Here is a 72,089-nt window from a genome sequence, read left to right on the forward strand (position 1 = left end):
ATAATGCTTAGCTGATGTGTAATGCAAGGGTGAATATAGCTACCAGTATTGCACCATATACTTGAAATTGGACAAGAAGGTAGATTCTGAGTTATCACCACCAAAAAAAAAGTAATTATTTGAGGTGATGGATATGCTGATTAGCTTGATTGCAGTGACTAGTCCACAATGTATATCAGACTGTCATGAACACCTCAAATATATACAATAAAAAATAAAATAAATCTTACCAAACCAATATGATAAAGACAAATACCCCTGTATTTGTCTTTTGATACAAAATTGATACAAAATGCATCTTCAGGCTACAGTTGATCGTCCTACTTATAGCTCTCCAAATATGCTATTATTTCTTACTTGACTGGAACTTTACAACTACTGTACCTTTGTCTGGAAAAAGTCCTTCACGACTTACCACCCCTTATTCCATCAACTTTTCTGTTTGGCAAACACTTATCCTTCAAGGTCTAGCTCATGTGTCATGTACTCCAGGAAGCCTTCCTTGCAGCTCCAGATTGTGAGAACTTTCTTCTATGTGCTTACATATTCCTCTGAATAATTCTATGATTATAGTTACAATGAGGTATCACAATTAACGATGTACTTCTCTAACTTGCTGTGAAGTCATAGAGGAACTATATTTGGACTTCTGATTATCTAGATCTTACAGTAGTGTATAGCCTGTAGTATATTTGTGTTATGATCTTTTTCCATAGAGAATAAATGTAATTACACAAAAGGCGGGCAATTTAAATTAACTCTGCTTTGAAGTATACCTACTTTCTCCCCTGTAATTACCTATCACTTCTAGAAATTCATTTAAATTTATCAAAGGAGGTGATAATGCAATTTTTAAATAAAGGAGATTATTACTTATGGTAGTAAGTACAGCAATACCTCAACTTTTTAGTTAAAGTTTTATTCTACAACACTTAAAAATTTAGGTCAGTTCTTTGATTTGTGCATTGAAAGGTTTTTCCTATGAAATAAAAAAATGGGCTCTCTAAAGAATTCTTCGGTAGTGGGAGGGGGTGCTAATTCTATTTATTATCAGAAAAAAGTGTAACAGACATGTTTAAAAACTTTAAAGTGAAATCATATAATATTAAAAAATAGAAAGCCCATCACTTAGATTTAATTGACAATATGATTTTGTTTTATGTGAATCATAACTGCTCCACAAAGAAAATGCTACATATACACCTAAAAGTTTCCCCACCCCTGTTCTATTCATCTCATTCTCCTCCCAGATGAAACCATTCATTCATTCATTGGTTCATTCAAAGATAATTATCAAGCATCTACTATTTTGAGGGCAGTCTTCTAGGTTTGAGGAATAGCTGTAAATAAGTTCCTTCTTCGTGAAATGCACAGACTAGATTGTAGTTGTAAGCTCCATTCTCCAAGTTGATGTATATCACATTAAGGTATGGTTTTATACATTTATCATATATGCATGTATTAGTAAATACTGTGTATATATTATATACATTAAAAGTTCATACTTTTAGTATTTAAATTTAGTATATATTATATTGAATGACATAAATGGTATACCATCAGATCTTTTTCTTTTTTAAACTTATAGTTATGTTTTGTGATTTTTCTTGTTTATTCTACTTAGTTCATTTATTTTATAGTATTTCATGATATGCTTAGACCACAGGTGAATTAACCCCCTACTCTTCGAGATCCTGATCTCAATATTTTTGGGCTATCTGACTATTGTATTAGTCCGTTTTTGAATCAGTGTTGTTCGTTGACTAGTGGATAGTAAGAATGCTTTTACTGTTTTGTAATTCTTTTTTTTTTGAGATGGAGTCTTGCTCTGTCACCCAGGCTGGAGTGCAGTGGTGCCATCTTGGCTCACTGCAACCTCCACCTCCGGGTTCAGGCCATTCTCCTGCCTCAGCCTCCCGAGTAGCTGGGACTACAGGCACTTGCAACCACGCCTGGTTAATTTTCTGTATTTTTAGTAGAGACAGGGTTTCACCGTGTTAGCCAGGACGGTCTTGATCTCCTGACCTCGTGATCTGCCCACCTCGGCCTCCCAAAGTACTGGGATTACAGGGGTGAGTCACTGCACTTGGCCTCTACAAATGTCTGATCTCACTAGTCACAGTAAAAGTCAGGGCATAACTTGGTAACACAACGAAAGCTAGCAAAGGCAACAGCCTCAAATACTTCTCCCACCACCATCCAAAACTGAGAAGAGCTGGGTTTTCCTAACCACTTATGTCTGAGCGTCCTTGATTTTATTCTCCCTGCTCTCTTTGAGAAAATTGTGTTTTACCATGCATCTTTAATGAGATAGGGAAAGAGCAGTTACTGATAATTGTCTTTCAGATTTAACCCTGTATTAAAGTAAGAACTTTGTTCTCTGCACAGGAATCTCAAAACCATGTGACCAAGGCAGAAGCTGAAAGTACACAGTCGAGGTCCACTACTCATTATAAAAACATGTCATTAAAAAATGAAAATCCAAAAAAAAAAAATGTTAAGCAGATGGGACACCAAGACAATAGACTGAAACCTGCACTGCTCTTGGCAAACAGGCACATAAGGTCTTCTGTTTTCTTCCTTCCTGTAGTCCACACCATGTCTTGATCCACTGGCATAGACCAAGGTCTCAGGCTCCAGTGGGAGGGAACAAAATGAGATGGAAAGGGCCATGCAAATCAAGGGGAGGAGCATTACGCTTCACTCTCTGAGGGCTCTACATCCTAGCTGCCTTCTCTTTGAAGATTAGCACTTTGGTTACATAGATACAAGACCTCAGTATCAAGGTTCTCTGGTTAATACTACATTCCATATAAAATATTTGAGGACCTATGCCTGGGTACAGTGGCTCACACCTTTAATCCCAGCAATCAGGGAGGCTGAAGCGAGTGGATCACCTGAGGTCAGGAGTTCAAGACCAGCCTGGCCAACATGGTGAAATCCCATTTCTACTAAAAATACAAAAATTAGCTGGATGCAGTGGCAAGCAACTGTAATCCCAGCTACTTGGGAGGCTGAGACAAGAGAATTGCCTGAACCCAGGAGGCAGAGGTTGCAGTGAGCCGAGATCATGCCACAGTACTCCATCTTGGGTGACAGACTGACACTCCGTCTCAAAAAAAATAAATAAAAGAGGTTTGAGGACCTAATATTTTTGAAGACACATATATGGAAGTTATTGTCCTAGAGGCAACCCTGAATCCTGTGTATGCACAAGGTGAGAAAGGAATTTTTAACACTTCCTTGTTTATTTCCCTTTTAAATTAATGTCTCTTCACTCAGATAAAAGAGGTCCAAGTGTGGTGGCTCACACCTGTAATCGCAGCACTTTGGGAGGTCAAGATGGGAGGATCGCTTGAGGCCAGGAGTTCGAGACCAGCCTTGGCAACATAGCGAGACCCTCATCTCTACAAAAAAAGTAAATCAATAAATTAGCTGGGCATAGTGGTGTGTGCTTGTAGTCCCAGCTGCTCAGGTAGCTGAACTGGGAGGCTTGCTTGAGCTCAGGGGTTGGAGGTTACTCTGAGCTATGAGAGCACCACTGCACTCCAGCCTGAGCAACAGACTGAGACCCTGTCTCTAAAAAATAAAAATAAAAGAGGGAGGGTGGCAGAGGGCTGAGAGATGAGAAATTACCTAATCGGTACAATGTACACTGTTAGTGTGATGGTTACATTGAAAGCCCAGACTTCACCACTGTGCAATATATCCATGTAACAAAACTGTAATCACATCCCCTAAATCTATATAAAAATTTTAAAAAGAAAAGAAAGTAATGTCTCTTCAGGTTGGATAATCCCATATTCTTCTTACCTTTCCTGTGTCTAGGAGAATTGTTCCCAGTGATCCAAGGAAGTTGCTCATCAGAATGAGGCAGAGAAGACTAGAGAGCCCGTCAATTTGTAGAATGTTTGACTGGATGAATCAATTTCATTAACTTTGTAGCAGAAAATGCTCTGCTTCCTGATGCCCAGTGACCTATTGAAGATTTCATGAGTCACCTGTTTGTTTCTTTTGCAGTCAATGGATGCAATTTCTACAGAGCCAGGATGTTGCTCCAGATGCATGAATACATGCCCTTGGGACCTTTTCACCTTCCTACCGTGACCTCTGTATCACTCTCAAAAGGCTTAAGCTTGAATGATGCTATTTCTTGATAGACAAATGAATTGTTCCCTCTTCTTTCGTTCCCACTCAAAACCACATATGGCACCTTTTGGAAGAAGAGAAAGCTTTTATACTTAAAAAGTTCCCAAGTTAAGCTTTTATACTTATGAAGCGCAACCTTCCCTATTTGCCTCCTATATGCTATTTAGGGTAGTCTATTATCAGGATCTAAACCTTTCATTTCACTATTTGAGGTAAGTATAAATCCAATACAATGCTCAGAGTGGAATCAATACCACTGTAGAAAATGACAACAGTATCTTCATGGACAAGGCGTTCCCAGGCTCGTAAATCCTACTGCTGCAGTGGATGAGTCCTATAAATCATCTGGTCACTGACTATTTTTACAAATGAAAAAAATTGGGACTGGAGCAATGTAATTATCTGCCATATACAGTTAATTTTGGCCAATATGTGAAGCCAGATCTTCTGACCCCTCACCTGCTGTTCTTAGAGGAAGAAGATAATAATGAGTATATAAGGATACTGGGGTCCAGTGGAAGCCAGAAAGAGGTCCCAGGAGGAGAAAATAGAAAATCCAGGGATGACAAAGAGAATCCATTTATGTCTCAATTGCTCCCAACTAAGTACAGTGTCCGGAGGAATAATAGAGTTACAGGAGTGCCACGTCTGCTCTACCTAACCCTAGCCCTAACCCCACTCAGAAACAATCCATCCCTCAGCTTTGCTACTCAAAGTGTAGGGCTCAGACAGCCACATCAACCTCACCCAGGAGCTTGTTACACATGCACAATCTCAGCCCACCTCCCATGACCTGTTCTCCCATGACCTGTTGGACTAGGATCTGCTTTTCTTTTCTTTCTTTTTTTTTTTTCAGATGGAGTTGAGCTCTGTCTCCCAGGCTGGAGTGCAGTGGCTCTGATCTCTGTTCAGCACAACCTCCGCCTCCCAGGTTCAAGCAATTCTCCTGCCTCAGCCTCCTGAGTAGCTGGGACTACAGGTGTGCACCACCGTGCCTGGGTAATTTTTGTATTTTTTTTAATAGAGGGTTTCTCCATGTTGGCCAGGCTAGTCTTGAACTCCTGACCTCAGGTGATCCGCCCCCGTTAGCCTCCCAAAGCGCTGAGATTACAAGCATGAGCCACCGTGCCTGGCCCAGGATCCACATTCTAACAAGATCTCCAGGTGACTCTTGTGCACACTCATGTGTGAGAAGCACTGGGATAGGGCGCAAGTCCACAGGAAGTAAACCAGGCTCCTAGCCTCAACCCCCTCTCCTGCCATCATCTTTCCAAAGCACCTGTAGAAATCAGAGCCAGCGTTGGGGCTGACACAGCACCTTGTGATTTCCAGATCCCAATCCCAGGATGTTTTAGACAGTTCCAAAATCCTCAAAGAAGATAAAGGGGATATCATGATGCATAAGGTGCGGGGAGGGGGGCACCAAAACGTGCCTGGTTAGTTTGAGTAGAAGCTACTAGGACTTCACAGAATGCCTGTAACCTAGTTCCGCTTTATGTGTTTTTTATTGTTTTGATTTGATTTAATGCATGTTTTTTGTTGTTTTGTTTGTCCGTTTCAGGTATCTGGGTCTACTCTGCAGAGCAGGGAAATCGGAGCTGTTCCACAGACAGTTCCCTAAATGTCTCACTCCTCATGCATCTCTAATAGCTTGCATGTAGCTTTATTTTATAGTTTCTTTCCCCAAATAAGCGTTTTTATAAGGCAGTTGCCCTAACTAGATTGTCACCAACTCAAAGGGAAAATTCTATGTTTATTTATCTTTACCATGCTAACCATTAGCGCCCTACGTTTAATAAGCAACAAATAATGAGTGATTTGAAAAGCAAAATGAAAGTGAAAGAATGAATGAATACATAAATGAATGAACGGTTTGAAGTGGTATGAAATAGAATGAATTCAGTAGAAAACTAAGCTCCCGTTCTCCAGACTTCAGCTCCAATAGCCTGCTGTTATTTCTCTTGTAGCCTGAACGAGTCACATGACTCATGCCTTTGAGCTGTGTCATCCATTACAGAGAAGTCAGCCAGACTGTGTGAGTGTTTGTGTCCTGCAATGCAGAAAAAAATACATGAGCTACAATATGTAACATGCAACCAATAAGCTGCATTCCTTTGAAATCCTCAGATGAAAGTCACCATCCAACATACATTCACTGCAAGGACGCAATTTTCCTTACTCTCTACTGATTTATAATGTAAGTGCAAAGGAAGAAACACATTATCAAAGGAAAGAAAAAAGAAGGAGCAACTGCTTTTCTTTCCAACAATGCTGCCCACCATCAAAAAAGGAAAAAATTACAAAATATATAAACTCTTAAAAATATTTCCTGGAAGTACTTTGCTCAAACTCACAGCAAAAATATTCTCTGTAGCTATTTGCTAGCACTACATTATGAATCCAACCGTAATAATAACGTTCATGACAGCACCGCAAAATTCAACTACTACTTATCTAAAAGAGAAAATATAATATCTTTATTTTGCCTGTAACTAAAGCATTTCTTCTCCTGCACTTTCATCACTAAATTAGTAGAAAAACAAATTAAACCACAGAACAATATATTAAACAGTCTCTTTAGGAAATAGCTTTCCATTTGTTAAAAATACTAGGTCTCTTAATCTCCCATCTCCTCTGCTTTCCTCCTTAAAATAGGGTCAGGGTAGGAGGAAGGCTTATGTGTCCTCGTAACCCCAGGAAAGAGTGGGTGTTCCTTGATGAAATGTCACCATCTCACTCTGGTCTCTGGGTGTTTGAGACTTAAAAGTGCATCTCTCAAATCACCCTTCAAGAAACAACTCCCTGCTCAACTGCAAGGGGTTGTCTGAGAGTCTCCACCTGTTAGTTCCTTCAGGGTCTGCCTCAACTTTCAAGCTGGGCTCACACTCTTCTTGGGCTGCCCTATCCAATGTCTGAGCAAGAAAGTGATCACCTAGCCATATTCTTCCTGTGGTGGCATATGCCATGCCTGAGCAAGTGGGATGGGGCCTGGCCATTTCCGTGCACAGGAGGGCCGTTCTTCTAGATGAAGAGAGCATCTGGAGCATCCCATGGGACTGCCAGTGACTTTCATGTCTGTGTCTCTGTATCTCGTCTCAGAGCTTGCCCCTTCCATCCTGCTTCCTTTCTTTTTCTTTCAGCGGTGTTACTTTCCAAAGTACATTTCATATTTCCACCTTCCTGGGGTCTGCTTCCTGGAGCATCCTATTGGCACCCAGAGATGATATCCCTTGTCCAACTGAGGGACCCTTGTCCTGCTGGCTTTTCAAGCTGAAGTCTGTGCCTGACCTGACCCACGGTCCATTCCCTGTCACCTTTGTCAGTGTTTGTTAGTGGATCCTGGCAAATTCAGCCTCACCTCAGTTTCGCCAGGAACCCTTTCCTCTAAGTACAGTCATGTGCCACATAACCACGTATGGACCACAATGACAACAGTGATCCCGTAAGATTATAATGAAGTTGAAAAAGTCTCATCGCCTAGTGACATCACACCTCATACCACAATACATTATTCATGTGTTTGTGTTGATGCTGGTGTACATCAACCTACTGTGCTGACAGTCATGTAAAAGCATAGTGCATACAATTATATACAGCACATGATACTTGATAATGATAAGAAAAAACTATGTGATCAGTTTATGTATTTATTATACAATATTTGTATCACTATTTTAGAGTGTATTCCTACTTATTTAAAAAATTAGCTGTAAAACAGCCTCAAGCAGGTCCTTCGGGGGGCATTCCAGAAGACATTGCTATCGTAGATGACAGCTCCATGCATGTTATTGCCCCTGAAGACCTTCCAGTGGTACAAAATGTGCAGGTGGAAGACAGTGATATTGATGATCTTGACCCTGTGTGGGCCTAGACTAATGTGTGTGTTTGTGTCTTAGTTTTGTTGTTTTTGTTTTGAGATGGAGTCTCACTCTGTCAGCCAGGCTGGAGTGCTGTGGCATGATCTCAGCTCGCTGCAACCTCAGCCTCCTGGGTTCAAGCGATTCTCCTGCCTCAGCCTCCTGAGTAGCTGGGATTACAGGTTCCTGCCACCACACCCAGCTAGTATTTTTAGTAGAGACAAGGTTTCACCATGTTGGCCAGGCTGGTCTTGAACTCTTGACCTCAGATGATCCGCCTGCCTCGGCCTCCCAAAGTGCTGGGATTATAGATGTGAGCCACCGTGCACAGCAAGGTTAATTTATTATTGAAGAAGGAAAAAATCTGTGGATAAATGTAGTATAGCCTAAGTGTACAGAGTTCATAAAGTCTACAGTTGTGTACAGTCCTAGGCCTTCCCGTTCACTCACCCCTCACTCACTGACTCACCCAGAGCAGCTTCTAGCCCTGCAAGCTCTATTCATAGCAAACGCCCTATACAAGTGTACCATGTTTAATCTTTTATGCCATATTTTACTGTATCTTTTTAATGTTTAGATATGTTTGGGTACACAAATACTTACCATTGTGCTACAGTTGCCTACAGCTATCAGTATAGAAACAAGATGTATGGGTGTGTAGCTCAGGAGCAATAGGCTACATCATATAGTCTACATGCTTAATAGACTATACATACAGGTTGGTGTAAGGACACTCTATGGTATTCACACAATGATAAAATAGACCAGGTGCAGTGGCTCGCACCTGTAATCCCAGCACTTTGGGAGGCCGAGACAGGTGGATCACCTGAGATCAGGAACTCGAGATCAGCCTGCCCAATATGGTGAAACTCCATCTCTACTAAAAATATAAAAAAATTAGCCAGGCATGGTGGTGCATGCCTGTAACCCCAGCTACTTGTAACCCCGAGGCAGGAGGATTACTTCAACTCAGTGGGGCAGAGGTTGCAGTGAGCCAAGATCGCACTGTGGCACTCCAGCCTGGGCAACAAGAGCAAAAACTCCATCTTAAAAAAAAAGATAAAATCGTCTAATGCTGTATTTCCCAGCACATGTCCCCCTCAGTAAGTGACACGTGACTACATCTGCCATGCTCTTCATCAGCCTCAAGCCTGGCCATCCAACAAGGCAGCAGATATATTCAGGCATAAAATATTTAAAGTCTCAAGAAATTCCCTGCTATAAGCATTCATATTGATTCACCCAGCTTGGGTCATATGACCATCCTTGAACCTTCCCTATGGATGAGAGGATGGGCTACCATGATTGATCAATCTAGAGGCTCCATGTGGCATTGAGGTTGTAGGTCGGGAGATGCTAAGTTTACCAGTCCTAATGTATGTGCATGACAGAGGCAGATTTTCAAAGCAAGGTGTGGTGATGTGACCAGAAGAAAGGTAGAATGAGATGCTGAGCATGCCAAAAACAAAACAAAAAGTTACTTAGTTCCTCACTACATGTTGCACGTTCTCAAATAGTTCAATAGTTCAATGTTTTATCCTAGAGTTACATACACACAGAGAATTGCAATAGAATATGGTAAGTGCAATTGGAGTAGTTACTGTAAAGAAGGAAAAGATTTCATTGTTTCTTTTTTTTTCTGTATTAAGTAGGCTGTAAAAGGCAGGGTGTATGGAACAGGAAGCAAGTGGGAAAAGAGTTCACAAGTCATATCTTAAAAATGAACGAAAAAGCTTGGCAGAAAAATAAGAGTGGAGGATCATGCAGGTGGAAGGAATGAAATATGCCAAGTCACTGAGGCACAAAACATCCTGGTAGAACGTCCTTCCTATCCTGAATTCCCTAATTGGAGCATCTCCCTGGAGATACATCAAGTTTCAGAATGGACTAGACCCTACACATCTCTAGCCCTAATGCAGCCCAGTCCTAAGATGCTCCAAGTCATAGCAAATAAGAATAAACTGTGCACTTATGAAATCAGGCTGATCTATTGGCTTAGCTATTTTTCTTTAATTTTGTGGTTACAGCTGCATCCACAGAAAAGATTAGGATTTCAGTTGGGTAAAGGAGAGATAATAACTCTATATGGGAGAAAAGAGAGAGGGTATATTAGATGATATTAGCAATCTTTAAACTCAAGACCTTAAATAGCTAAACTAAATGATCATATATATTTACATATATGTATAAGTAATATTAATGTATGTGGAGTACTTCATATGACTTTGTTATATCAAAAATACCTTTTATTATACATATTTTATGCATATGTGCATAATATATATTTACAATAGCTTCACATATTAGGTATCATATATTATGTATATGTGATATTTACATATATATTACCTTATATTAGGAAGGCATTTTTCGCATAATGAATAGATGCAAAAGTGAACATTTCATACTGAATTCTGTGTTCCAGGGATTCTGGTTATAACACAGCTTCAGTGTGTCTGAACATACACATTTTAAAAAATTAAACCATTAGCTTCTTTCTGACTGGAAATGAATAGAAACCTGGAACACATAATTAGAAGCCCTTCTCGTTCATTTTTTGTTGCATGTAGCTTTTCTTTAATAATATGAGTCTTATCAGGATCAAATCTTAAACTCAATAAATAAAAAGCACAGATCACAGCTTACTGCCCTCGGCACCCTGGAAAAGCTGCTAAATTATTAAAGAGGCTCAGGCTGTCATTGTCACCTTGTTATTTTTATTTTCTTAAAGATGCAGGGAGCCTGCAGGTTAAAGCACAAAATTGCTTTCAGCACTGCCATGAATTTTGAAGCGCCTCCTGCACTGCACTGATCTCACATTGCAGAATGAACGGTTCAATGCCGTAACCCTGAGTCTCCTGCTACCATAGCAACCTGTTGGTTCAGAATGAATTGAATTATGAGATTATCACTAAAGAGGAAGGGAGGGGCTTCTGTTTTATTTACTTTTTCATCAGTTCACTGTGCAATGCCTATGAATGGGAAGAACAGAAGGGAATGATTTTGTTGTTTCTTTCAAAATATATGTTGTATTTTAAAACTATCAGGATTATTAAATATCCATGTTAAGCTTATAGGGGTTAGTTTATCACTGTATCACCTATGGGCAGTAGGGAACAAATTTAAAAAATCTTCATTATCTCATTGCAAATTCACTTCTTTTTAAAAATAATGGAATTTGGACAGTAGGTAGATAGGAAAATCATATCAAAATGAAACTTGATCTCATCTGTTTCCCTGTCCATATGGGATAATTTTAGCATAAATTGGGATTTTTAAACTTAAAATAAACCTGAAGTGTTGGTTCATACCACCCACAGGCTTCTAAACATTCCAATTCCCATGAAATGGCCCCAGTTAAATTGTACCCCATGACAGATGGAATCAGAACTTGTTGCTTCATTACAAACCACTTTCTCAAAATAGCTGCAGCATGAGAAATAATCCTGTTTGTAAATGGAACAAAAGTGCTTTCACAATGTGGTCTGTTTATGGGGAAACCATTATATGCATCCCTTATAGCTCTCTCCCTATATAATGCCTAATATTAAGATTTACACAATGCAAATGATTAGTAATAGTTGTTGGCTAATTGATTGGACAAATTTACCTTATATTTGACAACTACTTTGTTTCAGGGACTGTAAAGCCACTTCACACGTATTGTCAATAAATCCTTACAACAGCCCTGAAAGGTAAATAGAATCCCACCTTAGACCCAGCTAGATCCCATGTCTGTCAGGTAAGTAGGAAAGCCAGGATTTTACTCTTGCACCTTTTTATTATTCCCAAAATATATTCTTTAAAAGCTCCAGTGCATCAGATCAGAGAAGTTTCTGGAATGGAAATCTGAATGCTCTTTGAGCTGGGATGCAGGAATTGACATGCCAGTCAACATGAGAAAAGTTAAATTGTTATGTGGTGGGCTGAACTCACTCAGTAAGACATGTGTGAAGATTTCATTGTTCAAAATAGAAAGCTCTTGAGTGTTTCTGGTCCTCAGAATTAGAAAATCACAGTTAAAAGGGGATGCCGTGCAGGACTCTAGGATAGGCTTTTAACTTAAATTAAGCCACATATTGAATTAGGTACCCTTTAAAGCATGGCACCATTTTGATATTTCAGATATTCTGAAAATGCCAAGGTCAAAAGACCATGCAGATGACCACGTGGAGTGCAAAGAGGAAGATATGCTTAATAATACCTGCTTATTTATTCAACACACAAGTTTTGAGCAGTTCACATGAAAGAAGCACAGGGTTGGACATTGTACAGGACACTGAAAGGATGTTCAGAACTGGTCCCTGACTTCGAAGAGCTTCTAAATTAATAGGTGGGACAGACAGGTCAACCTGCCTAGCCACAGCTGTGTAGCCAGACCAAGAAAAATAAATATTACAATGAAAATTTTAAAAAATACTGGGTAAGCCAAGGAGTACTCTCAGGGGAGGTAGCAGTGTGTGCACTAAACCTCAAAGGATGACTAAAATATCAGCAGCAGATAAAGGAGGGAGGAACCAAAAGCAAGATATAAGTATGAGCTGGAGCAGCAGGAGATACCACTGTGGCTATTACATCATTGTATTAGTCCGTTTTCATGCTACTGATAAAGACATACCCAAGACTGGGTAATTTATAAAGAAAAGAGGTTTAATGAACTCACAGTTCCACATGGCTGGGGAAGCCTCACAGTCATGGCAGAAGAGAAAAGCACATCTTACGTGGTGGCAGGCAAGAGAGAAATGAGAACCAAGCAAAAGAGATTTCTCCTTATAAAACCATCAACTCTCGTGAGACTTATTCACTACCATGAGAACAGTATGGGGGAAACTGCCCCCCAGATTTAGTTATCTTCCACCAGGTCCCTCCCACAACATGTGGGAATTATGGGAGCTACAATTCAAGATGAGATTTGGGTGGTGACACAGCCAAACTATATCAATTATTAAGTCTTAGCAGAGATACTGTAGTCTAGTATTTACCTAAGCCTTCCAGCCCCCAAACCCACTGACCCTCTATGATGTCCAGAAGTCACCTCAATGATAATGCTTTAATAAAAGGGCATTAAGGGAAAAGAAAGACTCTGATAAAAATAATAAATCTCAAGGTATCAACAATACATTTTGTGGTGAATATGTCCCGAAAATAGAAAACAGGGTGAATGTAGGCACATGCAAATGACATGGAAATTAACTATAAATACGCATGTGGCTTCAGTTCTCCAGAAAAAAATCTGCTGATGGTTGCTATAATAAACCATCTGGAAGGTAGATACTAAAGTCTGAACACTTGCAGACAAATTATCATGTTTGTTCCAAATCAAAAGACTTAAAGTCACCAAGAAAACTCCACTGGCTTTTCAGTCCCTAGTTCTTTTCACCCTTTAGAACTTCCTTGATCAAAGCCCACGGGGCTTCCCAGCCTTCCAACTGTGAAAAATAATAGTCGAAGCATAAATAGCATTAGCCGTAGTAGCTACGTATTCAGGCTGGCATAACTTTTATCAGCATGTGACTATTTCCATAGCATTATAATAACAGTAATCTTTTTCTTCTCTAGGGCAAAATAACTATAATTCTCACTTATATTGATAAAAATACCAAAATAACTGTAATTTTGTAATTCAAGAAAACTACGGCATCTTAGAGGATTGCCTAATTATGATCTGAGTCCTTCTAATAATGCATAAGTTAAATTGAAAAATATAGCTGGGCCCAGTTTTCACAAGCTTACAGCTCCTACCTACCCTCTTCCTGCTAGGTTAGAGAGGTAATTGAGCTCTAATGCTGCTGCTACATTTCCTTGGGGCAAAGCTAAAAGACTTACAAAAGAAAGATACTGAAATCTGGATCAAGAATTTTATTTCCCCCACTAATTTCATTCTGTCAAAATTTAAAATGTCACCCAAATCTATATTGATGTACTGTAATAAAATTGCTACTTGATGTAACTGATGAAAAAATTAATATAATAATTTATATATAAAATTGTATACTTATCAAGTTTATTCTTTTAGTAAGGCTTTACTTTGTTTCATTCTTCTAGATTCAAAGTCAATCTCTATTCTTCCTATTGATATGGTCTGTACATCAGTTTGAATCAATCATTCAAATCTCATGTTGAAATGTGATTCCCAGTGATGGAGGTGGGGCCTGGTGAGAGATGCTTGCGTCATGGGGAATGGAGAGGTGCTGTCCTTGAAATAATGAGTGAAGTTCTCACTCTGAGTTCGCTTGAGATCTGGTTGTTTAAGAGTGTAGCATCTCCTCCCCCATTTTGCACCCATACTCACCACATGACACACTAGCTCCCCCTTTGCTTTCCACCATGATTGTAAGCTTCCTGATGCCCTCACCAAGAGCAGATGCTGGGCTTTGCTTCCTGTACACCCTACAGAATCATGAGACAATTAAATCTATTTTCTTTATAAATTACCCAGTCTCGGGTATTCCTTTATAGCAATGCAAGAACCAAATGACACACTATTTTCTCTCCTTTTTCTACCCTCATTCCTTCATCCCCTATTCATTCATTAGGTCAATAACTATTTCCTATGCACTTTCTGCATTTTTGGTTACTGATCTAGAGAGCTAGAGATGCAACAATAAATAAAATAAACAATAACTACCCCCAGAAAGACTACATTCTAGTGATAAAGAAGTAGGCAATAACTTAGATATAATTGTAAGTTGAGAATGTTGGATGTAATACATGCTAAGGAGAAAAAAATTAAGCAAGAAAAGGGGATAGGAAAGGTGTGTAGGAATTAAAGTTGACCAAGAAGTCAATATTTCAACTAAGACTTGAAGGAAGTAAAGGAGAAAATCATGCAGCTATTTGGGGAGATAGCATTTCTGAAAGAGGAAACAGAAAATGCAGAAGTCTTGAGGTGGGGATGTGCTTGCCACTTTCAAGAACGGTGAGGAAGTCAGTGCACCTAGGAAGGAAGGTATAATGAAAAAAGTACAAGGAAATGAGTTCAGAGCTAGGTCATGTAGGCCATTGTAGATCATGGCAATAACAATGGAAAGAGTACCGGGAAATGAGTTCAGAGCTAGGTTATGTAGAACACTCTCACTCTTTATCCTCTAATCTAGGTTATAATTGGATTACACTAGTTGCTATGTTTAACGTATAGGAAAAGTAAGAGTGGAAGAAGGAAAACCAAAAGGAAGATATTCCAATAACTCAAATGAGTGATTATTATGGTTTATTGCATGTTGGCAACAGTGGGTGTGGTGAGAAAATGAAATGCAGATGTATTGTAGATTGGCCCAACAAGATTTGATGCCAGGTCATGAATGTATTATAAGATAAAGAGCAGTGTTCGGATGAAATAAATGAGTAAGAAAATACGGGTTTTGTTCTGAACAACTGAGAGAGAAAAGTCTGCAAGAGGAGCTGGAATTTTGCCAAGGAATGGGAAATCAGGAATTCTTCTACGGCTATATGACATTTGAGACACCTACTGGACATCCAGGTGAGGTTGTCATCTAGACAGTTGAATGTATGAGTTTGGAGTTAATGGAAACATTATCAATTACACATACTGGACGTTGTTGGCCAATAGTTGGTGGTAAAAGCCATGAGGCTAGAACTGGATCACCTATGGAATAAATGTGGATAGAGTAGAGAAGAGTTTCAAGGTCTGGACTCTGGTCTCTAGTGTTTGGCCACCAGAGAGATAAAGATGAATAGCAAAGGAGACTAAAAGAGTAGCCATTGAGGTATGGAGAGAACCAGGCATATTTAGTGGCCAGACACCAGGCACGGAAGGTGTTCAAAGGTAAAAAGGTGATGATATCGTCTAATGCTGCTAAGTCAAATAAGATAAGAACTTGGAATTGGCCATCAGATTTGGCAATATGGAGGTCACCGTTTACCTTGGCAAGAGCCATTTCTGTGAAGAGGTGAGGTCAAAAGCCGGACTGAAGGGATTTGAGAATGGGAAGAGAGGATTTGGATAAGGACACACAACTCTTTACAAGAATTTTTCTGTGACGGGAAGAGACATGGGGCAGTAGATGTAGGACATCGTGGGGTCAGGAGATGGTTTGTTTGCTTATCTGGCTGGTTTTGCAGATGAAAGAAAACAGCCTATTTGTATGCTCATAGGGATGATTCAGTAGAGAGGGGAAAGTTGATTCAACAAAAAGGGGGAAATTTACTAAAACAGGGTTCTAAAGTAAGCAAGAGGATAGATTTAATAAGGCAGGAGCACAGACCAGTCACCTCCCTTCTCCCCCAAAAAAGGAAACAGGAAAGCAGAGAGTGCATTGCAGATGCAGGTAGGTGGTGCAAAGTGGAGATGGGCATCTGTACATCTCTTCCTTGGTGTTGTTTTATTTTTTGGTGAAACATGAAGCCAGATAACCATTTGAGAATATGGAATGTGCAGACGGTGCTGGATATTTTCAGACAGCAGGAAAAGTGTGATATTATTGCCGAAGGAGTGAAAGACTGAATAGATGAGGGGTGTATGAGGATTATGGGTCAGCATTATGGTTCACTTGAGGGCAGTGAGCAAGAATTTAAAGTGAAATCAGTCAGTGTTGTTATGTATCTTGCTTCTGCTATGCTCAGTTGTAAGAGAGAAGGTAAGACAGGGTGGAGAATTGAACTTAACTAGAATAGTTGTTTAGCAAAGAGAATGCAATGGAACATGAGAGACAGAAGAGAGTTAAAATGTTTACAAGCTACTGATTACAATGACTCACCACGAAATCTATGCTTGACAAAATGGGTGATGAAGAATAAAAGAGATGATGGAGAGTGGAAATATGGCAGGATGCCTGGATTCAATTTTGGGGGTGGAGGGATTATTAGAACTGAAGTACCAGAGGAAGCACACTGACAATAAAGAAGGCGATTGATAGAGTGAAATGTTTGGAATTCATATTTAGGATAGTTATTGGTAAGGAAAACATCAGGGGCATAACCATGTAAGTGAAGAGCTGATAGAAAAACAGAGGCTGGGCTGGAAAAATCATCTTATGCATATTGAAACCAACAAACATTAAGGCAGAAGCAGTGCTGGAAAATGCAACAGTGAGCAGGCATTGCTACCTTTCAGGAATGAGATGAAGTAACCCAGCACAGCAGATGACTGCAACCGCCAGTAGTAATGGTTGATGGCAAGAGATTCAGCATTGGATATTTTTATGGAAGAGAGAAAAAACTGTACTTTAAGCAGAAGAAAGGAGCAAGGAAGAGGGATGCAGGGAAAGCAGCAACCTTAAAGGAGAGGTAGGTTTCCCCTAGAGCAAGAAGTTGAAGAGAGTATTCATAGAAGAGGTTGAGGATGCAGGGTGTCGTGCTTATGACTAACCTTGAGTATCAAAGGGCATGTTGAGAAAGGTTATAGAATAAGGGAAGAAGGAGAAGTTTGGGTCCATGTAGTTCTCTAGAGGGACAGAACTGATAGGATATATATACATATATGAATTTATTAAGTATTAACTCACACAATCACAATAGGCCATCTGCAGGCTAAGGGGCAAGGAGAGCCAGTCCAAGTACCAAAACTGAAGAACTTGGAGCTGATGTTCAAGGGCAGGAGGCATCCAGTATGGGAGAAAGATGTAGCCTGGGAAGGTAGGCCAGTCTGGTTTTCACGTTTTTCTGCCTCCTTTATATTCTAGCCACACTGGCAGCTGATTAGATTGTGCCTACCTAGATTAAGGGCGGGTCTGTCTTTCCCAGTCCAATGACTCAAATGTTAATCTCCTTTGGCAACACCCTCACAGACACACCCAGGATCAATACTTTGCATCCTTCAATCCAATCAAGTTGACACTCAGTATTAACCATCACAGTCCATGAAGGTGATATACAAAGTTTAGGGAGGTCTGAGTGTGAGGAAGAGGCTGACTTAAAAGTCTTGGTATAAGGCTGGGCGTGGTGGCTCACGCCTGTAATCCCAGCACTTTGGGAGGCCGCGGCGGGCAGATCACGAGGTCAGGAGATCGAGACCATCCTGGCCACCAAGGGGAAACCCCGTCTCTACTAAAAATACAAAAAGAAAAAAAAAAATTAGCCCAGCGTGGTGGCGGGCGCCTGTAGTCCCAGCTACTCTGACAGGAGAATGGCATGAACCCGGGAGGCTGAGCTTGCAGTAAACCGAGATTTCACCACAGTACTCCAGCCTGAGCGACAGAGCAAGACTCCATCTCAAAAAACAAAACAAAACAAAACAAAAAGTCTTGGTTTAAGGCCGGGCACGGTGGCTCATGCCTGTAATGCCAGCACTTTGGGAGGCCGAGGCAGGCCGATCACGAGGCCAAGAAATCGAGACTATCCTAGCCAACATGGTGAAACCCCGTCTCTACTAAAAATACAAAAATTAGCTGGGTGTGGTGACATGCGCCTGTAGTCCTAGATACTCGGGAGACTGAGGCAGGAGAATCGCTTGAACCCAGGAGGTGGAGATTGCAGTGAGCCAAGATTGAGCCACTGCACTCCAGCTTGGCAACGGAGCAAAACTCTATCTAAAAAAAAAAAAAAAAAGTCTTGTTATAAAGGACACAATCAAATTAGTACTAATTGTCCCCAAGCGGATGGGAGGATATGCTGTGAGTGAAGAGGGGAAGGAAGGGTTAGTAGGTAGGGGCTTTGAAGAACATAAAGTACCAGGATCCTATCTGATTCCTACTGATGGAGACAAGGACTCCTGCAAGGGGGCCTGTTATAGTGCACATGCAATTTTCTTCTCTTCCCAAAGTAGCCTGCAGTGAGTGTCTGCTTGGAGCTCTGAGCTACTCCTGACTTTTAATGAAGGAGGCTTCTGGGCAGGGACAGGGGCAGTGTTGCCCTAATTGTAACTAATTTGTCATCTACATCTTTGAATTGTGCATAGAGCTTAATTTCTTATGTTAGGGAATTACACACTAAAGTACTTATGAAACAAACAAACAAACAACAAAAAAAAAAAACACCAACTTTGGATCAGAAGTAAGTAAACCTGATGAGTCAATAGCTGAAGATACGGTAGTACTGCAAAAAGGCAAAGGTGCTTGCTGACTGATGCCTAAGTGAGGTCGGGGAAGAATACGTATCTCAAATTAATACATCTTCTCAACTGCCAATCCTGACGCCTGAAATGTCTCCATTAGAAAATCCTGGAATTTCAGACCTAACTGAGGCTTTAAGAACAAAGCAGCATGGTGTAGCCAAGAGTGCAGGATTTGGCAGCTCCTGGTTTGTGTATAAATCCCAGATAGGAGCCTGATCTGCTGTGTCGTGTCAGTTTCACTGCTTTCCTTGCCTGACCTCTCAGTAAACTGTTTAAACATCACAGTGAAGGCAAATTTCTTTTCGGTAGAGATGCACGTGCCAAGTTCTTATTTCTGCTTAGGGCTACCATGGAAATATGCACGCAGTTGAGTTAGGATCCAAGGAATGAGTTATATAGCATGACACAGAAGATTGGACAGAGTATACAATGGGTGGAAGGTGTGTGTGGATACCTGCAAAGCATGGCATATAAATATGTTCTCTAAACTTTAAGCCACATGAGTATCCTAGATCTCTCCACTGGAAGGAGCCCCACGTTCTCTGGCTTCCCCCATACCTAACTCCATGTATGATAAAGTATCAGACCCACATGGACGGGTGCATGCCTGAGACCTATGGTTAGTTGTGGGTTAAAGTCCACTTCACTACTAACCTGCTGTACAAATGAAGCAACTTATTTTACCTGAGCTTCCAAAGCTACAAAGAACACATCAGTCTCAGAAGGCTATGTAGAAAGTGAACTGTAATAACCTGTAATAATCCTTCTGTGGAGCAGCCACTCCATAGGGTCCAATTTATAATACTGAATTGTGAGGGAGAAACCCCCTATCTTGAGAGTATTTGAGAATAAAGTCTACATATTAGAAATACTGTAGAGATAATGCTTCTAAGTTTCCGCTCACTTGCAGATTCTAGAATACCACAAAATTGCATGATCATTGGACAGAAAAGAATCTGGGCAAAATTATAAATTAGGAAACATACATTCAATGTTCTCCCCCAAAGCATCCAGGCTCTGGGACTGCCTTATGACAGTTCAGCCTTTTGATAGTTTAGGGATGGTCCCCTAGGCACATGCACATACACGCACATGATGCACATGCACACATACACACACATGTGTCCTTTTTTGGAAGTGGCCCATACTAAAACCTTGGGAGCTTCTCACGCTTCAACCCCAATGTCCCATTCCTCGGTTGAAAGGGCACTTCCCAGAGAGGCAGTGTAGTGAAGTGGTTGAAAACACAGATGTGACAACTCACAATGGTAAGTGACTTTGGGAAAGTTATTTAATCTTTCTGAGTTTGATTTTTCCTGTTGTAAAAGGGAAGGGAAAATTATAAAGTAAACAAATTATAGTGTATAATTACAAATTATAGACTAAACAAGGCAAAGTTTGTACAGTGTTTAGTATAGAGCCTATAGCACAATAAGCATTCAAAAAATAAAAGCTATTGTTTATTTCCTTGTTTATGACCATTGTTGTTTTGTTGCTCTATACATTTTCTTGCTGATGTTGTGTTGATTCTCTGTTGATGTGTTAGGTGGTTGACACTGTACTAAAGTGATGTGTGCTGTCATAATCATCCACTACCTTGCCCACTAGGGCAGGAGATGGGGCTGGTCTGTTCCCACCACTACTGTGCTTCTTCACTTACCTAATGGTCAGTTTGGGGGTCCTTTGGCTCCCCTTAAGTCACATAAGAGAGGTAACAGCCTTGTTTTTTGGGGACCAACATGACCTGGGAATACACAGGTTCCTTTCAAGTCTGTAGTCATTTTTGATTGCCATCTACGCAGCCTTTTCTTTTTCTTTCTGTTTTTGTTTTGATGCTGCTTATGGGTATTGGAGACTGAAATTTCTTTTACTTATATAAATCAAGAGTAAAAAAATACCTAAAACAAAGACCCTATCAATTATATATTTGAGGAAAACCATGGGCAAGCATAACTAGTGGGCTGAGAGAGGATGTGGCATTCTGCAAGCAGGTATCATGATCACATGTATAAAATTCATTACTTCTTACCTGAATTGTCTGGTGAAGATGATTTTCTCTTTTGGCTTCATACTGCTTGCTCCATAGACATTGTATCTGGTTTTCCAGAATTAAGAGTCCAGAGTTGTCCAGAAATAACATTTATTAATCAACAGTAAAACACACAATAGAAAAGGCCTTATAAATAAAACTATATATTTATAATGCTTTATTTTTTTTTTGCTCCAGTACTCCACAAAACACTACAGACAGTAACAAAATAATTCAATAAATATTAAAAACTTTCAATAGAATTATAGGACACTCTTTATCGTATGTGAGCATCAACAATGCCACAGCCATTAGATACACTATTAAACACAGTCATAGATATCTTTCTTGAATAATGGACATAATAAATTTTTTATCAAGGAGTCATAACATTTACACATATTCATACACAAGAGAACAGCTCAGAGGAAATGAAGCAGACTCCCCAGTGACCTGGGTTCATCTGCCTGTACATCATTTAAAGATATTACAGTGTTAACAGGATAGAAGTCAACACACTAAAGAGAAATATTAGGATTTGCTTGGGGTGGGAGGAATGAAAGTAGGGTAATTAATGAAAGCTGCTTACATATTTTCCATTGCTCTCTTAGCAATATGCTCCCTTCCCTTTTCTGCCTTTTCTTGGTTGAGGTATTCCAGCACTTTCATTAACAGATCTTCATCCAAGTACTGCCTATTTGGAGTATCATCATTCTTCGGGGGCCCCACAGGGAACCTTTTGCTCACCGGGGCCAGCTTGTCAGTCTCCTTAGAGCTGCCTTGATTCAAATGCTCTTTGATGGCCTGCTCAATTTGTTCCTCTTCCTGTAGGTCATCTTCAGATGAGCCTTGACCAGGAACTCGCTTCACTTGGTTTGAATTAATGATCTCAGGGTATTTAACTAGCATCCTGGCCAAGTACTCACCTAATTCTTGATCCTTGTCATTCAGGTTTTCATATGCCATCTGTCTATTTTCAACATATGGCATCCAGGCAGCTTTGGGAAGCTGGTTCGATCTAGATCTTCCAGGACCATAAGGGAGCCTTGGCAGAACTTTCTCCTGGTTATATGGATTGGGAAAATATGAAGTTTTCTGATTTGCTGCACTCTCCATCCCTAAAAGATTTAAAATATCCTCAACACTGAGCCCATCTGGTAGGGCCTCAGTCCCAGCACGACCAACTGTTTTAGGGTAGCCACTCTTGGAGAGCATCTTATTTTGGAACACGTCTGGATGGTCTAAGTCAGCCTCTGAGATGTCGTCTAGGTCAACAGGAAGGTCAAGCTCCCGCTCCGGTTCCACTGATCCATTAGGCTTCTCCCCAGTTTTGAGCATCTCAATTAAGTCTTCCGGGGGTATCTGTAAATTCCTTGAGATTTCAATCAGCTGATAAATAGACTGAGAATCAAGAGGTTTTTCAAAAAGCCTGGTGGCCCTTTCCCCATTTTGCCCATTCTGTAACCTCCCACTTCCTGCAGCATTTACTAACCTTTTCAAATAAGTAATTACTTTGGAGACATCATCTGAGAGTTGGTCTTTACTCTCTTTCCGAAGATCTTCTTCCTGGATGCCAAGCTGCCCTGAGCGTTTCACCTCGTCGTTGATTTGTTCATTTTTTTCTGTATTCTCTTTGCTGTCTCTCACCTCTTCCTGGGTTTGACTCTCTATTTTCTCCTCTACTGGGTTCCAATCTTCTCCCCCCACCACATCTTCATAGGCAATGTTATTAGCCTTGTAGATATCATCTTCATCGTCTGTATAAAGTTTTTGCTCCTCATCCATCCTCTCACGTTTCTGGTTGTTTGGTCCTGTCAGTTTCCCCAGCTCTTGGAAGACAGATTCCAATGTAGCAAGACTTTGAGGAGTATATTGTTCCTCCACTATTTCATTTGTGCGTTTAAAGGGGTTATCCCTGGAATTCTCTTCATACATAGGAGGGAATTGCATGTGCTTGAGCTTTCTTTCTGGCCACTGCTGTGTCTCATAATCATCACTCATGTCTATTGGAAAGTTCTTTCCTGAATTCAAGGCATAGGGCTTATTTTCTTTTGGTACAGACTGAGGCTCATTTTCAACCTGTCTCAAAGCTTCAAGTATTATTCTCATCCAGTCTTCTTCACTCAGTGAATCTCTCTCGGGCAAGTGACTTTCATCGCCATTTTCTTTTTGCTGAAGGGGGACAGAGACACCTTGGTAGGGATTATAATCTGGGCTGCTTTCTTCCTTATGAGCCTGTTGCCGGAGCTTTTCTATGTACTCCAAAGCCCTGATCATTTCAGGACTGGGAAACTTTTGGACATTTTCCAACCTGAGGTCTGGTTCTTTCTGAAGCAGCTGGTTTCTCTGAAATGAAGCTGCTTCAGCCCCAGAGATGAGGAAAATTAAAGGGATAAGAGACAGGGCTGCTCCAAGCCAGTGGGTCTTTGCTTCAGCCATGTTTGAAAGATTTCCTTAAAACATAGAAAATATGAGTTAACACAAATGAAACAAACTAGAAGACACTATAGCAAAAGAAATAACTGATCATTGAGGTGAGAAAAAAAAACATAGTAGATATTATTTCACATTAAGCTTAGGATAACTCTTTTTAAAAATTCATGAATATTTTCTACATGATTCCCACAAGCAAACCACAGGAATCTTTAGCAAAATTATTACTCATTCACCAAAAACTTGCATAGCAGTCTCTTAGTTAAAACAACAGCAAAAACACTGATATGAGATTTCTCAAATTTTATTTTTTCATTTACAGAACTTGCAGTTGGATGTCTAGTACATGTTGTTTCTTTATAATAAAGCAGCAAATACTTCCCAAGATGTTTTAATTATGTTATGTATTGAAGTCATTGGCAAAATAATGTGTTGGCTTAATTTAAAACATGCATGTACACATACACGCCCACAAACTATGTCCTTAAAGTTGTGTCAGAAAACATGTGGTTTATTTCCTGAAGTGTCCATCTAATTTTGTTGTTGAAACACAGCAGCAGTTACATGACCATATATGACAAAGTGATTCTGTTATATGTCAATCATACTGAATTACCTTGTGGGGAGTCCTATCCACATATATTTTTCAGAAATAACTTGTTCTCAATCTGATAGCAAATCCAATGATCCATAAATAACCTCTAGAACACAGGTCTTCTCAGATTCCAGCCAGTTGACTAAACCAATGAAGTTTTTTTTTGTGTAAATGTGCTAAACCAATAAAGCGTTTTAAAATCTCTTTGCTCCATATTTCTTCTAATAATTTCTATTATGACTGTCTTGCAAAATGCAATTGTGGTTATACTTTTCATCAGCCCTCAAGAGTGCATAGTAAATAATAACAGATGCTACAGAGAGAACATAAGTTTTTTTAGCTAGTCTATTTCTGAACTTGTGAGTGTTCAGATTCAGTTTGTCTTATGTCTGTGTCTATTTTGGTATGGACCTGTGAAATCTTAAATCACTCATACTGTTTAGAAAAATCTTAAAATAACCACTATGTAAATCCCAATTCAAATAAACACAGATGATGTGCTGAATTCTTCCTACTTAAAAATCTCCATTCATTTTTTCTCCAGTGCCTTAAAATCTCACATAGGAATTGGTAAGAGGATTAGTTTTTATGTGCCTTACATTTAATATTGCTAACATTGAAAAAAACTATTTTAATATTTGTTATTTTGTTGTAAACAGAATGAATGTAAAAGGAGTTTATAAGTTTGTTCATATCTTTACCAGATCATGGTTTTGTGATAGATAAGCTAAGTTATATGTATACAATTTTCTGTTAGCCTAGACATCAATTGTAGAAAATACCATTGTTCACAAGATCATATTGACGATTTTGTTTCCAGTTTTTTAGAGCCCAATAATGGCTTAGTTATGAAAACATTTTAACATACATATATATTTATTTAAATGATTCACATTTACCAGAATACGTAATTTATTGAAAGAAAAATCTTGAAAGGCATTTGAGAGGATACTTCCAAAGTATTTACTATAAATGCATGTTTACTATAAGTAATTTTATTCATAAAATAATGAGGTTCAAGTAAAAATACATTATGCACTCTTGTTTATATTATTTCAGGATTAATTTAGCTTTGGTAATCAATTTTCAACATTGGGATTTGAAATAATAATCTTAAAAACCTTATTGAACTTATTTTCTCTGAAGCCACAATACTGAAATAGTCTTAACATATGGATTATATGCTTATCTTTAAAATCATTATCTTGGAACTGCACTTTGCTGTAAAGTTGAAGCACAATACTCCTTGCAGTTGTTTACACCACAGCCTAACGAGTGCTACCCTTTGCTTATCTATTCTGCTTCAGTTTGAATGACATAGTTACTGCCTTTGAGTGAGACCCAAAGGATTTTTTTCCCAGGTAGCAGCCCTTTCAAGTAGTAAAGATGTTTCAACAGCTCTACTACTCTATATAAGGTTTGATTTAAAATTGAATTTTCTGAAATCCAAATAATTAGAACATTATTTTTCCCCTGACAGCTATCATTAATATCTCTCAAGTTAAAATGTCTTTTCTGTTGAAATCAGACTAGAGCATTGACACATGCAGGTGACTATATATAATTTAAGCAATTCAACTAGTTGGGAAACAGAGAAAAGAAATACTTGTCCCAGACTTTAACAACATATTGAACATCCTCTTTAAATCAAATTATAGTAATAACAACAATTTACAAAGTTATGAATATTTTCATCATGTATTCAAAACTATCATTTCTCTGTAATTCATGGTCACAACCAAACTATAACCCCAGATAATATTTTGCCCTGGAAAAAGGAAGAATCCAGTGTTCAGGAAAATCCTAAGTTAATACCTTAGGACTAAAATTAGGAGATAATGATGTAAGCTCTTTCAAATATACAAGTTCAGAAAAGAATTTTATATGGTTAATTAATTCAGAGCTCTTGTGAGATGAATATCAAAGAAAAAAAAAACTAGTTCCAAAATTGGTTGTCTTTGTGACTAACATGCTTAACAGCCTTTGAATCATTGGAAACCTACTGTTAAGAATATTAAACATATAAATTATGCCCCTGGCTTCATATCTGGCTCTTAGTAGCAGAAATAATAAATTTTGGAAAGAAACAATGTATTGGGCTTGGTTAACTTTACACTAATCTGTGTATTCACACTAAAATCCTTAACTTTTTCACTCCTTTTAATATGATTATCTAAATAACATTCCGGTTGGTAAATATCCAACATCAAGTAGTATAAAGCATAGACCCGATCATGTATCTACACATATGTAGTGTCCTCACATCGGCTGATGAGCAGCAGGTTGCTATTCAGTTATCCTATCACATAAGCTTGCCAAACAGTCTTTTTCTCCTCAGCTAGGAATTAAAAGAAGAGCATGCATATTAGAACTTTCCAGTAAATCAAAGAGAAAAGCAGCCTTACCTCTTTTTGTTTCTATGGCAGAGGAGCTCCACAGCATGTTCCTCCCCGTTCTCCGGGCGAGCTTCTCGGCCGTTTCAGCACACGGACAGCTCCTCTGCTTATAGGGAGCTGCTGCGCCTGACTCCGCACTGCCACACTGACGTCACCGGGCTCAGCCACAAACCCCAGCACAAGCGAGCTTTTTCAAAGAACCGAGAGAAAATAATCACTTTATATTTAAAAAAAAAAAAAAAAAGAAAGAAAGAAAGAAAAGAAAAAAAAAGTTGCATGCTTACGCCACCTGTCTTTTTGTGGCAAAAATTGCAGTTTTCCTTTTTCTTTAATCAAAACCTTTGAGACAGAATAAACTGCTCGGCACGATTTCTCTTACAAAGAAAGAAATGTGTGTCAGACAGACATAGCTAATTGCAAGACAATCTCATCTATGTTCTAGCATCTTGTTATAATAGTTTCTTGGGGTCACTGTTGTAATTGTTGTCGTCATTGTTATAAGAAAGTTTTACAGACAAGGATTATTTTTCCATCTTTGCCCACAAAGAAATTACATTTCCATTTCCTGGTATACCCAAGATGAATAAAGGACACATTATAAATATGAAAGGCCATATTTCTTATCATGACCATAGCCATCATTCTTTCAAAATCATATTTTTTTTGAATAAAACAGAGAGTTGTCTCTCTTTTATATGAGAGTCAACTTTAATAGCTTACATAGTTTTTTAAATGGGTGTTTATAAGACTTCAAGCTTAGTAATTAATAGTTCTTTGTATCTCTCTTACTGTCTTTTACAATATCTGATCTCAGAAAGGGAAGCTCAGAAGTTGAGTGCTGATGAAAATACTTTCATCTACTAAAAAAAAAAAAAAAAAAAAAAGTCTTTTCACTGTTTGGAAAAAATGTGACACATACGTAACTAGAATTCATTTGCAATCGAAAGGACGTTGTACTATAAATATTTCCCTTCTCCTGTTGAATCAGATGAGTTGAATACCTTCCATGAATGTGAACAATCCAGCAATTAACTCTCAATCTCTCAGATTTATAATTCATAATCATTGCTCTGCCTTGCCAGATAACCTGATTATATATTTCAATAATTTATATAAATATAAATTTTAAACTTTATTTTATTAAAGATATGAGTTTCTAAAAACTGTATATATTGACATATACTTTAAGAATGCAATAGAATCTTGCTATATAAGAGATCCCATGTGTTTCTGCTAAATGAACCATCAGCCACTGATTCAATAAATTGTAATACCTACTAGGTGCCAGATACATTGCTAAATGCACAATTGTTAACTAATACAAAAATGAGTGATTTTTTTTTTTTTTTGCCTTTGATGAGCCTTTCATTTAATGGGGATGATATGCAAATAAACACACAATTTTCATATAAATTGGAAAGCAGCAATAGAGAGGTTAGCTAGCAGTATTTGGGACCATTTGGATAGCCAATAGGTTCAACCTAGAAATTCAGGGGGAAGCAATGCCATGGAATAAAAGGCCTAAGCTGAGAGTTCTCACTATCAGGTTTTCTTACAATGATTTCTAACTATGCTAGTACTTTTGAATTCCTTGAAAAAGCAGGAAATGGCTTAAAGTCTTATGGAAAAAATCTTGGAAAAAAAACACATCTTGATTCTCCCTATTTGATATTCCTAAACGACTAGGAGATCATCATTTTTGGATTGACATGAACTCATATACACTCAGACTGGGGTTATATGGCCAATTCATCCAACAAATTTTGCCTCATAGTGGTTTTTTAGGGCATGATCAAATGCTGGGTTGAAGAGACCTAAACATGACCCGTTTCTCAAGCATCATCTCAATGGCACCAGTTCATTCACTGACATCCTGAGCTAAGATTGTCTTAAATTTTAACAAAGCCCTGGCTAGCTGCTCTGAGTTTGACCTAATTTCCTGTCCAGCAGCTAGTTCTGTGTGACCAGTTCAAATAATCAGTATCAACACAGCCTTAGAAAACTTGGCAATTATTCTTAAAATGTTGAGTTAGTTCAGTATAGGTCTCAAAAGCCCTCAAGAAAGTCATCCTGGCCAGGCTAATTCATTTATGTGGAACGAAACTTTTTTGGCAAGAACCAGAAGCTACAGTTCTTCCAGAGTCAACGTCTTGCCTGGAAATATCTTCAATCATCCAAAAGACATGCAAAATCTCATTCAAAATCTCCAAGTAGATGTGAGATGCCAGGAGGCTGTTGCTGGGATGGATAGGCTCCACTAGGCTCAAGATGTGGGTAGAACAATAAGCCATTGTGGGCTATTGAATTTCTGCCTATCTTATGAGACTATGATGAATACCTCTCACTTATTGAGTTCTGTTACGGCCCAAGCACTGTATTTGGAACCTAATTTAATCCTCCTGACAACTGTAACAAGTAGGTATTTCATCTCCATTTTACAGATGAAGAAACTAAAGCTCAGAAATAAGTAAGTTGCCCACTATTTTCTGACTCATAATTGGTAGAGCTAGAATTTGAATTTAAGTCCTTTCTGTGGTATTTCTACAACAAAAACTATGATTCAGACACTGCTAGAGATGGAAATACAGAAATAAATATGGGATGAATTTAATCATTAAAGACCCAAGTCCAGAATTGAGTTTCTTTGACAAAAATCCCCAGTTGTCCAGTTGCTTTTCCTGGTCTAAGAAAAGCATAGGCATAGGCCTGGATTTCTATTTGGTGCAGCACCAATGGAAAACAAGAATAAACAGTAGATCACGGCCTTGATGCAATGGGGCATACATCTTCCAAATAAGAGAGCAGTTGTTGAATTAGGAAAATTCTATTCACCAGCCTGTTTTTTCAAAATCAGACTCCCCAAACATATTTTTTAACTTTTAAGTTCAGGGGTACATGTGCAGGTTTGTTACATAGGTAAACTTGTGTCATGGGAGTTTTTCATCACCCAGGTATTAAGCCTACTACCCATTAGTTATTTCTCCTGATCCTCTCCCTCCTCCCACCATCCACACTCTGATAGGCTGTGTCGTTCCCCTCTTTGTGTCCATGTATTCTCATCGTTTAGCTCCCACTTACAAGTGAGAGCATACGGTATTTTGTTTTCTTTTCCCGCATTAGTTTGCTAAAGATAATGGCCTCCACCACTATCCATGTCCCTGCAAAGGACATGATCTCATTGTTTTTATGGCTGCATAGTATTCTATGATGTATATGTGCCACATTTTCTTTTCTTTCTTTTTTGAGACAGTCTCACTCTGTGACCCAGGTTGGAGTGCAGTGGTGGCATCTCAGCTCACTGCAAGCTCTGCCTCCCAGGTTCATGCCATTCTCCTGCCTCAGCCTCCCGAGTAGCTGGGACTACAGGCACCCGCCACCACGCCCAGCTAATTTTCTTTTGTATTTTTAGTAGAGACGGTGTTTCACCATGTTAGCCAGGATGGTCTCGATCTCCTGACCTCGTGATCCCTCTGTCTCGGCCTCCCAAAGTGCTGGGATTACAGGCATGAGCCACCACACCCGGCCTATATGCAATATTTTCTTTATCCAGTCTGTAATTGATAGGCATTTAGGTTGATTCCACATCTTTGCTATTGTGAATAGTGCTGCAATGAATGTACACATGCATGTGTCTTTATAATAGAACAATTTACATTCCTTTGGGTATATAACCAGTAATGGGATTGCTGGGTTGAATGGTAGTTTACATCTTTGAGGAATCGCCACTCTGTCTTCCACAATGGCTGAACTAATTTACACTCCCACCAACAGTGTATAAGCATTCCTTTTTCTCCACAACATTGCCAATATCTGTTATTTTTTGTTTTTATAGATTTTCCAGTGTGTTATATTTAACATATTTCCAAAAGTTATTAAATTTTTGCCAATAGTTATTTGTTCTAAAGGGAGCTATTTCTCAAATAGAAATCTATTTGGAGAAGAATTTAAAATGATATATATATATATACACACACACACACACGTATATGTACACACACATGTATATATCTGAATAGTTTATTGATGTAAAATATTTTAGAGCATGTATAAAACATTAAAATAACCTATAAATCTTTGCATCACTGAGCCTGTTTCAAGGAATGATTTAAACATGCCTTACAAAATTTTAATTTTCCTGTTAGGACTAAATTGCCAACTATCATGGCCGCCAAGAAATGAATCTCTATATTGTGAACGTTTTCAAAATAATTATGTACTGTCTATAATAATGGATTTTTACAAAATTAGCTTGCATCCTCACCAGGGTACTGTTAATTTCAAGTTAATCATTCACAATTTAACTCTAAGTAATTAGAACAGATGAGTTTGTTTTTATGATGGGATTTTCTTAAATCTTGGTCATTTTATTCTTTGTTATTCAATTTCACATTTTATCTAGACAAGATTTTGATTTCTATCATTCATACAAGCAATCCTCTACCTTAGTAATCTTTTCATTTGAAACTTCTCCCTCTTACACTTCATTACATTTCTCATTTTGTTTCAATTTACGTAAAAGCAATTGAGATCCAGAAAACCAATATGTCTTGTTTCTCCTTTTTCTCCTGTCTGCTTCTTCCCTGTCTCTAACTGCCTCCCTGCCTGCCTTTTCCTCCCATGGAAGACCAGACTCTCACAGAGGAGTCCAGGTGCAGCACGCTTAAGCTGAGGTCCTCCAGCATTCGCCTGACTGTGGCCAGCAAGGAGGGTGTAGTGTCCACCCTGGCCCCTCAGGGTCTTGGCTGCTTGTCCTTGCTCAGTCCTCACTGGCCTGCCTTCCTTCTCTTCTTGTTACATTTTTTTTTTCCTTTATACTCCTTGTTTACTCTTTACCACCTTTACCTTTTACTTCCAAAATTTAAATTCCATTCTTAGTTGTAGTACGCTTTACTAACAAATGACTGTTTCTTTAACTCAGTGTCAAAGAAGAGTGAAATACGTTTCCACTTCCCTTGCAAAGGCAGGGCCTGCCAAACTGCTGTTTGGAGAACACACAAGTCAGAAACAGGGTATATTTTATTTAATAATGTGACTGCACAGTTTCCCAGACAAAATCCACTAGGTTCTAGGAGGTAGAAACTGTTTTCTATTATTGTACCCTCATGCCAAAAATATGTTTGTGAATCGAGTTGAATTAAAGTTTTCTCATTCCTACTACCAAAGCTTCACACATTTCCTCTTGGAGTTTTTTAATCCTCTTACAGCAGCATCCTTATGCAAATGCACTGACTTTATTCATTTGCGTTGCATGCACTGCTAGTAAATTAAGTTTAGGTTTTTTTAAGGAATATTTTCCTCCACTACAGGAGCATTCTGTATTTTTCTAACTTTTGCTTCATTTTGTAAAATATTTTCCAAGTATTTGAGTAAAAGTATAGCACATACAAAGAAAATTGAGCTATTCTTAATTCCAGTATTTGTTTATTCTTTGTAATATTTTTGCTCTGCATATCAAGGAACCACATTACTGACAGCCCTAGGTGGACTAGATAACATTTAAGGCTCTTTCTACCCTTTGACCTCTTTACCCTGTGAAATGGGAGTCTGCTGTGAAATTTTTATTATTTGTCTAGTAGGTATTAAAATATGATTTTTCTCATAAACCCTCAATAAGAATTGTATAAACCGAATAAACACAGCCTCCTCTCTTCATTGACTTTGGATTCTTGGAACCACCTGGTACTTGGAAGAAAAGCAAGTAGCATTTTCTTAATCTAATACCATGAATGTTTGGGCATCTGCTCCCTCAATGGATTTCGAGAGAAGGAAGTTTGTGCACTGGAAGTTAATTACTTAGCTTAAAACAACACTGAATGTCTCAATCTTTCAGATTCTCCTGGCATAATTGTTTTGTGAATCAATGTTTTCAGCATTTACATGCCAATATTTTTATAACGAATTTTTTTTTTTTTTTTTGGCTTGGAAATCTTCCATCTACACTCTCTTACCCCTCCTTTTAATCAGAAGCCCAGAGAGATGTAAGAAAGTCTTCAAGGTTAAAGTGCAGCATCTTTATGGTTAAGTTTAGCATTTTGTGTCCAGGGCTCCCACAGATTCACCAGATGACTTTTCACAGTTCACTTAGCCTTTGTAGGAATTCTGGAGTGCTTTCTATATTGGCAAAATGAATATATCACTTCTGGAGGTAGGGCACTTGCATATATAATATGATGTGGGGAACTGAGAAAAGGCTCCTTAACCCAGAACTTTCTCCCCCAAATCCAGCCAGCCTGTCTGTATTCTACATCACAGATGGTTTGGGGTTTTTTTAGAATTTTTGGTACAGGGTCCTTAGGAGCTCCGTTGTAAGGGATAATTCATTAATCAGTTATTACCTCCTTAGCAGGAATTAGCACACAAATCAAATCATCTCACTACTTTGACAATGAAGAAAGGACACAGGTCCTGTATACTACAGGGGCATGATTAAAAGCATGTATTGGAGTCGTGATTCTCAAAGGGTGGTCCCAGGTTAGCAATATCAGCACCACTCGGCAATCTGTTAGCAACACACATTCTCAGACCCCACCCAGAAGGGTTCATTTAGCATAAAACCAAATATAAATGTAAATACATTTGACCTTTCCCCACAGCCTTCCTAGAGACTGGCTCACCAGCCCATTATTTGCTCCCGATTTGGAAATGCTACTGATGTTTGCAAAGAATATCTCTTCCTGGCTTTATAGAGATTTCAAATTGATTCTTGCATAAATACAGATGGGTTTATCTGAGTACAAATTAGCTCATAGATTGCTATGATTGGAAGGATATATAAAATGTCATCCACTTTAACCTGGCTCATTGCTTGCATCTGCTCTGTCAAATTCCTAACAAACAGCCTTGCAGCATATAATATTAAGGTTCCTTAAATACCTCCAAATAAATAGCAACTCATTACCTCCCAATGCTCCCTATTCCACCTTTGGGCAAATTTATTCTCAAGTTTTGTGGGTATTTCCCCCCTTGTATTGGGCTGAAATATGATCCCCTGTGGCTTCACCATGGATCTGAGTTCTGCCCTGGAAGGCTATGTGGAGCAAGTCTTGGTCATCTTTTCTGTCGCCAGAACCAGGCCGCCCCAGCCAGTTTGCTTTTTCTAAATGAAACAGTTCTATTAAATTTTCTCCATAATTCATGGTGCTGGTCCTCAGCTCCAAAGCACAGTCTTTGGCCTAATTCAACATAAGACTTGAAAACAGCATCTAGCTCAGAGTGGCTATCCTTCATCCCAGTCCCCTTGCCTAGAAAGTTCTCCTCAACCCCTCCACGCTGCCCGCTTTTGCCCAGTCAACATCTTGTTTGTGAGGAAGCTCATTTCCTTAGGAGAATTTGATCTGAGTTTCCTGACTCGGCCAGTTCTCTCTAGAATATTTTCTCATGGAACCAAATATTTCTCTTGGTTAGTAGTTAGTATAGTTGCAATATATTATAGCATTTTTATTTGTGGGATTCTTAGATTACTGTCTTCCCAAATGACTTTAATGTCTTTGAGGACATAAAGAAGTCTAGGATGTAAGTCCATTATACCCAAAACCCAGCCAAACCAATGCTTAAAAATAATAACATTTACAGACCTGAGTTTCAGCACACACACACAAAAATAATAATAATAATAATAATAATAACATCTAAAAATAAGCATATCAAGATCCAAACTGACCACATTTCCTTCTAATCCCTTACCTCCTTCTCAAAGTTCTCTCCTAACTGATTCTAGTCTCATCCCTCCAGTTCAATCATGGAACTATTATCTCCTTGGCTTATTCTTGTACCTTATCCTTCTCCACTGTCTCACCCCTTTATTTCCCCAACCATTGCCAATTCTTCCCAGTTGCCCCTTTCCGGTTTATCCATTTTCATAGCCTCTTAGCATTCTCTTATGTTTGGCCATTCAAAAAATCTCTCCCCAGACTTTCAAGTGTCTATCACTAATCTCCTTTCATACATGCCTTTCTATTTCCAGGAAGTTAGGTGTTGGCACCTTAAGGGAAATAATATCTACTTCTAATTTGAAATAGCACTCAGGAACTACTGCTGACTGAATAACTAATGGGAAATGACAATGGGAAAAAATGAACGACAATGGGAAAAAAAAGCAATCAATGTCTATTAAATGCCTAAGTACAAGCCAAGGGGCTCCATCTTTTCAAATACCATAGCAAATTATCTTTCAACATTTTTCCATCGTGAGCCTCCCCTGCTCAACTGGTGCCAACTGGATTAACTTTCCATAGTTCAAGGTCTTCCACTGATTTTTTTATGCTCCCTCATACTTCTCCATTCCCACCCTCCCTAGATTTTTGGCTAGTACTATAATCTTCTCAACCAGAAGATATACTTAATCTTCTCAGTCCATCTTTATCTGCATCATTCTCCTTGCCTTGAAAATGTTCTTCCTCTCTTCCCCACCATTTTGATTCTTTTAAAAAGTTTTACTTGAGACTGGTATAGTGGCTTATACCTATAATCCCAATGCTTTGGGAGGCTAAAGTGGGAGGATTGTTTGAGGCCAAGAGTTCAAGACTAGCCTGGGCAACACAGTAATACTCTATCCTCCATCTCTACAATTTTTTTTTTAATTAGCTGGGTGTAGTGCTGCATGCCTGTAGGCCCATGTACCACCAGCTGAACCTGAGTGGCTGAGGCAGGAGGATCACTTGAGCCCAGGAGTTCAAGATTGTAGTTAGCCATGATCATGCCACTGCCACTGCACTCCAGCCTATCTCCAAAGAAAGAAAAAAAGAAAGAAAGAAAAGAAAAGAAAAGAAAAACAAAGTTTTACTATATGTATCTTCTCAGTAACACTTTCCTTAATGAACCTTTACCCTTTGCATGCAGTTACCCCATTATCAGAGTACAGGTTTTTAACCGGAAGTCCCTTGAATCCTATGAGATTAAAGGCACGTGTTTATGTAAATGTGATCATGTGCTTTTTGTTGCAGGAAGCTTCAGGGCTATAAAGAAGTTCTCAAGTGAATCTATGACCTTGAGATTTTGTTGTAACTCTTAGTAATAGTCACCAAATAGTTCTGGCTCCCCTTCCTCCTGGGCTTATGATAGAATTGCACCGCCTGAACTCTTGTGATTGAGTGGCACCATGTGACAACTTCTAGTCAATAAGCTTAGAGTTGAATGACATGTCCCAGGGCACTTGCTCTCACCATAGATGCGGGCAAGTTTTGAGGTGGTGGTTGCTCACACAGCTTCCTCTGTGATTGGCTGCAATGTGCAGAGTTACCTTCCAGACCTTTCATGAACAGGTAAGGTGAGAAAATAAAGAAATAAAGTTGTTTAAGCCATTGATTTTGAGACACTGTTATCACACATAACCTAGCCCAGCTTGATTGATATAACTATTGAACACGACTGGTTTGGAATATTGTTATAGCATGAATGTTGACAGATTTTTAGTTAAAATCTTACCCAAAGAAAGGAGATAAGATCAGTTGACAGTGAGAAGCTTGTCCTGCTTTCCCCTGGGTGTTCATGTACTCCAAGGGGCCAATCAGATGCATCTGTTTCCCAGAGTATGAAAAGCATATCCATAACACTATTGGAATTTTTCTGCCAAGCATAGACATGGCATTAAGTAGCATTAGGTTCTATAGTTGTCTGAAATGTATTCCTTGTGCAATTCTCCTAGTTACACAAAAAAGAAACTATCAGTTGGAGGCTAGCATGAACACCTTTCTGATGCTTGAAAATCCTCCTTTTTGGCCTTAGACTCTGAGCTTTCTGCAGGCTGCAGGATCTAACCAGAAATTTATTAACATCTTTATAGTTGTATTGAATTTATGGTTTGAATTTCTTTCCATTTATATAGGCAATAAAATTTTCAAGTTGAGGAAGTGATGTAAACCTTCTTTGATTTAGGCTTAACAAGATGTTCAATATTGAAAAAAATTAAGTAAATAGTAGTACGAATAATGCTTAGAGATAACAAAGTAATACTTTAAAAAAGACTAATTTTTTTTGGAAATTTTCTACTATCTTGTAGTTCAATCTTGGGCGAGGCCTAATCCCCATTTTGGAGTCCAAAACTCTTGATTGTATATTCTCGCCTCTCTCTTCTTCCTGTCTCCAAGGGTTCTAAAGTTTCACGGAGCAGGCAGCGCACCGTGTAATTACAGGCAGCTCACACCTATAATCCTAGCAGTTTGGGAGGCCGAGGCAGGAGGATCACTTGAGCTCAGGAGTTGAAGACCAGCCTGGGCAATGTAGAGATACCCCATTTCTGCAAAAAATTTTTAAAAATTAGCCAGGTATGGTGGCACACAACTGTAGTCCCAGCTACTCAGGAGGCTGAGGGGGAAGGACCATTTGAGCCCAGGATGTTGAGGCTGCAGTAAACTGTGATTATGCCACTGAACTCCAGCCTGGACAACAGAGTAAGACCCTGTCTCAAAAAAAAAAAAAAAAAATTCAGTGACCAGAAACTTTGTGTGTGTGTTTTAACACTTTAGTTCCACAGCAAAACTCGCCTCAGAACATATTCAATAGGCAGGAGTTATGTACAGCAGAAGGTAGAAAACTGGGCTTGGGTCTGCTGTGCGGCCTTAGGCAAATTACTTAACCTCCCTGGGCCTCGGTTTGTTCATTTGTCAAATGAGGGTAACATTACCTAGGCTGAGGCCTCAGAGAGTTGCCGCAAGGATTCAATTATATAATAGTTGTAGAAAACGCGTTGGAAGGTCTGAGGCACTCTGCAGATGCCTTCCCTGATTATTATTCAGCTCCCAGTCCCTGGGAATTCACTGAAACAGGGCTTGCCATGCCTGAATTTTAACATTGTAACCAACCTAAAAAAATAAGAATTTCCTTTATACTGATGTGATTAGAACTGATTTCTGAACGGCGTCGCAAAGCAAGTCATTTGCAGCCTCTCCTCCATTAGACTGAAAAAGAAACGAAACGCAAGTGTTTGCGTAACTGCTAGAAGCCTGTTTCTCTGTCAAGCCGGCGGAGGTGGAGTTTCTTCTGGGAGGCTGCTTCTGGCTCCCTTGACTTCAGCAGGGCTTGGCGTCAGACGGAAGGATTTTAAGTCAAAACACACATGGCTATAGGGAATACGATGAGTCATGTTCCGCCCGGGCTGAGCGGCTCCGGGGAATCAGCCGCAATAATGAATGAGAATGAACGCCTCCTCCAGGCCTGCGCCACCGCCTCCTCAGCCCAAGGCCAGGTTCACGGTTTTAATCATCAGTGTCTCCGCACAGCCCCGCTTGGAGGGGCACGGCGGGAGCAGTTTGCACATTACACATTCATAGAGGCGCAGCCACTCATTACAGTCATCCTCAGGCTCTGCCCTAATGAGACTCAGGAACAAGGCTTTAAATGTCACGATGCTTTTGTGTCTTTTCCTGATGGAAGAACTACACGATGATGCTGGTGATGCAGCCGGTTTCAGAGGAACCAGGGCGGGGGCCTCACACGCAAACCCCGAAATGACGACCATCTCCAAGGCCCCCAGACGTCTTAGAGGGTTCTGAGTGAATGAGCCCCTTCAGATTCCCTTTGGGGTATTTATTTCCGGACCTCAACCCTAACATCTCTAAACTGTTTGCATCTGTCTGGCTAGCATCCACCAGCTGAAGTAGGACTTGGGTCTTTTAACAATAACAAGGAGATTAAAATCCTGGGGGTTTTTTTCCCTACAATGGTGAATCCCTTTCTTCTAAACTCGGCTTCATTACTCTTTATTTTAGCCAAAAGTCAAGAAGCATCCATGTATTAAAAGAGACAGAGAGTCAGTTAATGGGCACATTCTGGTGCCAAACTGCCTGGGTTTGCACCTGCCTCTTCCTCTTCCTAGCTGTGGAGCCTCAAGCTATTTATTTATTGTCTTCATGCCTCTGCTCTCTCCTCTATAAAACAGAAATCATAATAGCAGGTACCTCACAGGGTTTTGTGTGACTTCAGTCAGAACAATAAGCATTCAATAAATATAGTGCTATTATCATTAAGACATATTTATTGAACTTTTACTTTCCCCAAGACTTACATCAGGCACCAACAATACAAAGCAAATAAAATTCAAGGGCTGTTCATGTGGAAACTAGTGAGGAAAATATCTATACACATTGCATAGGCTGTTTTGCATTCCTATAAAGGAAGACCCGAGACTGCGTAATTTATAAAGAAAAGAGGTTTAATTGTCTCCCGGTTCTGCAGGCTGTGCAAGCATGGTACCAACACCTGCTTAGCTTCTGGTGAGGACCTCAGGAAGCTTACAGTCCTGGTGGAAGGCAAAGTAAGTGCAGGCATGTCACATGGCAGGAGTGGGAGCAGGTTTGGGCAGTCAGACTTTTAAATAAGCAGATCTCACATGAACTGAGGGAGAACTCACTTGTTACCAAGGGGATGGTGCTAAACCGTTCACAACGGATCCACCTCCATGATTCAGTCCCCCTGGCCTCAACTCCAACATTGGGGATTACATCACTACATGAGATTTGGATGGGGACAAACATCTAAACCATATCACACATCATAGCAGGCTGTGATAAATGGGAAGACAAGGGACCAGTGGCTGGAGAGAGACCATGATTAGTGTTGCATAGGAGGGCTGGAGATTTTAGATAGCAGGGAACCTTTGAACTTGAGTGTCTAAGATGGACAGAAACTGACCAGGAAAAGATTGGAAGCAGCTGAGTGTGGTGGCTCATGCCTGTAATCCCAGCACTTTTGGAGACTGAGGCAAGAGGATTCCTTGAGCCAAGGAGTTCAAAACCAGCCTGGGCATCATGTAGAGATCCCATCGCTACAAAAATTAATAATAATAAAAATTAACCAGATGTGGCGGCATGCATCTGTAGTCCCTGCTACTCAGGAGGCTGAGGCAGGAGGATCACTTGAACCCAGAAGATTGAGGCTGCAGTGAGCCATGTTCACAGCACTGCACTCCAGCCTGCAGCCTGGGCAATTGAGCAAGATCCTGTCTCAAAGTAAAACAAAGAAAGAATAGAAGCATTTGCTTCATCTCAATCTCTCAGCAAGTCTGCAGCTTTACACAGAGCTTTCTTCACTTGTCCAAAGAGAAGAGCAGGCTGATCCTGGACCCTGAACATGACCCACAGGATATGTGGATGTTTTAGAGCCTTATCTCTGTGTCTGGGTCCTGTCCCCACACCTGTGCTGCTCCAGAAGACACTACATGCTCCAGGAGTTTACTATGTCTCTTGCATCTGAAGATAACAAATCAAGTGAAAGAAGGGGTCTTCTTTTTTTAAGAGAGAGAGAGAGAGAAAGGGATCAAACACTTGCCAGAGGCCAAGACATTCTTTGTTTTTAGGATATTCCTGATCTTGGGGCTTTGGAATTAAGTTCTCATAGCTTTCATCAAGTAGTCACCATAGGACACTCAGCTAATGACCTTTCAGAATTTCTTGGATGAAGAAAGATAAAGTGGCAAAACGAAGGGTATGTGATCATGAGAATAGCTGATGTTTATTAAGCCGACTATACGTCACACCGTTTACAATTACTATATCTTTACACTTAACCTATTGGGAATATTACATGTTGAACTATGTTAACTTGCCATTTTTCAATTTAGAAAATGATCGAATATAGCAAGTTCATGTGGTTCGAGCTAATATCATTACCATTCTGGTGATGGGGAAACTGCAGCTTAGAGAGGGTCATGAATAGACGCAAGTGAACTGTGGTCAGATGATCTGGGTTTGATTTCTGGTGACACCACTTAATAACAGTTTCTACCCTCATAAGGATGTTGGGGGGCAGTGGTTGTTAAATTGGATATGCTAATAAATAAGTGCCTAGCACGTTTTGAGATTGCAACATTCTTTTTTCTATACCAACTGGCCCTTGATCAAAGGAGAGGAAAAAATAAGTAGACTAATCCCCATTCCCAGGCAGTCAGAGGGTTAGGGGTGGGTGCTGGGCCTCCTGGTATCCTGCGTTGACTACCAGGCCTGGCCCTGTTGTCCCTAGCTCCCAAGATCTGGTAAGACAGAAGCTTTTAAATGATCAGACTCTGAAAAGGAAGATTCAGTGATGAGTAGAACATAGAGCAGTGACTGGGTTTGAAATCAGGAAACTGGGGACAGAGGTCCTTTGTTGAGTTTCTGGAGACTTGGGATGACACTCTCAGTTTTGCTTGAAGGGATCTCTAAGAAGGCAACTAAAACTACTGGGGTGGAGCATAAGAGAAACAGAGACAAAAGAGAAACTGTCAAGAGTATCCATTGGTTGTATCATTGATCACCATTTCCTAGGAGCCATGGAAATGGGAAGGCTTTCCAAGAGGCCCTCAAAAAGCTTCCTCTACTGCTGCCTTCTCTTTGCTACCCTGGGGGCTAGCTACAAAGCAGAGCCAGGCACCAGGTTAGTGGTGCTAGACAGTTACAGGAAATACCAACCCCTCATCAGTATTAAGATTCCGGCTTCCCCTTATAGTCTCACTCTTTTATTCTACTCAAAACCATGATTAGTTGAGTGAAATAAATTTAAACTTGAGAATTTGGCAATCATCTTTTAAATAAGTGGAATCCCCATTGAACAAAACTAAATCCAACTGGGTATTGCTGGAACCAATTCTGTAAGTTGGGTCTTACACAGAGTACATGGTGAATGTGTTCTCCCTTCCAGCCTCCTACCTGCACCATGAATCTTCCATGGAAACAATTATCTCCTTCAAGAACCAGCATGACTTGCTGGGCACAGTGGCTCACGCCTGTAACCCATCACTTTGTGAGGCCAAGGTGCCCAGATCACGAGGTCGGGAGATAGATGGAGACCATCCTGGCAAACATGGTGAAACCCCGGCTCTACTAAAAATACAAAAATTAGCTGGGTATGGAAGTGCATGCCTGCAATCCCAGCTACTTGGGAGGAGAATCACTTGAACCCAGGAGGTAGAGGTTGCAGTGAGCTGAGATCATGCCACTGCACTCCAACCTGGCGACAAAGCTAGACTCCGTCTCAAAAAAAAAAAAAAAAAAAAAGAACCACCATGACTGATGGAAGTTTGAACTATGGGCGCAAAATCCAGCAAGATGGGTATGGACCTTGCTACATTCAGAATTTGCCTCATTTTGTGCTTATCATTACTCATGTAATTACTTGTTACCATCAACTCAAACCAAAACCACAGAGCTTTTTGAAAGGGGGTTGACAAGGAAGAGGTACTTGTTTAGGGACCCCTCTTACCTCATCTTGGCCCCACATAGGCCTGTCCCTCCATAGCTGCATCTCAAACCTCAGACCTTAGCCTGCCATGAGCACCAACCACATTGAAATCTCAGTTTCTTGAAGCCCTGCTCTCTGATAGAATCAATCTGTAATAATGAGAGAACACGCTATTTGGGTAACCTTCCACTCATGCATTTATCCATTCATTTGCTCATTCATCAAATGTTTATTGAACTGATTGAATTATTCAGAAAGTAATGGTGCTGTGCTCTCTGCCCTCTTAGAGTTCACAGCCTAGTGGCTGGGACTGAGGGTGGGTGCATTGAGGGGGGCAGGGGCGGGCAAGTGAAGGAGGCATACGCATACACCCTCGATGGATAAAACAGAATAAAACATGTTTTCGACAGAGGCACAAGGAAAAGGCCAAGAGGGAAGAGGAGCAATTAATTCTCCAAAAAGTTCAAGACAGCCTTCATGGATATAGTGACATTTGAACAAGACCTTGAAGAAGCATTTCAGGAGGAAGAAAGGTGAGTAAGAACTTGCTCTCCTGAGGGAAAGGACTGAGCAAGATACAGACTGGGGAGGAAGGAGGTTCGCTGGGGGAAAGAATTTGGTTTGCCACAAGGACAGCAGCCAACTTTTACTGAAGGTTCACCTTGCTCCAAGCACAGGGCTAAGTGCTTTACATTAATTAAAACATGCAATCCCTATAATAATGAGATAGGCACTCTCATTGTTCGCACTTTACAGAGTGGGAAACTGAAGGCCCCAAAGATCTAGCAACTTTCCCAAGCCTGGATGTTTATTAAAGTGAGGAGCAGAGACCCCCGCAGGTAGTCTGCCTTCCTGACCACACCCCACATTGTCCACGAGGATTGTGTAGAGAAAGTCAAGCAAGGCTGGAGTCTTGACAGACACTGCCTGGAATGCAGATGAGGGGGTTTGGGCTTCATTGTCAAATTTTCTAAGGAAAGAAAGGAAATAAATGACAACAGGAGGAAAACAACTGGGGCAGCTGTGTGGAGAATGAATTTGCATCTTAATGAGAACATTTAATGCCTCAAGCCAGAGCTTCTAAAGAAGGGAAATTCAGACTTTCAGGTCTTCTAAAGAGGTTAGAGACTTCCAGATAAATGGAGGGCAGGCCCAGATCAGCTTAACGACCCTTCACACATCCTGGGCAGGTGGTTCTCTACTGGATAGGAACCCACCCCACCCCCTGCTGCCAAAAAGTTATCTAGATCAATCTTCTCGTTCTACAGATAAGAACAGAGAAACCTGCATTGTTTTGCCCCAAATCCCACAGCTGGAATGTGGCTGAACAGAGGTCCAAGTACACTTCTCTATCTCCCAGTCCTACATTTCTTCCACAGCATGGCCCAGGTTTACACGCCCCAGTATTTAAACCAGCACAACTGCACCAGTGGACTGCTCCACAGCCACACCTCCAACCTTCAGCCCAAGGAGCACAGCCAGCCCTGGAGGAGCTGCAGCTCAAGATGTTGATGCTGCAAACAGGGAGACACTGTGGTCAACCTTGACTGTCTTCCCAAACTACTGAAGACGCACTCCCCTGCAGTCTGGCTCTACCTCCCACTCTCATTGGGCCTTTTTCTTTTTCTTTTCTTTCTTTCTTTCTTTTTTTTTTTTCTTTCTTGTCTGCAAAGCTTAGACCAAAGTAAGTAATCTAGAAATATCCAGAAAAGAGTTAATTAAAACAACTCAGGTTGAGAAGGCAGATGCAGAAGATCAAGGAGCTTCTGAAGTTGACACAGGACTCTAAGAGGGAGAAATGAATCTCAAGACCGCTGTGGGACATGTGCTTCTGCAACTTCACAATTGATCTCGTAGAGCTATTGCCTTACACATAATTGCTCCAAATTAGGTGTTGCATGTTATTGCATTAAAGCCTTGCTAACTTGTTATTCGTGCAATTTTAAGGGGGAAAAAAGCCAGACCGATTTCAGCTCTGTGCTCCTCTCCATGCCAATCTCTCATTCATTAGCTGCATTGTCTCGAGAGGAGAGTAAGGAGTACTTCCAGCAGAGCAGCCACTTTTCCTGGAGTCGTTCAACTTTTTGCAGATTTGATGAGAGTAAATCCCACTAGAATGTCCCTCCATTAGCTGAGACCATGGCTACCTGAGCTGTAAGAGGAAGATTGGGGCTATTAGACGGGAGTGAGGGATAGTCCTGGCTGCCAGCACACAGGCAGTCAGGAGAGGCAAATGCAGTCATACCTGGGTGGCAGCCTGTCTAGTGACACTTGAAACCAGGAATGTGGCAAAACTGGTGGTGCTCCTGTGGCTAGAGAGATAGTAACAGGACCCATTTTTCCAGAGGAAGGCTCTGTTCGTATCTAAGTCAGGTGTGAGAATCCAAAAAAGTCCAGCCAAGTGGGTTTTTGACCACTACCTGTTTAGAACCCTTCAATGGCCAGCTGCTGCCCTAGATTAATTCCCAGTCCGGATCACTGCCCCCGCCCCCTCCCGCCGCCAGTCCCTGCAGGGCCAGGCTTTGCTTGTCTCCCAAGCCCTGCTCTCTTTCACTCTCATCTCTGCCTTCTGTTCCTCAATTATGTGGGGCTTTCGACTGCCCCAGAACCTTTGCACATTCCACTGACTCTGCATGGAATGTGGCTTCTTGCCCCTTCTACTTAGCTTCTAATCACAGTCTGTAGTCCTTACTTTACTCATCATTTCCTAATAGAAATTATCCCTGACACCCCAGGTTAAAGTAGGTTCCTTTTTCATAGACTCTCAAAGAACCTAATTTCTTACTGTATTTACTATAAATTCTTATTTTTTGCATTCTTGATGCTCTGACATTAGGAGCCTTGATCCTGGCGAGACTGCCCCTCCCAAGGCCAGCTGACCTCTACTCCCCTGTGAGCAGGCCTTTAATACACAAACCAAGAAATGCACATCCCACACCTGTAACTATCTCCTTTACCAAACTCTCAAGCCATGCCAACATTACCCTACCCTAAACCATCCCAGGGCCAGCTACGGGACAACCAGGGACCCCCTCTAGAGCTCAGACCCCCCAGATTATTCCAACTATCTAATCCCAAGCTTACTCAGTGTGCCTATTCTGCCTCACCCATTCCCTCCCATGAAAAGCCAATAAAGGCTCAGGGGCTTGCTCTGCCCTTCCCCATCTCTGCCTCTTGACCCATCCTGGCCCTCCCCGATGTGGCCCTGCATAGCATGGCATGGTGTGGTGTGCCTCCTGTTTCTAGGAATCAGTGAGTATAAACTTCTTTCTTCTTAACAATCATTTCTGTGTCTGCACATCTTACCATACTCATTTAAAACAAATACTGGGTGCACCTTAATACATGTACTCTCATAAGGCTTTCCTGGGTTATTCCTAGGATTTTTTTATGTCTGACCCTCTAGATTGTAAGCTTCTTGAAAGAAGGTTCCATATCTGTCAGTGCTGACGTGCATGTGTGTGTGTGTGTGTGTGTGTTTTGTGTGTGTATGTGTGTGATGGAGCCTCCCTCTATCACCCAGGCTGGAGTGCAGTGGAGCAATCTCAGTTCACTGCAACTGCCACCTCTAGGGCTCAAGCAATTCTCTGGCCTCAGCCTCCCAAGTAGCTGAGACTACAGGGGTGTGCCACCACACCCAGCTGATTTTTTTTTTTTTTTTCTATTTTTAGTAGAGATGGGGTTTCACCATGTTGGCCAGGCTGGTCTCAAACTCCTGACCTCAGGTGATCCATTCGCCTCGACCTTCCAAAGTGCTGGGATTACAGGCATGAGCCACAACACCCAGCCTATGCTGACTTTTTATCCCAGTACCCAGCACTGGGGGGATGCTCTATTAAAAAAAAAAAAAAATCCCAGTGCCCTGAGGAGAACCAGCAGCACTGCACAGGAAAGGTGAGGCCGCGGCCTGCAGTCACAGACTGGATGACACAACTTGCATGGGAACAGACCTGGCACCCAGGTAGGTGGGTATCCAGCACTCCTCTAAGACAGGGGAGACGCCAGGTGAATGACAGTCAGACCAGCTCTGGACTCCATGGGCTGGAGAGATAAAGCCAGTGCCAATGAGGTCTAGCTCCCTCGTAGGCAAGTTAAAGGCATCTGTGACTGGTTGAGAGGGTCGGTGGGGAGCTTGGAGAGACAGGGCTAGTCAAACTGACTGGTGAATCAGTTAGCATTTTAGCATACTCACCCTGAGAGAGCCTCAACAGGCCACTCACTTTACTTGCAGATCTCTACCATGTAGACAACGTGAGGATCGTAAAATAACACAAGAGGGAGGGAGCAAAACATGGGGGCTCCACCTGGCCAAGGAGAAAGTCACGAGTGCTCAGGACCTTACTTTGACTACTTGTCTGGAAGAAGGAGTCTGTGTTCTCAGCACACCTTTAGGATACTGCAGAGTACATCCATTGAAGCCCAAGGGCACTTAGAAACACAATCTGTGTGATGGTTGACATGGCTGTAACTGTAAAATAACAGCAGTGATAACCAACCCCCAGGGCTTAATCACAGGATGCCCGAGTGTCACTGTTTCTTCTCGCTTTCTCTTTAAAATGCGTCACAGAAGCTAATCATACATCCTGAGCATTGTGCTGGAAGCCTCTGCTCTGCTCTCTGACACAAGCATGTCCAATTAGAAGCCCAGCATCCAGCACCTCTGACCCTATCCGTGGGAGGCAGACTCCTGAGCCCTGGATTCTATTTCCAGCCTCCGCAATGCTGAGCCGGGTGAGGTGACGCATCACCTCGCCTGGTGTTTTCTAATTGACAGCCTGAGAGCATCGCTTCAAGTGTTCCTTCCTCCAAGCCCAATTAAGTAGTTTCCTTCTCCCAGAAGGCAAGTTTTTAAAAATTCTCTTTTAACTCCATTCTCCATTCTCATTCTCCAGCTCCTAACCATGTCCCCATGGGCAAGCACACTCATATGTTTAATGTGTATGTTTTTGCTTGATTATATTCTTGCAAAATGGGCTTTGTTGGTCTGTGTGTGTGTGTATCTTTAATTTACGTACATTGTATTGTGTTAAATGTCTCCTTCCATTTCTTGTATTTTTGTAACTCATCACTATGCCGCTAAGGTTTATCCAAGTTGCCAGGTGTGAATCTAATCAGCACGGTGTAGGTATGAATGCCCCATACCTTACTGGCCACTGACCAGGTGATGGCTGCTGCATTTGCTTCCAACACTGCCTCACTGCAAACACTGTTGCAGAAGGTATCCCTGTGTGTATCCATTAACATCTGTGCATATTCTTATTTCTCTAAATGCCAGATTGTTCTCCAAAGGCTCTTGAGGGCTTCTCTATCCTCACATGCCCATCCTTGCCAACTGGTGGCATTTTCCAGCCTCCTACTTTTTGCCAAACTTATATGTGTAAAGTGATATCTCGTTATTTTATTTTGCATTTATTTGATTACTAATGAGTTTGAACAAGCCTCCATATGCTTGAAGGCCTTTGGACTTCCTCTTCTGGTTAGTCTGTTTGTATCCTTTGACTGATTTTCTTTTGTGGCTGATGTCTTGTAGAGTCTAGATTTAAATCCCTTGTCAGTTTTGAATACTTCAACCATTTTATCCCATTATGCCATCTATTAACTTTGCTTATGGTGTCCTTTGTTGAACAGAAATTTGCAATTTGAATATTATCAAAATAATCATTTTTTATCCTAAAATATTCATTTGAGGTTTTTTATTTTAAAAGATTTCCTCTACCACTGTGGCACAAAAATATTCTATATTCTTTTACTACATATGAGGTTTATAGTTTTACTATCTTTATTTAGGTCTCTAATCCCTTTAAAGGCCTATCTCTGGTTGTGGTATGATTAGAAATCCAGTTTTATTTTTCTCCTTAAAGTGAGCCACTTTTCCCAATCTCAACTACTAAGTTGTCTGTCAATTCCCTATTGATCTGTGGTGTTACATGTATTATACACAAAGTTCTGTATATTCATGGGCTCTCTCTCTGCTCTCCATTGTATCCCATTGGTCTCTATTATCTGCTATTGAACATACGCTATACTTTTTTATTATAATGACTTTGTAGGTTAATTTCTGTAAAGGTTAGTATATACTCAATATTTTTAAGGCTAACTTGGATGCCTTGGATCTTCCTTCTCTCCAAATAAGTTTAGCAAGTTCTTTTTAAAGCTCAATGGGATTGATAAATGCTATTCCATTGAATGTAAAATTAATTTCATGAGAATTGATACCTTTACAATATCGTCATTATATCCAGTAAATGTCTCCATTTATTTATATAACTTTCAATGTCTTTAATTAAAGCTTGAAAGTTTGTCTTCTCGCATAAGATAATTTTTATATACCTTACGGATTTTGTTGCTGTTGTAAATGGTATCTTAATTTTGATGATATTATATTAGGTACTAGTATAGAACAATTACATTGCTATTTGGAGCTTAATCTCATATCCATAAACTTAATCCCTTTGCCAGTTCAAATAATTTAGATGTTGTGATTGTTGGATTGTTTTATGTAGGTAGTTATATCACCTGAAAACAACGATGGTTTTATTTCTCTTCCTAAATCCCTATACTGTATCACTTTTACCTGGGCCAGGAACCCGAGTACTCTGAAAACAGAAGCGCTAATATAGGGAATCCTTGTCTTTTTTTCCGACCTTAGACATAATACATATATAGCTTCTCTATTAGGTATAATATTTGCCACAGATTTTTTTGGAGTATTATTTTAATTAGGTTAAGAAAATTCTTTTCTAATTCTAGTTTGTGAAGAGTTCTTATCACAAATAAGTTTTAAATCTCATGAAATGCTTTTGATACAGGGATTACAATAATCATAAGATTTTTCTTCATTAGTCAAATAATGTGGGTTATTTCACTGTTAGATTTTTATGTTAAATAATATTTACATTCTTAGGTAAAACCCTACTTGATCATTTTTTAAAATATGATATTATATTTGATCAGTCTATATTTTATTTAAAAATAAGTATTTTTAAATTTTTCAAACCTGCTTTTGTAGTCAAGATTATACTAGCCTCAAATAGGTTGGACTGTATTTGTCTTACTATTTTCTGGAAAAACTTAACATAATCTAGGGATCTAGTGTTCCCTATAGATTTATTGGAGTTCCATTAAGCCATCCATGCCTGAGATGGGGACAGAGAATGAGTGGGGGCAGCAAGGAAGTTTCTCTGATAGTTATTGGTACATCAGTTTCTCTATTACTTTTTTTTTAACCTAAATTTTTTTATTTTTCCGTAAGTTATTGGGGTACAGGTGATATTTGGTTACATGAGCAAATTCTTCGCTGGTAATTTGTGAGATTTTGGTGCATCCATCACCCAGGCAGTATACACTGCACCATATTTGTAGTCTTTCATCCCTCACCCTCCTCCCACTCTTCCCCCCAAGTCCCCAAAGTCCATTGTATCATTCTTATGCCTTTGCGTCCTGATTGCTTAGCTCCCACATCTCATTGAGAACATAAAAAGTTTGGTTTTCCAGTCCTGAGTTACTTCACTTAGAATAATAGTCTCCAGTCTCATCCAGGTAACTACAAATGCTGTTAATTCATTCCTCTTTATGGCTCTGTAGTATTCCATTATATATATATATATAAAACAGTTTCTTTATCCATTCATTGATTGATGGGCATTTGGGTTGGTTCCATAATTTTGCAATTGTAAATTGTGCTGCTATAAACATGTGTGTGCAAGTATCTTTTTCAAATAATGACTTCTTTTCCTCTGGGTAGATACCCAGTAGTGAAATTGCTGGATCAAATGGTAGTTCTACTTTTAGTTCTTTAAGGAATCTCCTCCACACTGTTTTCCACAGTGACTGTAGGAGTTTACATTCCCACCAGCAGTGTAGAACTATTCCCTGTCCACCACATCCATGCCAACATCTACTGTTTTTTGATTATGGCCATTTTTCCAGGAGTAAGGTGGTATCACATTGTGGTTTTGATTTGCATTTCCTTGATTATTAGTGATGCTGAGCATTTTTTCATATGTTTGTTGGCCATTTGTGTATCTTCTTTTGAGAATTGTCTACTCATGTCTTTAGCCCACTTTTTGATGGGATTAGTTGGGTTTTTTAAATTATTATTACTGATTTGTTTGAGTTCTTTGTAGATTCTGGATAGTAGTCCTTTGTCAGATGTATAGATCGTGGAGATTTTCTCCCACTCTGTGGGTTGTCTGTTTACTCTGCTGATTGTTCCTTTTGCTGTGCAAAAGCCGTTTCGTTTAATTAGGTCCCAGCTATTTATCTTTGGTTTTATTGCATTTGCTTTTTGGTTCTTGGTCATGAAATCCTTGCCTAAGTCAATGTCTAGAAAGGTTTTTCCAATGTTATCTTCTAGAATTTTTATAGTTTCAGGTATTAGGTTTAAATCCTTAATCCATCTTGAATTGATATTTGTATAAGGTGAGAGATGAGAATCCAGTTTCATTCTCCTACGTTTGGCTAGCCAACTATCCCAGCACCATTTGTTGAAAAGGGTATCCTTTCCCCAACTTTATGATTTTGTTTGCTTTGTTGAAGATCAGTTGGCTGTATGTACTTGGGTTTATTTCTGGGTTCTCTAATCTGTTCCATTGGTCTATGTGCCTATTTTAATACCAGCACCATGCTGGTTTGGTGACTATGGCTTTATAGTACAGTTTGAAATCAGGTAGTGTGATGCCTCCAGATTTGTTCTTTTTGCTTAGTCTTGCTTTGGCTATGCAGGCGCTTTTTATGGTTCCATATGAATTTTAGAATTGTTTTTCCTAACTCTGAAGAATGATGGTCGTATTTTGATGGGATTGTGCTGAATTTGTAGATTGCAATATGGTCATTTTCACAATATTGATTCTACCCATCCACGAGCATGGGATGTGTTTCCATTTGTTTGTGTTCTCCATGATTTCTTTCAGCAGTGTTTTGTAGTTTTCCCTGTAGAGGTCTTTTCACTCCTGGGTTAGGTAAAGTCCTAAGTTTTTGTTTTTGTTTTTGTTTTTGTTTTTGTTTCAGCTATTGCAAAGGGGTTTGAGTTCTTGATTTGATTCTCAGCTTGGTTGCTGCTGTTGTATAGAAGACCTACTGATTTGGGTACATTAATCTTGTATTTGAAACTTTGCTGAATTCTTTTATCAGTTCTAGGAGCTTTCTGGAGGAGTCCTTAGGATTTTCAAGGCAAATGATCATATCGTCAGCAAACAGTGACAGTTTGACATCCTCTTTACTGATTTGCACGCCCTTTACTTCTTTCTCTTGTCTGATTGCTCTGGCTAGGACTTCCAGTACTATGTTGAAGAGGAGTGGTGAGAGTGGGCATCCTGTCTTGTTCCCGTTCTCAGAGGGAATGCTTCCAACTTTTCCCCATTCAGTATTATGTTGGTTGTGGGTTTCTCAAAGATGGCTTTTATTACATTAAGGTTGGTCGCTTGTATGCTGATTTTGCTGAGAGTTTTAATCATAAAGTGATGCTGGATTTTGTCAAATGCTTTTTCTGCATCTATTGAGATGACCATGTGATTTCTGTTTTTAATTCTGTTTATGTGGCATATCACATTTATTGACTTGCATATGTTAAACCATCCCTGCATCCCTGGTATGAAACCCACTTGATCATGGTGGATTATCTTTTCGATATGTTGTTGGATTCGGGTAGCTAGTATTTTGTTAAAGATTTTGGCATCTATGTTCATCAAAGATATCAGTCTGTAGTTTTCTTTTTTGGTTATGTTCTTTCCTGATTTTGGTATTAGGGTGATGTTGGCTTCATAGAATGAATTAGGGAAGGTTCCTTCTTTCTCTATCTTGTGGAATGGTGTCAAAAGGATTGGAACAAATTCTTTGAATGTCTGGTAGAATTCTGCTGTGAATCCGTCTGGTTCTGGACTTTTTTTTTGTTGGTAATTTTTTAATTACCATTTCAATCTCGCTGTTTATTATTGATCTGTTCAGGGTATCTAATTCTTCCTGATTTAAGCTAGGATGGTTGTATTTTTCCAGAAATTTATCCATCTCTTCTAGGTTTTCTAGTTTATGTGCATAAAGGTGTTCATAGTAGCCTTGAATGATCTTTTGTATTTCAGTGGTATCAGTTGTAATATCTCCTATTGTGTTTTTCAGTGAGGTTATTTGGATTTTCTCTCTTCTTTTCTTGGTTAACCTTGCTAATGGTCTATGAATTTTATTCATCTTTTCGAAGAACCAGCTTTTTGCTTCATTTATCTTTTGTATTTTGTTTGTTTGTTTCAATTCCATTTAGTTCCACTCTGATCTTGGTTATTTCCTTTCTTCTGCTGGGTTTGGGTTTGGTTTGCTCTTGTTTCTCTAGTTCCTTGAGGTGTGACCTTAGATTGTCTGTTTGTGCTCTTTCAAACATTTTGATGTAGGTATTCAGGGCTATGAACTTTCCTCTTAACATCACCTTTGCTGTATCCCAGAGGTTTTGTTAGGTTGTGTCATTATTGTCATTCAGTTCAAAGAATTTTTTAATTTCCACCTTGATTTCCTCTTTGACCCAATGCTCATTCAGGAGCATATTATTTAATTTCCATATATTTGCATGGTTTTGAAGGTTCCTTTTGGAGTTGAATTCCAGTTTTAGTCCACTGTGGTCTGAGAAAGTGCTTGATATAATTTCAATTTTCTTAAATTTATTGAGGCTCATTTATGGCCTATCACATGGTCTATCGTGGAGAAAGTTCCATGTGCTGTTGAGTAGAATGTGAATTCTGCAGTTGGATGAAATGTTCTATATATAACTGTTAAGTCCATTTATTCCAAGGTACAGTTTAAATCCATTACTTCTTTGTTGACTTTCTGTCTTGATGATCTGTCTAGTGCTGTCAGTGGAGTATTGAAGTCCCCCACCATTATTGTGTTGCTGTCTATTTCATTTCTTAGGGCTATTAGTAATTGTTTTACAACTTTGGGAGCTCCAGTGTTAGGTGCATATATGTTTAGGATTGTGACTTTTCCTTTTGGACAAAGTCTCTTACCATTATATAATGTCCCTCTTTGTCTCTTTTGACTGCTATTGCTTTAAAGTTTGTTTTGTCTCATATAAGAATGATTACCCTCGCTCACTTTTGGTGTCCATTTGCATGAAATGCCTTTTTCTACCCCTTTGCTTTAAGTTTATATGAGTCCTTATGTGTTAGGTGAGTCTCCTGAAGGCAGCAGATAGTTGTTTGGTGAGTTTTTAATCCATTCTGCATTTCTTTATCTTTTACCTGGAGCATTTAGGCCGTTTACATTCAATGTGAGCCTTGAATGTGAGGTGCCATTGCATTCATCATGCTCTTTGTTGCCTGTGTACTTTGTGTTTTTTTGTTTGTTTTTCGTTTTTGCTTTTTAACTTATATGTGCGTTTTATAGGTCCTGTGTGATTTATGCTTTAAAGAGGTTCTGTTGTGATGTGTTTCTAGGATTTGTGTGAAGATTTAGAGCTCCTTTCAGCAGTTATTGTAGTGGTGACTTGGTAATGGCAAATTCTCTCAGCATTTGTTTGAAAATGACTGTATATTTCCTTCATATATGATGCTTGGTTTCACTGGATACAAAATTGTTGGTTGATAATTGTTTTGTTTGAGGAGACTGAAAATAGGCCCCAATGCCTTCTAGCTTGTAGGGTTTCTGCTGAGAAATCTGCTGTTAATTTGATCAGCTTTCCTCCTTTATAGGTTACCTGGTGCTTCTGTCTCACAGCTCTTAAGATTCTTTCCTTTGTCTTAACTTTGGATAACCTGATGACAATGTGCCTAGGCGAAGATCTTTTTGTGATGAATTTCCCACATGCTCTTTGTTCTTCTTGTATTTGCATGTCTAGGTCTCTAGGAAGGCTGGGGAAGTTTTCCTCGATTATTTCCCCACGTATGTTTTCCAGGCTTTTAGAATTGTCTTCTTCCTCAGGAACACTGGTGATTCTTAAGTTTGGTCGTTTAACATAATCCCAGACTTCTTAGAGGTTTTGTTCATATTTTCTTGTTCTTTTTCTTTGTCTTTGTTGGATTGGGTTAATTTGAAGACCTTGTCTTCAAGCTCTGAATTTCTTCTACTTGATCATTTCTATTGCTGGGACTTTCCAGAGCATTTCACATTTCTAAAAGTGTATCCAAAGTTTCCTGAGTTTTTGATTGTTTTTTTCTTTAAGCTATCTATTTCCTTGAATATTTCTCCCTTCACTTCTTGTATCATTTTTTGGATTTCCTTGCATTGGGCTTGGCCTATCGCTGGTCCTTCTGTGATTAGCTTAATAACCAACCTCCTGAATTATTTTTCAGGTAAATCAGGGATTTCTTCTTGGTTTGGATCCAAGAAGAACTAGTGAACTAGTGTGATTTGGGGGTGTTGAAGATCCTTATTTTATCACATTACCAGGGTCGGTTTTCTGATTCCTTCTCATTTGGTTAAGCTCTGTCCGAGGGAAGGTCTAGGACTGAAGGCTATTGTTCAGATTTGTTTGTCCTATGGCCCATTCTCTTGACGTAGTACTCTCCCCTTTTCCTGTGGATGTGGCTTCCTGCGAGCCAAACTGCAGTGATTATGAGAGGTGAAGCCAGCTGGACTTCCTGGGTCGAATGGGAACTTGGAGAACTTTTCTGTCTAGCTAAAGGATTGTAAACACACCAATCAGTGCTGTATCTAGCTAAAGGATTGCAAAAGCACCAATCAGCACTCTGTAGAATGGACCAATCAGCACTCTGTAAAATGGACTAATCAGCACTCTGTAAAATGGACCAATCGGTGCTCTGTAAAATGGACCAATCAGCAGGATGGGGGTGGGGCCAAATAAGCAAATAAAAGCTGGCCACCTGAGCCAGCAGTGGCAACCAGTTCGGGTCCACTTTCACACTGTGGAAGGTTTTCTTTTTCACTCTTCACAATAAATCTTGCTGCTGCTCGCTGTTTGGGTCCACACCACTTTTAAGAGCTGTAACATTCACCTCAAAGGTCTGTGGCTTCACTCCCGAAGTCAGCAAGACCATGAACCCACTGGAAGGAAGAAACTCTGGACACATCTGATCATCTGAAGGAACAAACTCTGGACATACCATCTTTAAGAGTTCTAACACTCACTGGGAAGGTCCGCAGCTTGATTCTTGAAGTCAGCGAGACCAAGAACCCACCAGAAGGAATAAATTCCAGACACAATTGTTGTCTCTGTTCTTGGTCTAGCCACCCAGCAAGTCTGCCCAGCTCCAAGCTGATACTAGGGGTTGTCTGCACAGTGTCCTGTGATATAAACAGTCTATGGGTCTCTCAGCCATGGATACCAGCACCTGTTCTGGTATACGTGGCAGAGAGTGCAAGGGACTCAGTGAGGGTCCTTAGGTTGGTGGTTTAATGCTCTATTTTTGTGCTGGTTGGCCTCCTGACAGGAGGTGGTGCTTTCTGAAAAGCATCAGCTGTAATAGTGTGGAGACAGACTAGTGGTGGGCAGGGCCCTAGAACTCTCAAGATTATATGCCCTTTGTCTTCCCTTACTAGGGAGGATAGGGAAGGATCATCAGGTTGGGGCAGGGCTAGGCATGTCTGAGCTCAGACTCTCCTTGGGCTCAGCAGCTGTGGCTGCTGTGGGGGATGGGGGTGAGATTCCCAGGTCAATGGAGTTGTGTACCTAGGAGGATTATGGCTCTCTCTACTGAGTCGTGCAGGTTGTCAGGGTAGCCAGCGCTCACAGGCCTCATCCAGCTGCCACGAAAACCAAACGAAGAGCTGGACTCACTCCCACGGTGCCCCCCACAACAGCCCAGAGTCTATTTCCAGGCACAGGGTGAGGCGGGCTTAAAAAGTTGCCAAAGGCTTTGCGCCTCCCAGCTGAGAAAGAAAAGGCCTTTAGTTCTTCCCCCAGCCTGTGAAGTCTGCATGCTGGATTCACACCCTCCCCCCGAGTTCTGGCCATGAGGCTTCTCACTGCGTTCAAATTGTTACAAAGTTCAGCTAGAGAAGTCCTTCTCCCTGTGGAGTTTTACCCCCTGCTCCCCTAGCCACGACGGATCCCTGTGGTGCCAGCAAGAATGGGCTGCTTGGGGACCCAGCGAGTTCCCAGAGCCTTTCTGCTTCTTCCCCTACCCCTGTATTTTGCTCTGCTTGGCTTTCTAACTTGACTGAGCGCCATGTGAAGTCGGAAACTTCTCCCGCAAACAGATCTTCAGCTTCTCCTGTCGGGGTGCATGTTCAGGAGAGGAGGGTATCCTTCCACAGTTGGGGCACTCAGTATTTGGGGTGTCTCTCGGGTCCTGCAGAAGCAGTCTGCTTCCTTCAGAGGGTCTGTGAGTCCTCAGGATTGCTGGTTTGTTCTTGCAGTTAATCTGGAGCTAAAATTCGCAGTGCCAGCCTCCGCGTCCTGCTCTGTCGGGAGGTGCAATCTAGTCCTGCCTCCCATCCGCCATGATCCCGAAATCCCTCGACCCTCTATTACTTGTTATGTAAATTCTGGCATTTGATTGTATTCTAGGGATTCATTGTCTCCATCTAGTTTCTGAAATGCATTACATATAGACACCATAATAGTCTTTTTATTTTTAATCTCTATTGTATCTGTAGTTGCTTTTCCTTCTTTTGCTGCATATTTTATCCCTTTTCTGTTTTCTTTTTCTTAATCTCTTGTCAAAGATCCGTTTTAATTAATATTTTGAGTTTGATCATCTTCACTATGTCGCTTATGCTAATTGCATTGATATATGTCTTATTTTTGCTTCCTTTTTCATTTATTTGTTCCGCTGCTTTTTTCCAATGTCATAATGTTCAACTCACTTACTTTTAAGTCTTTTCTGTTTCCTGATAAACATATTTAAAGATACACATTTCCCAAAAAGTGCTCCTATATATGTGCCTGGCAAATTTTGACATTAATGCTTGCATTCTCACTGAAGTCTAGATATTTCTCCATTTCCTTTTGACTCCATGTTTATTTACTACTTAGACATTCCTTGGCCGGCTGCAGTAGCTCATACCTGTAATCCCAGCAGTTTGGGAGGCTGAGACAGGCGAACTGTTTGAGTGCAGGAGTTTGAGACCAGCCTGGGCAACATGGTGAAACGGGTCTCTAAATGCAAAAATTAGTCAAGTGTGGTGGTGTGTGCCTGTGGTCCTAGCTACTTGGGAGGCTGAGGTGAAAGGATCCCTTGAGCCCAGCAGCTCCAGACTGCAGTGAGCTATGATCATGCCACTACACTCTAGCCTGGGTGACAGAGTGAGATTCTGCCAAAAAAAAATCACACACACACACACAAAAAGAAAAGAAGTGATAGTCCTTACTAACGTACTCTGTCTTCTTACATATGAGGTTTGTTTATCATTTCTTTAATCACTTAATATTTATTATTAATTTCTAATTTGTTGCATTCTATTGGAGTGCATGATCTGTTGGATATTGATCATATAGACTTTTCTCAAAGACACCACAGTAGCTACCGCAGTCATGTTTCCTCAACCAAGATATCTGGGGGAAAGGTCAGAATTTTGACCAAAAAGCTGCTTCCAATCAAGGATCTGTTGAGGGTTGATTTTGCTCAGTATAGCTGAAATCAAGGGAGATTCAAGATGTGAGTATAAGGCCACCTCTCTTTTTGACCAAAGAATGTATAAGCTTTTGTAGTGTCATAGCTGAAGCACTTGAAAAAGTAGCAGACGTTAGCCCACAACACAGCTGAGACATTTGGAAGTTTAGAATGCCACTTACAATTCAAAGGGAAAATCAACCGACAGTAACTTAAAGGAAGAAGAAAGGCTGCAGTGTTTGAACAGAGAAAGGAAATGAGTAGAGACTGAACAGTCAGAGCAATCATTAGTATTTGGCAGAAGGTCCTTAACTGGAGCAGAAAATAGTTGAGAAGAAGGAAATAAGGTCAGGTGGCCTTAGTGAGGCCACGGGAAAGGGCCTTGAACATCAGCAGAGCAACTTTACCTTAAAATTAATAAAGAAGAAGAAAAAGAAAACAGAGGGTGAAAAATGAAAGTGTTTGAATAGATTGACATAACAGAAGGAATTTTTTTAAATTACAAATTTCTAATTCTGTGAGGATTACATACATGCACCCTTTGTGGCAGTGTTTTGGTGAAGGTAGGCGCTGGTAGAGTAGAAGGTCTAGACTTCAGCTGAGTGTTGTTTGGCCAATGGACAGAACACTCCTAAGAGGCATTTAGATTTTCCTGGCTTTTCGCTCCCCTGCTTGTTTGTTGATTTGCTTGCTTCAAACTTTACATTAGCATGTCCATTTATAATAAGTGGCTTAGATCTGAACCAAGGAGTTTTAATTTGGCCATGCCTTCAACAACATAGAACTTTCCATTCCTGCTGACCAGAAAACAGGCTTATTTGTTCCTTTACCTTGTTTTACTAAACTCTTTCTGTGCCTAATTTTTTCTGAACAAGAAAAATTGTATATATTTGACTGGTAGGTGAGAAGTGAGTTGGTTAGTTCGTTGTTATGGGTTGAATTCTGTCCTCCCTATTCCCAAATTCATTTGTTGAAGTCCCCAATACCTCAGAATGAGACCTTATTTGGAAATAGCGTCATTGTAGATAAAGTCAGTTAAATTAAGTGAAATCATACTGAAGTAGGGTGCTCCTAATCTAATGTGTGTGCTTCTAAAAGGAGAAAGGAAATTTGACTACAGATATGTGCACAGAAAGAATGCCATGGGAACAGGAAGGCAGAGATTAGGGTGATGTAGCAGGAGCTGAGGAATAGCAAAGACCACCAGCGAACCACAAAAAGCAGGGGAGAGGCCGGGAGCACTTTTCTCCCTGACAGCTACAGCCCTCAGAAGGAGCTCGTCCTGCTGACACCTTGATCTTGAGTTTGTATCCTCCAGAGCTGTGAGACAAATTCCTGCTGTTTAACTCATCCACTTTATAATACATTTTTACAGCAGCAAGAGGAAGGGGAAGGAGTGGCACCATCGGGCACCTCTGTAGAACTTTGTAGAGTTTGTTCAGGTTAAGGAATTGATTCTGGAATTTGGGTTGGAGGATTCTAAATATCTGGGTATGACAGTGTACTGTAAAGGATATGTTTCCTCTCAACACCTCTAGACAGTAGTGGAGGTTGGTTCAAGGTATGTCCCTGGAAGTTGGGTGCACACATGTGTACTTCTCCCTGTGCAGTTGGCCAGAATACCCCATGGCTGAAGGAGAAGGTATTTGGCTAGAGGAGGGCACTGCTGAAGAGGCCATCACCCAGCAACCAAATAGCCTTCCTATGTGAAGAAATTCCCAAATAGGTAGAAGGCAGGCTTGGGAAGGAGCCGCATTTTGAAAAGAAAAAAAAGGTATGAGATATTTCTCCACTTTGCGCCCTGACATCTGGGATTGGGCCATGTAACTGAGGCTTAGCCAATCAGGTGCTCCCACTCAGCGCTTTGACTGCTGGTAAGTGTTTCCATGAAGGAGAAACAAAGGCAGTCAAAGATGGGAGCGGGCTCCAGTGGCATGGTGACATGTGTCTCTCTGGGAAGATGCCAATGATAGCTACCCACACCAACTAGTATAATAAGGTAACTTTGCCTTGACCTTATCTTCCAAACTCCCCTACCATTGCCCGTTTGTCAAGTCTGCCCCTCTAGCCTTTTATTGTTGGAAAGAGCTGCGTTCCATTAATTGCTGCCAAAGTTATCCCATTGGTGTGTGTTGCTTGAAACTAAGGACATTGACTGATATAGTGACTTATCCATTCCACCCATGTGAGACCTCAACACTGGGAATCGTGAGTCTCTCCAGCCTCTGGGTATCCAGCCATCTGGATCCTAAGAGAGCTCCGTCCCTCTGCTATGCGTCCTGGGCACCTTGTGCATGACTCCTGCATCTGCTGTTTTGCTTTTCCAGCACGACTATGAGCTCTTTATGAGACAAGAACAAGCTAGTGTTTGGCTTTGGAACCACAGACCCAATCATCTCAGTAGCACAAGATAAATGATGTTTCTTTGTTTTTTCCAACATGCTTAGTAATGGAGTGGTCTCTCATCTACCCCAAACCTCTTTCTCCCATTTGAGGACTTGAGAATAAGAAAATGGTTTAGAGAATATCTAGGAGCAGCAGACAAAATAGAACAACCAGGGAACCTCAGGGTGTCCCCAGTGCTCAGACACCACACTCAAGATGATGCCAGTTGCACCTTCCTTAGCCTGGTTTTCCTGCCCCTAGGTCAGTATTTTTTTTTAAACTTTTGATTACTTACACATTAGCATCCACCATTCCTGTCAGTTTTCCAGTAACTGAAAGCTGAATGTATCATATTGTTCTAAAGTTTCTTTTTTTTTGACCTAATTAACTAGACTCTCCCAAGGCAGTAGTGGACCTTCAGGGGACTCCTGCTTGAGGCTCCCTCAAGCATTTTAAAATCATGTGGGTACACTAAAATACCTTCATACACATGGGTTTTTTGTTTGTTGTTTGTTTGTTTTTTACCCCTCTTGGACTTCGATTTCTCCAATTCTTCTTTGGTTCCCAGAAACTCCATCTCCAGCAGGCAATATGACTTAATTAAGGATATTTGTCTACAAGCTTTAAGTAAGCTTTTCTAATTGCAACAGTTTCACATTACTTTTGTTTGCATTGAAAAGTTATTTAAACACCATGAATAATTCAATATCAGGTTTTGAATTGTTAATCAGAATAATGAGAGCAGCAGTTCAGCACTCTTTAATAATTTGATTTGCAGTGGGTATGAAAAAGGCCTTAAACAGTTTCCTTCAATAACTTGAGGCTTTGCTCTCAGAGCAAAACAATAAATATCCAAAATAGACGCTTTGCTGCTCCACACAGACAGCCTTTTCCCTCCTAATCAGTAGTGTCTATGTATGTGTTGATTGCTTTGGATGCAGTGACACAATGGGGACCTGTGTCACTCCATGGCTATACTTCACAACTGCAAATATCTTTGCATGCCCCCTCACTTTGATTTGCAATCTGTCAGTTAGAAACCTGCCACTAAAAGACAATGGAAAAGCTCCTTTCTGCCTAAGGACTGTCAAATAGGCATTTAGCAAGTGTCCCATTCGAGGAAAAATTAAGGTTTGCTCTTTATGCAAGCTATCCTTTGCTTCACCTGTGTGTTGGTAGATGATACTTCTGAATCTGTAACTCCAGCTGCCATCTCTCAAAACAATCTCTGTTTTTGCAAGCCCAAAGGGCCACATAGATGTCCATCATCACCACAAGTCCACGGTATAACTGATTCCCTGTAGCTCAGTTTCCTTTCCAAATGTCATGCCTTGCTCGATGCCGAGAATGCAGCCTAGCACAGTGGTTAAAAGCACATCAGTGGTGTCTTCCTCCCCAGGTATAAATTATGGTTTTCTACTTCCAGCTGTGTGACTTCAACAGGCTACTTAGCCTCTCTGTGCTTCATCTGTAAAAGTGGACATGATAACACTAGTACCTACTTCACAGAGTTACCATGAGGATTAAATGAGTTTGCATTTTGAAAGCACTAAGTCCAGTTCCTGACACATAACAAGCCTTCTAAAAGTGTTTGTTGAAGAAAACGCTGTTCCACCCCTGAGTGGCATCCAGTAACTGTCCTCTCTCCATCTTTCTTTGCCTGGTTCATGCTCTGCTTCCCCCATGAACCTCCTTTTTACAACATCAGTGTACAGTGATCTCTGTCTTTCTTGGTTGCAAATAACACATGGGGTGGATGGAGTTCTGTTTCCTAATTGGTACATATCTGCTATAATTATTCTGTGTCCCAATGATTTAGGGGCGCTTTAATTGTTTTTTAAATTTAAGATGTAAAACATTATATTTTGATATGCACATACATAGTGAAATGATTACTACCAATGCACAATTTAACATGCCTGTCATCTTCCATAGTTACCTCGTGTTTGTGTGTGTGACAACAGTACTTCACATCTACTCTCTTAGCAAATTATATATATAAAGTATGAATTTATATATAATATATATACATATATATACTGTATATATATTTGAAACAGGGTCTTGCCCTATCTCAGGCTGGAGTGCAGTGGTGCAATCTTGGTTCACTATGGCCCTCCACCGCCTAAGCTCAAGGGATCCTCCCAACTCAGCCCACCTAGTAGTCAGGACTACAGGTGCATGCCACATTGCCAGGCTAACTTTTTGTGTTTTCTATTCAGATGGGGTTTCACCATGTTGCCCAGGCTGGTCTTGAACTCCTGGGCTCAAGCTATCCTCCTTCCTCGGCCTCCCAAAAATGCTAGAATTACAGGTGTGTGCAGCTGCACCCAGCCTATACAATATCATTAGCTATCATTTTCCAACTGTACATTAGACCTTCAGACTGATTCATCCTACATAACTGCAGGTTTGTCCCATTTGAACTATATCTCCACATTCCCTCTCAATTATTTGCAATTTCCCCTAGCATAGGCATTCCTGGGTGTTGATGGGCTTTGTCTTGATTAATCATCAAAGATCCAAGTATGAATAATTCCAGCCAGCCCAGTGCTACACATGCAGCAGGCATTGGTAAGTTGTAATTAATCAGTCTGGATAGTTTTGTGATTAAAAAAAAAAAAACATGGGCCAGGCGCGGTGGCTCAAGCCTGTAATCCCAGCACTTTGGGAGGCCGAGACGGGCGGATCACGAGGTCAGGAGATTGAGACCATCCTGGCGAACACAGTGAAACCCTGTCTCTACTAAAAAAAATACAAAAAACTAGCTGGGCGTGGTGGCGGGCGCCTGTAGTCCCAGCTACTCGGGAGGCTGAGGCAGGAGAATGACGTAAACCTGGGAGGCGGAGCTTGCAGTGAGCCGAGATCCGGCCACTGTACTCCAGTCTGGGCGACAGAGTGAGACTCCATCTCAAAAAAAAAAAGATGATGATGGTGGAAAAATATAAGAAGTGCTGGGCCTGAGAGAGTGGGGGTCATGACATTCCACAGAATTTTAATTACTTGTTTAATGTTTGTGTCATCTTCTAGAATGTAACTCCCATAAGGTGAGGATCATGTCTAAAATTACACAGGAAACAATGTTATACAGAATGAGTTTCCATTGCTTCTATCATTATCGATGGACAGTATGTGACTGTGACTCTGAAATGCCTTTGATTGTAGTAGTGATGATGTTCATGAGCTGGCAAAAAACAGCCCAGGTGTGAGAGGAGTTAATTTGTTATTAACCACCAAAAGTGACTGCAGTTAGACTTGTGCAGAGAAAAAAAGATGATTTAGAAAGGATTAGTAAGCTACCCTCTGTCAGTAGTTTAACTCCAGAGACTTTTTAATAATTTGAAATTCGGCATTAAGGAATTGACTGTTCCACCTTAATTTCATAAATGTGTTTCTTTTCTGATGCACAAGAGGAATCTGTATACTCAGTTAAGTGTTGAAACAAGAATGATGGGGAAAAAACCTAAATCATCATAATTTACTATGTCACTGAGCACTATTTGTCTATAATTTATCCTGGTATACATCCCACAGTTTGACTGGGGTGGAATAAGGTATCAAGGGTGGCTGACATTTGATTTGTTTCCTTTAATTTGTGGAACTAGAGAAATCAAAAATTTAACAACCACAAATTACTCTGGTGACATTTTATCCATTTTAAACATTTTAGCAGAATGGCAGGGAATAGAATGTCCTGTTTCAGTACACTGAATCTAAAGCAGCTCATTTGCCCTGGAAAGAAAGACAGCGATAGGTGAAAAAGTTATTTTTCAAAAGTCAAAAAACAACTGATCCATAGCATTGCCCATTAGAGAATATGCCTTAATGACCCAGATTTTCATTATGTGCTCCTCAAAAAAAGAATCTGCAGAATGGCTTCAAAGGTACATGAAAGACACTGAAATATAACCTAGAAGGATAGACACTATTCAGAAAGGAATTTTGAATGTTGCCAGTGCTCTTTCTTATAATGCTGATCAATGAGGCAACACACTTCACCCAGAGATTTAGTGTTCTCTAAACACGAACTCATTACTGCTTCTATTAAAGTCTAATTTTCAGAAAGTTCAAACATGATTCTCATATAAATAAAAAATGAATGCGTCAAATATTCCATTCAACTCATTAATTAACAAGGGAACCAGCAAGACATTGACCCTGATTCAGAGGGGAGTTGAGTCAGTCAATAGAAAGCTGAAATAAATTTCCTAACAGTTATAAAACTGACAAATGTCCTAGTTGGTAATAAATTGTGACTTTTGGGGTGATCTATCTTATAGATAGGAATTATTTACTTTGCCCTCCAACAAACACAAATTGTATTGCTGTCAGTTTTCTACAAGCTAATTTCTACCCTTACAGATTTGTGAAATTGCCTTATCATTAATAAATAGGAGGACAAAGAATTGTATACCCCCCAGAAAATTATATCATCCCAAGGAAGAATGGGACTGACTACTAGCAACAGGCAATGCTGCCCTGAAAGGATACTCAGTAATGCCATCAGAGCTAGCTTAGGCTGCCATAACAAAATACCATAGACTGGGCAGCTTAAGCAACAAAAATGTCATTCTGTCTGGAGGCTGGAAGTCCAAGGTCAAAGTGCCAGCAAGGTCAATTTTATTCTGAGGCCCTTCTCTTTCTTGTATGTGGCTGCCATCTCATTGTGTGCTCCTATGACCCCTTTGTGCAAGCTTTCTGATGTTTCTTCATATAAGGGCACTAATCCCATTATCAGGGTCTCATCCTCATGGCTTCATCTAACCCTAATCACCTCCCAAAGGCCCTACCTCCAAATACAATCACATTGAGGGCTTAGGAATTCAACATGTGAATTTTGAGGGGGGTGAGGGAGTGGGACAAAAATATTCAGTTCATAATGATTGCCTTTTGTCTATTTCCAAGTTTTGAACCATTTTCTTAACTCTCCAAACATTTCAGACTGACGAGTGGAAAATATTATCTGTTCAACTTCAAAGGTGAGGTTTGAGGCTCTGGAAAAAGTTCTGAGAGAATGCATGGGAGAAAAGATGCTCTTAGCAAATACAGAATTAAGTGCAATGTAAGAGATTCAAGATCAGAGATGGGAAGTTTGTGAGTAAGGAAAAGAAAACAGAGAACAGTTCTCACTTCCTGGCCAGCTGGCCTGTCCTGGAGATTCCCAGCCTTTTATCTGAATGACTCTGGCCATTCATATAATAGTAATAACAAATACAAGAACATAATCTGTGTGTGCCTACTATGTGTCAGTCACTTCATGTATATTATCTTGGATGCACACAGTCATCCTGCAGTAGTATTATTCCTAAGACAGGAAAATGATTTAGCCATGAAGATCATGGCCCAAGGCAAGGACACTGCCAGCAAATGACAAAGCTGGGATCGAGTCTAGTTCTGTGTGGCTACACTGCATGGGATTCACTCTGCCAAATGGCCTCCAGCTCCACATTTCATAGGCTAACACTGCAGCCACGGTGAGGCACCACACGTCTGTTTATTCACTTGCTGAGACCCTTGTGACAGGGTCTCGCTTCATCACCCAGGCTGGAGTGCAGTGGCGCGATCTTGGCTTGTTGCAACCTCCACCTCCTGGGTTCAAGCGATTCTCATGCCTCAGCCTCCTGAGTAGCTGGGACTACAGGCACACGCCACCACACCTGGCTACTTTTTGTATTTTTAGTGGAGACTGGTTTTCACCATGCTGGCCAGGCTGGTCTGGAACTCCTGGGCTCAAGCTGTCCACCCGCCTCGGCCTCCCCCAGTGCTGGGATTACAGGTGTAAGCCACCACGCCCAGCCTTGAGCCCCTTTTACATGAAGAGAGAGGCACACAGGGTGTGCACCAGGGCCCTGGTACCATTAATTGAGGAAGAAAGAGGAGGAGGCACAGGACCTCTGTGGAGGAGATCAAGAATTCTGCTTTGGAAATGTTCGGTGGGATATGCCCGTATGACAGCCAAGTGAAGATGTCAAGCAGGCAGTGGAGCAGAAGAGGACCAAAAATGCAAATTTGTGAGTCATCAGCATAGAGAAGCTATGTAATGTGATGCATTCATGCCTCCAGAATAATGCTCCTTTGCAAGAATAATCATCACAATAACAGCCAGGCCTGAGACTTGGGAATGGTTATGCAAGTTACTAAAGTACTGAAATACTTCCATACCAGCTGGTTAATAGCAGCCGCCTCAAGTCTCCTAAAAGCTGTCTGCCTTCCTGCCTACCCCCAGGGCCTGCCCACCATCCAGTTACCAAAAGTATAACCTCAGGCACAGCAGAGACCTCCAGGGAGTGACAATTTAGACTGGTCTCTATTCATGCCCTATCACTTAGTAAACAATTCAATATCACCCTTGATTCACAACTAATATTTCTTGAGCACTTAATCCACGTCAGGCACTATGCGAAGCCCTCTTTTTGACTGCCCCGCTTGATCCTTATTACCAACTTTTGTGATAAATAGTCATATCATCCCCACTGTACAGTTGAGAAAACTGAGGCCCGGAGAGGTCCGTAAGTAGTCCTAGGTCACAAAGATGGTGAGTGATGGAGCCAGGATGAGTCCAAGCCGAGTCTAACTTTAGAGCCTCTAAACCATTCTGCTTCCCCTGCTTTGTAGATAGATCCCATGTCCCTGGCTGGGTGACATGACCACTTTCATAAGAGCACAGAAATATATTCAGCCTATAGCCTTAATTTCCAGTGAGTGAACAAAGTTCTTTCCTGGGCCTGAGCTCAGAGCTGCTGTTTGTGTTCAATACTGAATGGTTATTTACTTCCTTCAAACTCTCCTATAAAGTATGACACGAATAGGAAATTGCTACATCAGCTCTTTCATGCCAAACTGTCTAGATGATTTGCATTGCCTGTCTGATTTCACTGGAGGATCACTCTGTTTCACTTGTCACTCTTGGTAGCACTTAATTGATATGAGTGTCTAAGTATCCTCATTCACATGTCAAAAATAACATCCAAAGACACAAACAGCATGGTCTTGGGGGTAACTTTCCTTTATTTCAAAGTCATAATAATTCAATGATGATAATGATGATGCTGCTGAAAACATGAAATTTGAAAATAAAAAAGCTCTTTAGAAGAAAGAGGCTATCTCATACCCACACCCATACTGGAGAAGTTTGTACATGCTGCAGCATGGATAAACCTTGAAAACATTATGCTAAGTGAAATAAGCCAGACACAAAAGGACGAGTATTAGATAATTCCACTTTCATGAATAGATAGAATAGATAAATTCATAGAGTCAGGAAGTAGAATAAAGTTTACCAAGGACTGGGGAGAGGGGAAAATGGGGAATTATTGCCTAACAGGTACAGAGTTTCTGTTTGAGATCATGAAAAAGTTCCAGAAATGGATAACAGTTACAGTTGTACAACAGTGTGAACATACTTAATGCCACTGAATTGTACACTTAAAATAGTACATTCTTGCTGGGCACAGTGGCTCACGCCTATAATCCCAGCACTTTGGGAGGCCAAAACAGGTGGATCACCTGAGGTCAGGAGTTCAAGACCAGCCCGGCCAACATGGCAAAATCCCATCTCCACTATAAAAATTAGACAAGCATGGTGACGCATGCCTGTAGTCCCAGCTACTTGGAAGGCTGAGGCAGGAGAATCGCTTGAACCGGGGAGGCGGAGGTTGCAGTAAGCTGAGATTGTGCCACTGTTCTCCAGCCTGGGCAACAGAATGAGACTCCATCTCAAGAAAAAAAAAAAAAATTGTACATTTTTGCTTTGGGAGGCCAAGGTGGGAAGATCCCTTGAGGCGAGGAATCCAAGATCAGCCTGGGCAACATAGCAAGATCCTGGTGCATGCCTGCAGTCCCAGCTATTCAGAAGGCTGAGGCAGGAGGATCACTTAAGCCCAGAAGTTTGAGTTATAATTGTACCACTGCACTCCAGCGTGGGCAACAGAGCAAGACTCTATCTCAAAAAAAAGAGTAAAATATACATATGTATAATTTATAAAACACACACACACACATCAAACAGTTTACACCAGAGTAACTGACAAAACTTGGCCACTTAAAAGAAAATAACAAACGCTAAGAGGGTATATCCTATGCTAAGTGTTCTTATCACCAAAAGATAATGAAAGCAAGAAAGGATGAGGAAGAGGAAAAGGAAGGGAAGAGAGGGGAGGGGAGAAGGAATGCAAGGAAACTTTTGGAGTTAATGGATATGTTTATGGCACTGTTGGACTGTTGGCTCTCTGGAAGAAAGATCTGATTTGCAGTGTTTGTTAATTTCTGTGCTGTGAATATCCCCACAATGGCCATTCTCAAACTACCAACATAACATCATTGAATGCTGACTTGGGAAGACATGCACACAATTGGCTCCTAAGATCCCATTGCACTCTCTTCCTCTTCACTCTGTTTTATTTTATTCGCAGTGATTACATGATCTATTACATCTTTCTTATTAATTTATTCTTGGTATGCTCACCTCCAACTACAATACCAGCTCCATGAAGACAGGAATTTTGTTTTGTTCACTAATATGTCTTCAGGGCCTAGAACTGTTGCTGTCATAGAGTAGACTCTTAATATACATTTGTTGAATGAATAAATGTGGGGACAACAGTGAGGTGAGAAATTGGAGGTGAGAAATTAAGATTACCCCAAAGGGATATTCTGTGTGGATAAAAGTCACAAATTATTATATGGAAAGTTAAGTGGTAAGCCAGCAAAGTTTGTACTCTAAGCCACGGGTTTCTAAAGATGGCTTAGAATACATTCCAGAGTGTACACAAGTCAATCAATTAAGGGTTGAAAGAAAACATTAGAGCCTCTATTTACATATTATAAATATTTAACATATTTCTTTTGTCTTATTTAAAGATAAAAATAGCATGGACCTGTGGATGAATTTCCTTTATTGCAAAGTCATAATAATTCAGCGATGATGACAAAGATGATGGTGATAATGAAAACATAAAACTTCAAAGTAGAAAGTCTCCTTAGAAGAGAGAAGAAAGATATTTTACTTAAAACATAAGAAACACATTAATCTTTACTAATACGTAATATGAGAATCAACTGTGAAACAACTTTGGTCAACAAAATGCTGGCTGCTGTTAGTAAAGATGAAATTTCAAAAATGAAACATATTTTATCTCTCCTTCAAATTAAAGGTGATATTTTGCCAGTAAGTAATGGCTGCTTAAAAACAACAGCAAAGCAAAACACAACAAAGCTTGCACAATGGAAGCTATGAAGACAGCATTTTGAAAACCAATGTTTGGAAATGTTTGTCAAAGAAATCCAACAAATATCCCAGCCATATTCTCTCTTTCAATCCCTTAGCTCAATGTAAAGGATGTTATTTAGTGCCCTCTGGTTCTACATTCATTCTTACTAGCAGATTGGTGATTAAAGGGAACATATTAATTAAGTCTAAGGTTCGTTTTTTAAAAGTTTGGTTTGTGGACCACGTGCATCAGAATCTCCTGGGTGTGCTCATCAGAAATGTAAGCTATTATTATTATTATCACAGTTGTAATACTTGCTCATTGGGTCTTCCCAGGAGATTATAAGTTTTGCAAGGTCAAGGACTATTATATTGTTTATGACCACATTCCCAATCCTTAGTATAACACTTGACAAAGTGAAGACAAACAATAAATATTTGTGGAGTGAATGAAAGTCAAGGATAAAGGGTCCAAGTAGCATCAGTTCCAGACAGACAGACAGGGCATTGTCAATGAATTTCATAAATAACGGTCTTATACATTCTTTGTGGTATTTTCAGTGGTGAGGCAAGAGACATCCAAGTAAAGATTCCAAGACAGGAATGATAAATTAAGAATACCACATTGAATTGTACACAGGTTAGAGATATGACTTAACACTTACTATCAGTCAGTATTCAATGCAAAAGAAAGAAATTACTCTCAGTAAAACAGAAGATTAAGTGCTTACAAAATCACTTTAAGGGACAAAGGAACTAGCCTCCAAATTCTCACCACTGTAGCTGTGATGCAAGGTCAGGAAGTTAATATAGCTATCACCACTGCTGCTAATTTCAAAGCTGCTTCCATCCACAAAGCCAGTAACCTGCGTGGAAAGTGGAATCCAGCCACTGCTAAAATTCATTTCTGTTAGAGCCTAATTGTCCATCTATACTCTATTGAACAATCACAGCCTGCCTCCTTCTGCCTTTCAAATCCCATGAAAGTTCATCAATTGACTGAATCTAATCTGTATTCAGGACTCTAGCTGCAAGGGAATCAGGGTAACGTCATGTTTTTAGCTTTACAACTTTTCTAAATAGAAGGATGATGAACTGAAGATTGAGAGAGCCAATCCAAGTAACCAGTCAACTTGGTTAAAAAAATTGACTGCATATCAGAAATATTATTAACAAGAAAGACATATTATCTATTCCCATTTACTGAATAGATTCACAGTTTATAAACAGATAGCTCTTTAAATATAAACTTGGATTTAAAAGTTAATACAAAAACCTAATTATAAACACATTTATTTATTTTTGTGTACTTTATATAAAGAGTACAAATCAATATGCTGCACAAACAAGCAGTCAATCTTATTAGATGCTTTTTAATATTATTGTACCTGTTGAATCTTGTTTGCTTGGTCTATAATAAACAACACTGTTGAAAATAGCTTCAGGTTGCTTTTCATGGTCACCCATGCTTTGTTCTTTCAATAGCTAAGATGAAAGTAGGATTTTACATCAACAAAGAATAAAGACATGGATAAAGAGAAAGATAAGTGAGCCTAACTACAAATGCCAGATCTTGGAATAAATGTAAATGTGAAAACATGTTGGGAAGTGTATATGGTCATGAAAGCATCAACTTATTTTCGAAGTCACATTAAGCCAAAAAACAAAAACAAAAAAAAATCAACCTCCCCCCACCAAAAAAAAAAAAACTCAACTTTTTAAAAAAGAACACATTAAAATATTCTTGTCAAACATGCTTTCAGCATTGACTCTATTATTACTTTTGAGCCAAGTCAGATCACCAACACTGGCCCAGGTGAAAGAGTATCGGTCCCAACTGAGGTTTATTTCACTGTGTCTTGTTCATGAGTCAGCAAACAAATCTTGCGAAAGGGATGCCTATTATACTGAAAGCACAGAGGTGTGAATTGATGGGGCTCTTAAATCTTGCTTTGTTCCTCATAGAGACATCCCAAAATTCAGTAGTCTGAACAATCCAGGGAGACTGAAGGAGTGAGTCACATAGAACTGAGTTCACTGCTTTGCATTCTATCTGAGGCCAAATGATGTCAAGTTGGGGAGAAGATATGTCAGCACTCAAAGGTTTGCTTTATTGTCATACATATTAGTCTGTTTTCACGCTGCTGACAGAGACATACCTAAGACTGGGCAATTTAGAAAAGAAAGGAGTTTAATGGACTCACAGTTGCACGTGGCTGGGGAGGCCTCACAATCATGGCAGATGATGGAAGGCACATCTCACGTGGCGGCAGACAAGAGAAAAGTACTTGTGCAGGGAAACTCCCCCTTATAAAACCATCAGATCTCATGAGACTTATTCATTACCATGAGAATAGCACAGGAAAGACCCACCCCCATGATTCAGTTACCTCCCACTGGGTCCCTCCCACAACATGTGGGAATTGTGGGAGCCTCAATTCAAGATGAGAATTTAGGTAGGGACACAGCCAAACCATATCACCATATATATTCATAATTTTAAAAAATTATATGGCATCTATTATGCATTTTACAAATGTGGTTTGTAAAACAACATCCAATGAAAAAACTGAGGCACATGGCAATGAAATAACCGGCCCAAGATCTCACAACTAGAAAGTGGCAGAGCAGGATTCACACCAAGCCAGTCTGTCTCCAGAGTCCATTATGCTGCTTCCATAAAAGGATGTCTTGTAATGCCTGTCTTTATACTTCCAAGTTTAATTTCTTGCTGTACCTTCAGGACTGCTCCAGGTTTGGGTGCAGTAGACCTGAATTTGGCTTATTATAACATGCACCTGGGAACAGTCTTATTTACTCTCCTTACCTCAAGTCAAAGCTGAGGGTTCAAATTACTATCTGGGTAGTGCAGAGCCCATCCAGCTGTTTGCAAGTGAGTCTGACTGACTACAAATGGACAGGTTTCTATATTCAGGCCCCTACATGTTTACTTTTAAAACATTTGTTTAAAACCTGTGAAGCTCAGGGAATCTGCCAAAGTTGGTTATAAAGATGTCAAACCTAAGCCTCACAGGCTTACAGAAAGAGAATGTGTTGACTCACAGGCTGTAACAGGACAGAAGTTTCAAGTGCGGCTTAATATAAGTTCAGAGCATGTCACCAGGATCTATCTTGCAGTTTGACGTCCTTGTAATAACACAAACCAGTTTCAAGGATTAAATCCCATTACCCCTGATTGGCCTACCTGGAGTCATATGACCAGCTTGAATCAAGCATCATGGTGGGGTCTGGGGAGCGTCCTGTCTGCCAAAAGGTGTAACAAGGGCCTCAGGCTCTAAGAACTTGATAAGTACGTCCCCTCCTCCACCCCACATTTCCTAGCTTAATATGGCAACCAGGAATTAAGAGAATTTCCACTCTG

General features: G+C 40.3%; 1 protein-coding gene across 2 annotated transcripts; it reads right to left on the reverse strand.

The window, feature by feature from the left end:
- Positions 1 to 21,140: 21,140 nt before the first annotated feature.
- Positions 21,141 to 26,697, reverse strand: SCG2 (secretogranin II). Of its 2 annotated transcripts, XM_025404909.1 has the most exons (3): positions 26,480 to 26,555; positions 26,338 to 26,412; positions 21,210 to 23,499 (listed from the first exon to the last, which is right to left on the reverse strand). In XM_025404909.1, the coding sequence occupies exon 3, from the start codon at positions 23,483 to 23,485 to the stop codon at positions 21,632 to 21,634; it is 1,854 nt and encodes a 617-aa protein (XP_025260694.1). In that variant the 5' UTR covers positions 23,486 to 23,499; positions 26,338 to 26,412; positions 26,480 to 26,555; the 3' UTR covers positions 21,210 to 21,631. The 2 variants fall into 2 exon arrangements, with proteins under 2 accessions (XP_025260693.1, XP_025260694.1); XM_025404908.1 differs by lacking the exon at positions 26,338 to 26,412 and having other exon boundaries at positions 21,141 to 23,499; positions 26,480 to 26,697.
- Between the last annotated feature and the right edge of the window lie 45,392 nt (positions 26,698 to 72,089).

The sequence above is a fragment of the Theropithecus gelada genome, chromosome 12, assembly GCF_003255815.1.
Source record: "Theropithecus gelada isolate Dixy chromosome 12, Tgel_1.0, whole genome shotgun sequence".
NCBI lineage: Eukaryota > Metazoa > Chordata > Mammalia > Primates > Cercopithecidae > Theropithecus > Theropithecus gelada.

What these genes read in the sequence shown, in the direction of transcription:
- SCG2 (XM_025404908.1), bottom strand. Translation starts at nt 26,516, where the DNA reads ATGCTGTGGAGCTCCTCTGCCATAGAAACAAAAAGAG. An exon ending in TGCCATAGAAACAAAAAGAG is followed by an intron (nt 23,500 to 26,479) that starts GTAAGGCTGCTT and finishes CTATGTTTTAAG; the next exon opens with GAAATCTTTCAAACATGGCT.